This window comes from Cannabis sativa, chromosome 3 (assembly GCF_029168945.1).
Source record: "Cannabis sativa cultivar Pink pepper isolate KNU-18-1 chromosome 3, ASM2916894v1, whole genome shotgun sequence".
NCBI lineage: Eukaryota > Viridiplantae > Streptophyta > Magnoliopsida > Rosales > Cannabaceae > Cannabis > Cannabis sativa.
Window position 1 is genome coordinate 19,517,773 of NC_083603.1, and position 72,089 is coordinate 19,589,861.

The following is a 72,089-nucleotide window of genomic DNA, read 5'->3' on the forward strand; positions in this document are numbered from 1 at the left end:
ACTACACCAAATCAGATTTCTAGACTTGCATTTGTGCTAAAAAGTCTGCTGATGAGATGGTGATTACTCTGGGGGTGGAGTAGTGATTTTGGAGAAGTGTAAAAACCTATCTGAAGTCTCTAATTCTACCAGAGAGAGACTGAATGTTAAAGTTGCAGGAAAGGTAGTTATTCAGTCTAAGGAAAGTTCTATACAATTTTGGCATTGTTCCAACATTTATTAACTACTAGTGTTACTTCCTGATTAACGCAAAAGTAGTTGCCAAAAAGTAAAGAATCCAGTATCCTAAGAGAGTGAACATATAGAGAGGAATTTCACAATGTCTAGGATTTTGTGATTAAGGAAATGTAATGGTGGAGGAAAGGTTGTGTTGAATACAACCTGTCAGATCCTATTAAGGAGAGTATACTACATACTACAGTTGATTTGCATATCAAGGTTTTGAGATTATTTGAAATGCATTTTTTGTTTTATATTAGTGCAAGTGGGAGTTTGTTGGGTTTGTGCCCTAAATAAAACCCATTTCAATATAATCAGATTTACTAATTAATAAAGATCATAAATAACATTTTATGATGAATGGTTCACACAATTTATTTCATGATTATAAATTCTATTAAGTCTGCCACATTCTTGAAGTATTGATGCAAAGGCATCAATGCCCCTTGTTGGGCATAGGCACCCGACCAAGCGCACATCCCCCTTTTAGGGTTTGTGGCTCGATTATTGTGGGCGGGAATGTAGCAGTCCAATTCGCCCAGTTATCTACCCTGGTCGAGAGTCCGCAGGCACGCCTCAGTAACCCTGGACGGAGGGCTTACCCACCTAGCGCCCAACGCACCTTGCCTTCTGTGAGGAACCGCAGCAGTAAGCTCCTCACCGACTTAGTCCACGCCCTCAACCAGGACGTCTCCGTCAGCATCAACTGGCTCCCCAGCCTCATTGTACTCCCCATAGTTTGGGGGTTCAACCTCTGCCTCTTCCTGCGCCTCGGAAGAACTGCTAGGACATACATTGTCCTACTCCTCAATCTCCTGGACCTCAGCGTCCCCTTCATGATCCCCCTCCTGCTGGACGGCTGGATCCTGTTCGGCACTGGGAAAAGTGGCGTGCCGAGCCCCTTGAGGATCAGATGGTTCAGCCAAATGCGTTGTTTTCTTGGTACGAGCCATCATTCTACGGTTGGGTACAAGATTTGGGGGAGAATGTCCTTCACTAGAAGAAGGTGGGCTAGAACAAAGACGAGGATGGTCCTCGTGCAAAAGTTGAAGCAGGTCTTGGTCTATTCGATGTCCGCTTTCACAAAACTCACCTGGGTTCATCTACAAAAGACAACACACAAGATGAGTGTTTGGTCGGAATATCTAACAAAAAACAAGCAAATATGCTGACCAGGAGTACTCAACAGATTAAAGAACAAGAATGTTCAAAGAAAAGTCAAAACTCAAGAAGTTCAAAATTTTCTCGAGTTAAGGCAAAAATTTCATGAAGCTTAGAATAAGCAAGATGAAAGACAAGCATAATGCAGTTCAGAAAGCAAGCATTATGGATTCTAAAATCGCATGAAACCATGACAAAGAAGAATCGCAGGGTTTATGAACCTAGGGTTTCCTATGAATGTTCTACAGCAAAGTTGAAGGTGGATTCAAAAACTAAACATGCAAAAATAAGCATAAAGGAAATCGAGAACTTACTTAAGAGTTAGATATCTGGGTTCAAGCAACGTCAATCCAACGAGCAGTTTCGATGAAGGCACTTCAGAAAACTTGAGACCAGAAAAAACCTCTCTTTTCACTCTGAGCTCACTTAGCAAAGAAGAATGGTGAAAATGAGTTTATGCGCCAATGCTCTTTGGTATTTATAGGCAAGTCACGAAAAAGAGGTAATCATTTCAAAGAAACCTCAGACGCCTCAGTTCCCTTAAATGCGAATATGGGAAATAAAAAATAATCAAGTGCAGCCGTCAACCGTGGTGAGAGAAAATTGGATTTCGAAATATTAATTGTTAGAGCATTAATTAGCCGAAAACTGAAGGGATGCCTAGTCAGCCTCACATCGAGTCTCGAAAAGACGTGCCCAACACGTGTCCCCATCCAAAGGCTGAAGCAGCTCGGATGAAGTCTACACGGAACTTCAGAAGTCCCGTACAGACTTGGGGGCAAATGTTGTCCCAATTTTTGCACTTTGACGTGGCATCACATAATGGTGACACATGGAATCAACTTGGAGTATCAGCTCGGAGGGTACAGTCTGAACAGGATGCTTCGCTGGCATGCCCAGAGCAAAGCAATCAACAATCCGCGTAGAGCAACCAACACTTAGCAAATTCAGCTTTCGCATTATGAGTCATCAACGAAATCCCTATTACTTGGGGATCAGATTACAGTGATATGGCATACCCACGATCCCACGATCAGTGTATTCTGCATTTATCCCACGATCTTTGTATTCCGCATTTATCCCACGATTTTTTCTGTTTATACCCATGGGAACAAGAAGGGAAACACTTCCTCTCCAAGTTCACAACCCTATAAATAGTGATGCATGTTCACTGGGCAAAAGGTTGCAAACAGTTTAGTCGAGACTTTACCCTGAAGATATTATCTAAGAATTCATATTCAGAGATACTGTTGTAAGAGCTATAAGAAAAGGAATCTTTCTCCTTGTTCTTAAGTCAATACAAATAACGAGGATTACGCTATTACCGAACTGCTCGGGGCTGAACCTCTATAAAATTTTTGTGCCTTTATATTTGCTTTACTATATATCGATTGCGATAAATCACTTATCACTTACTAAACAAGACTCATTGTCGTTGGCTAAAAGCGAGGTCAACAATACTGTTGTCAACACAGTGGAATATAATCATGATTATATGTTCAAAAGTTTAATTCCTTAATTTGTCAGTTCACTGGATTTAGACTGGCATGATAATCAGCAATAGGCATACTTACACCTTGGATAAGTGTTATGTCCTTTCCAGGGCATTGGCAAAGTTTACCAGTATCGGATGTACGGAGTATACATTGGAAGGGACCGATATTGAACTTGGATTAGATATGATAAATTTACCGTAATATCTATTCAATTCAATATCACCTAGTTGATCCTAGATCAAATGATATTAATCTTGACATGATTAGGTTCGATCTCAAGAGTGTTATTCGTGTTCTTTGATTTGTTAGTTAAACCTACTTTTTGGTCAGGGTGATACGTACATTTTCGGAGCATGATAGTACAATTGAGTGGGAGCGCTAAACATAGATATGGAATCTATAGCTTCTATAGGTATTTAGAAGTGAGACGATGATTTCCTTCGAGCTTGGCTGAATAGAGATAATTGATTGAGATCTCATTTTAGTGATTATATTAGTTCACTAAAATATCATTTATAGGTGGCCAAGTGTTTTAAGGATAAAATACATTGATAGGGTGCAACGGTAATTTTATCCCTATGCAATGTAGATCATCTATAGAGGATCATTGATTATTGGGATTATAACAATGGATAATAATAGCGTATCTATATCGTGGAACATATAAAGCGTTCTACGTAACTGAGAGTGCAATTCCAATTGCTATGGTGGATGCAATGAGGAATTAATTAGTTAGTGAATTTACTTGGTGAATTCTAGATTTTCTTATTGGAAGCTCGGTTATATAGGCTCATGGTCCCCATACTAGTTGAGAAAAACTACTTGTAAGACTCAGTTAATTGATTTTAATTAATCAATTATAATTCTAAAATTAGACTATGTCTAGTTTATGAATTTTTCACTAAGACATGGCTTGATAGTGAAGAAATAGTGTTTTGGGGTTTATTTGTTAATTAAGAGACTTTATGGAGTCTAAGTAATAAATATTATATATGACAATTTTATTTGATAATTATTTAATTATTAAATAAATAGTTTTGGCATTTATAGGGTTGAAAGTGCAAAAAGTGGTATTTATGAAAAATAGGTAAAATAGTTTGGAAAAATGACAAAACACAAACTTGAGTGGGGCTCATTAAGTGGACGGCCATCAAGTGATTTTTTACCCTATTTTTATCATTTTTTATTCCTAATAACTCAACCCTAACCCTAACAGAAGTAGTATATAAGGATAGGTAAGGTCTCTTCATCCAAGTAATGCCTCAAAAGCTAAAACCCTAGCTTTCTGATGAGAGCTCTTCCTTCTTCTTCTTCCTCTTGAATTTTCGAAACACTAAGCCTCTCTTCAAAAATATTATTCAGCCATTAGTGATTGAGTAAGTGCCCACACGCATCAAGTTGGTCCTCAATCATAGTATGTAAGACTATGAAGAATCCAAACACAAGAAGGAGAATCGGGCTCAGATCTTGGTGATACTCTGCTACATAAAGGATACAAGGGTTAGAGATCTGAGCGGAAGGAGTCATTTAATTCTGTTGCACCCACTGTAAGGTTTCTCATAACTTTATATGTGTTTATTTACATTGTTTTAGACATTCATATTTAGGATGTTAAACAACATACATGGTAGTAAATCTAGATCCTGGTAAAATATATTCCAACAGGTCCTCCACCTAAATTACTCTCAGATGTAGATCAAGCTTCAAATACTCTGAATCTTCACTATAAGAAAAGGGACCTTTTATCCCACTTTTTTAGTTAACAAAAATAAAGAATGGGATAAAAGATATATTGAGACTTTTTATCCCACTTTTAGATTTGGCACCTCAAATATGTAGCAAAATTTTTTTTAGACAAGGGCTCTGTTTGGTAGAACGTTAAAAAAAAATATCAAAGGTAAAAAAAAAAAGTTAAAGATTCGATTTTTAAGGGTTAGCCAAACAAATATTAATGTTTTAGTGGAATACTTTTTACCCCGGTTCTAAGTTAAAAACCGGGATAAAAGGGTTTAGTATGAAACCCTTTTATCCAGATTTTAACTTAAGAAAGTGTCCCCTTTAAAATAGCTCATGAACCCATACCTGCTATAGCTAACCTCGACGATAAAGACCTCCAACCCAGAAACGCTCGCCCAAAATACCTAGAAACCTCGCCCAAACCCCCATTGTGAGACTCGATCCCCCAAAATACCCAAACGATAGACAAGGTTGCTATTAAACAATTAAATGTATGATTTTTTCTTATTATTTTCTCCTATTTTGGAATTTTTTCCATCATTTTTTTTCTGGATATAAGAAAAACAAAATTTGAGGGTTTTTTTTTTTTAATAATGTCTTTTAGTTTAGGGATTATACATTATGTATTATTTTTTACCTTTCTAGTTCTTAAAGGTTTGATTTTTATAATATTTGAGTGTGTTATTGATAGAATTTTTTATGAAATTGTAGAAATTTTTGCTATGACAAAAAAAAAACATTTATGTATATATACTTAGTTTGGAACTTTTGAGTTATAGTAATTTTAATAGTCTTGACAATAGAATGGTAATTGAAATAGCTAGTAACATAATGTAATGTAATGAGTTATAGAGTTTTAGTTAGAAATTTTTAATACTTAGTAAGAAACATTCATGAACTAAAATTATTAATTAGGTGTTTGGTAGTTCATTGTAGTGTAATAGAAATGGTAATAGGAATAGTAATGTTATGTAATATGAATATATAGTAAGAATAAATCAATTGTAGTGCTAAATAATTTGTAATTATATAAGTATGTAGTCACTAGCTAGTTATATATTTATTATTGGTTACTTGTTACTATTCTCACTTAATTTTAATTTGAACTTTTTTTGAATTGCATTGTAGGTTGTTGGTTGTTATTAGAAAATGAATCAAAATATCGGTGATCATTGATTGCTAGCTAAAAGTACATTATTGACCAATAAATTTTTACTAATTATAAAGCTATTAGAGGAGTTTGAATATGTTAGATATTCATCCGTAGTGAAGTAGATTCTGCGATATAAATGTACTGCGGTCGGATGGGTGGAAATTATTATATTGTTAAATGCTATTTTGATTATTTTTTTCTTGTTATCTGATTTACTTGTGTGTATTGTTAGATAGTTATTAAATTGGGAAATATTGTAGAAATAGGGGAAACACTGGCCAATTTTTGTTAGGATTCTTAAATGAACATGTTTTTTAATATTTAATTATTAAGCGTGCTTAGGATTTTTCTAGCAAGTTTTCAGTTTTTTATTTCAATCTTGTTTGTTAGGAATTTGATTTTTATTTTTAAAATAAATAAGTCATGGATGGAAGAGAAGAGAGAAACCCCACAATTCGTAGAAGGATTGAATAACTTTTTAGATTTTTCCCTAAACAATTGTAGCGATCTTGAAAAAATTCGGTGCTTGTATCGATTGTGGTAATATATCAAAAGGAAATATTACCATGTTAAAGAATCATGTATTTTGTCGTGGAATCGATAAAAGTTATACTAAATGGTATTGGCATGGTGAATCGATGAAGGGTGACCCATATCCGTTAGGTAGGCGAGGGGTCGATGATCATTTTGAAAGTAATGATTGTGATGATCTTCCTACAGAATTGCTTGATGATGCTCAAGAAGAGTTTATTCATGATCCTGAAAAATTTGATAGCATGGTTAGAGATGCAGATAAGTCGTTATTTAGTGGCTGTGAAAAACGCCAACTATCAACTATGGTGAAATTTTATGACATAAAGGCGGAGAATGGAGTAAGCGATAAGTGTTTTAGTCAATTTCTATATGCTATTAAAGAGATCCTGCCGATGGAAAAATGCTTTCCGGAGTCGACGTATGAGGTGAAGAAAACTTTAAGTTCGATAGGGTTGAAGTATGAGAAGAATCATGCATGTCCAAATGATTGCATTTTGTATCGTAAAGAGTATGCCCACATGGACACTTTTTCGGAATGTGGTTTACCACGGTACAAGCCGAACAAGAGCAAGGAGATCTGAAAACTTATTCCAGAGAAAGTCTTGTGGTACTTGCCTTTGATTCCGCGACTCAAGCGGTTCTATCGAAGTGTAGAAACTTCTGAAAACTTATTATGGCCCGAGAAAAGGCGAGTGAAAGACGGTAAACTCTGGCATCCTGCTGATTCACAGGCTTGGAAAAAAGTAAATTATTTGAATCCAGACTTCGCAGCTGAACCAAGACATCTACGACTTGGTCTATCAGCTGATGGAGTAAATCCACATAGATCTCTTAGCAGCCGACATAGTTCATGGCCTATGTTCCTTGTTATGTACAACCTTCCTCCTTGGTTGGTGATGAAAAGGAAATTTACGATGCTATCGCTAATGATTTCAGGGCCTAAACAGTCGGGACACGATATCGATGTTAATTTGGCACCGTTAGTTGATGACTTGAAAGAGTTGAACGAAGATGGTGTTGATGCATACGATGGTTTTAAGAAAGAATTTTTTAAGTTGAAGGTTGTGCTGTTGTGGACTGTTAGTGATTTCCCTGCGTATAGTAATCTATCAGGGTTGAGCACAAAAGGCTATGAAGGTTGTCCTATTTGTTGTACCAATACACGAGCTCGTCGGTTGTCAAATGGATGAAAAATGTGTTACATGGGCCATAGACTATATTTGCCCCTAAGTCACCCTGACAGAAATAAAAAACAAGCATTTGACGGTATTGTAGAACGAGAAGTTGCACCTTTGCCACTTTCAGGGCGAAAAATTCTTGAAGAAGTTGAGAAAATAGATTTCAAGTATGGAAAGGGCAAGAAAAAGAAAAACCCCAATGGATGTTTCAAAGAAAATCAATTTTCTTCGGTCTTCCATGCTGGAAAGATTTACTTGTTAGACATTATTTGGATGTCATGCACATAGAAAAGAATGTGTGTGAAAGCATTGTCAGTACGTTACTTGACATCCCTGGTAAAAGTAAAGATGGTTTGTCTAGTCGTTTAGACCTTGTTGAGTTGGGTATAAGACACAATTTAGCACCTGTGGATAAAGGCAAACGTACATATTTACCTCCTGCAGCTTTCACATTGTCTAAAGAAGAGAAACAAGCCGTGTGCAACTCATTTGCAAAGATGAAAGTGCCTGATGGGTATTCATCTAACGTTCGAAACTTAGTGTGTATGGAAGAATTAAAGTTAATGGGTATGAAGTTGCATGATTGTCGAATATTAATGCAACAATTACTTCCAATTTCCATTCGATCAGTCCTACCTAAAAAAGTTCGAGAAACTTTGACAAAGGTTTGCATATTCTTTAATCAATTGCGTGGGAAAGAATTAGAAATGAAGAAATTGGATTCATTGCATGATGACATAGTTCAAACTCTATGCAATCTTGAAAAATATTTCCCTCCATCATTCTTTGACATCATGATACATTTGATGGTCCATCTAGTAAGAGAAGCAAAGTTGTGTGGGCTAGTTTGGGCGAGATGGATGTATCCATTTGAAATAAATATGAAGGTATTGAAAGGTAACGTGCGTAATCACAATCGGCCTAAAGCTTGTATGGTTGAGTGTTATATATCAGAAGAGGCAGTGGAATTTCGCACGGAGTACATAGCAGGAGTTGATGCAATCAGACTTAGCAAGCCACGAAATCATTTAAATGGGGTTGATAGAGGATTACGAGGGAAAGGATCAATGGTGACTGTATCTAGATTGGAATTGGATCAAGCTCATTTGCCTGTGCTTGAGAATAATCCTGAAGTCCAACCATATATAACGTAAGTCATATATTTTTTATTCAACATTATACTTTATATTCTTCTTCTTCAAATGAAATTTGATATAACTTATACTATATCATTTCAGTGATCACTTATAATTATTACAATCAATGATTCCAACTAAGGTCAAGAATAAACAGAGATGGGTACTAGAGGAGCATCGTAAAACATTTATTGGATGGTTAAAGAATACCATTCTAGCTATTGATCATGGTGTGTCGAAAGAGTTAGAATACATATCGTTTGGACCAGATACTCAAGTAATAAAGCATCATGCTTACATTGTGGGGGGGAAAAGATTTCATACAAAGGAAAGAGATGATGCTCGAATGGTTCAAAATAGTGGAGTAAGCATTGTTGCAGAAGCAATGCATTTTGCATTAGCAAAGGATAGAAACTTGGTGCAATCCACTATGACAGAAACTTGATTATGGATTGCTACGAATTCCACTTATTAAATGCTCTTGGGTGGAGAATAAAGGGGGAGTTAGAACAGACGAACATGGTTTCACTTTGGTTGATTTAAGCAAAAGAGGTAGCAAGAACGATCCTTTTATCATGGCTACCCAAGCGAAACAAGTATTTTACATAACTGATCCCATTGATTCTAAATGGTCAGTTGTTTTACGCACACTAGAGCAACAATATTTAGATAACGAAAATGAAGAAGAAAATGATGATGTATGTCATTATAGTTTTGTTGATCAGCAACGGATAGACGAACAAGTCGATGAACTCAATGATACATATGAAGAAGATGATGATGATGTTGGAAATTATTTTACCACGATCTTAGATCTACTCACAAGTATGTTGATTAACACCCTAAATATGAACTTTCTAAAATGATGAAATAAACACATATAAAGTTTAGGAAAACTTACATTGGGTGCAGCGGAATAATATGACTCATTCCGTTCAGATATGTATCCCTTGATTCCTTTCTGTAGCAGAGCATTATCAATATCTGAACCTGGATCTCTTTCTCTGATTCTTTAGTGCTGAAACTCCTTCTTGCTGAAAGTCTTTCTTCACGATCTTCCTCACTATGGTTGAGGTATCACTTGCTGTGTGCGGGCACTACTCTAACACTAAGTAATTTTCGAAATTGAAGAGGAAGAAGAAAGCGAAAGGGTCGGCCAAAGATATGGAGAGAGAAAGTGATAAAGGCTCAAATTGGTACATTATAAGCCTTTATTTATGCATATATAATTAATATAAATTAAATATTTCTTTGTTTAATTGGTAAATTTATTTTAATTGGAAATATTTAATTTACTTTAATTTTTATGTTACTTTTCAGATTTGGAGCAAAAATTAAATGATGTAAATGAAAGAATGGATTAAAGAATGTGAAGCCCAAAGATGAAAAGAAAACCCAATTATACTTTACATTCAAATAATATAATTATGCATGTGTGTAGCACTACACGTATCATGTTTTGGGTTTCAATTTAAGGCCCATTATACTATTCTACAAGCCATAAACAATTAAAGGACTAAAAATGATTCAGTTGAGAGATCAGATTCAGAAGGCCACGCTCATATCCATGCAATCTCCACTACTCTCCAAGGTTAAGCAACACATAATCCCACGTCTTAAACTTGTCCCCCCGCCATTTGCTGCTCCACTCTTGTCCAACGAAAAATGACACACTTATGGCCCCACTATCTAACATTTGTTCAGCTTTTTAAGCTACTATTCCATTATCCTATGCACGAAAATACCAAGCTTTTGGAGTCAATTGGGCCTATAAATACAACCTTTTGGCATTGTAAAAGGCATCAGATTTTTAGAGTGAAAAATACAATTTGTCATTTTGTTACTTTTCTTTTATTATTTTAGTTTTTATGTGACAAAAATGAGTGAACTAGAGTAGTAATATTGGTGAGGTTAGAGTGTAGCTATTGTACCTTTTATTCTTAATATTGATATTGACTCTTTTGTGCTTCATCTCCATATCTCATTTATTTAATTGTTCTTCATCTTCTAATTTTTCTTCCAAATTTAATAGTATCTTTTATATAAGTTCAGTCATGCTTTTCTTATGTAAGTTAGGCTATTAATTATTTTGGTATATTTATTATATTGTATGTCGTTTACTGCATTCTGCCAACAATGGTATTTTGTCGATTTATGATATATAATATGATATGTTGTTAAGTTAGAGGTGAGATTCAATTTATTTAAGATTATTTAATTTGTGCTCATAATATATATATATCTTCCAGTTGTAATTAATGGTGTAGAATTGCAACTGTGTTTTGAATTAATATCGGTATTAGAATAAGATTTGCATAACTACATTTCTACCTTACCAAACTCTTTATCTGATCAACTTTCTCACCTCATCATTTCATTATTTTTAATTCATTCAAATTTCTATCTTTTTCTATTTATACTAATTTTTAGTAGTAATTTGCCTCCCTATGGATACGACATAGCCCGTTTACTACCGCGACCGCAGTGTAACTAATTGGGCGACATCAATTTTTGGCGCCGTTGCCGGGGAGGTTTCTGCGCTACAAAGGGTTAGTAAAATAGTTTATATTTTTTTTTAGTTAATTTGTTTCTTTGTTTATTGAATTATTTTTTTTAAAAAAAAATATATTGAAAAAAAATCAATTTTTATTTCATTTTAATATACTAGTTTAATTATTTATTTTATTTATATTACATTCTTTAAAAAAAAGAAAAATAAAACTGTAATATTGTTGTTGTTAATGGTAGAAGAAGCATATATATGTACGTATACATTGATTTTTATTTTGTTAAGTTCCTTAAAAATATACCTATATTCGTTAATTTTTTTTTATTTTTCAAAAAAAAAAAAAAAACCTGTAACATTATTAGTCTTTTTTTTCTTTTATTTTATTGTATCATATTTTTATTTATCTATTGGAGTAGGTTGTTAGTTGTTCTTTTATTTATTTATTTATTTATTTATTGATTTATTTTATTTTCCTTATTATTTTTAGTACTTTCCTCCTAGGATTAGACTTTCATTTCATAAGCTAGTTAAGGCTTTTGTACTCAAAAAAAAAAAAGAAAAAAAAAGAAAAATAGTGTCAAGAATAATTGTGTAATAATGAAAGTGGTAAAAATTGAGATTATTCTGTCTAAGAAAAATTGGCTTTAAAAGTTTGTGGTAGAGTACCCTCTACACTTTCTAGCAACCTCGGGGAGTTCTAGTAAAGTGTGGGACGAAGCGGTACCTTGGCAACCTTCCCGATTGGCCTGGGAATATCTCATGTATATACCCTTAAATTATTACATAGTTGAACTTTATACTAATTAAAAAAAAATATATGAATGAAGAAGATCATCGCCGATTTGAATATTTGTATCCATTATATCTTGCTTCATTAAATGAAAATTCTAGTGCTACTGAAGGTACTAGTAATTTTATCGAACCAGAATTTAGTGACGGGGAGGAAGCTTTCCAATACTATTCTTTTTATAAGAGTGATAGTTCCAAAAAGTGGAAGGCTTCGTACGAGTCTCATCGACCACGTCCTTGTGAACATACGCCATCTTTTGCACATCTTTATGATGACATGGAAGAACAATCTTACAACTCTTCCTATCAGAATAGTCTTGATGATTATAGTTGGAAGCCTGAGTACAGCTATAATCCCTTATATGAGTGGAGTTGTGAAGAGGAAGATGCTTGGTTTAATCACAAAAGTTCTGATGATTATAGTTGGAAGCCTGAGTACGACTATAATCCATTATATGAGTGGAATTGTGAAGAGGAAGATGCTTGGTTTTCCCATAACTCTCAACATCTATACAATCGTTCCCTAAATGACACTATTGTTGAGTTACAAGCATCTATGGTGATAAATTGCGAGATGATGAAATACTTACTTGCTGAGCTGAAACAAATTAAGGAGGAATTGAGCAAGTTATCTGGTCACCTGGTAAGTTCGCATGCTGAAAGTTTTCCTCTACAACAGGTGAATGAAGCACTAATCTCCAATACTACCTTTCACAATTTTGACGAGGTAAGTGTCACCTCTACAACTAGTGGTGAAAATTTTGAAGAATCCACTCTATCAAGTACATTATTCATAGAGGAGGATGATACCACCACTATTCAGAATGAAACTCTTTCTCATTCTACCATTCTTCCCCTACTTCTGGATGAAACGAAATGCTATCATACTGATGTGATAGACAAAGTCGTTGAGGAAATTAGGAAATTATTTTTACCTAGTCATTTACACTATTTCCTCTATGACTTAGACAATGACCATTTTCTTTTTCCTGAAAATGTAACTAATGCTTCTATTTTTGAGACACAGGATAAAAGAAAATTCATTTTTGATACTGGATAGTCAAGAATATTGAGTTGGTAAGCCCACCTGAGGAGACTTGTCTCTGGTTTGCTAAGACTAATCAGGTTCTATCTTTCCTTGCTTTCTTTTATTTTCGGTATGTTTTAACTTTTATTTGTTTATTTCTTCCTTCAGTTTTATTTTTCTAAGAATCAATATCATGTCATTTTGCATTGGCTCACTCTCTAAGTGTTCTCATTTCATGCATTTCATGTATATATATTTTTAAACAATGAGGACATTGTCTAATTTTAGTTGGGGGTGGTGAGCATATTCAAGCATTTTTCTTAATTTTTTGTCATATTAATATTTTCGTGGTCAATTTTTTAAAAAATTATTCATTTATTCTTGTAAAATATTATTTTCAAGCCAATTTTTACTATCTTTATTGCTTAGAATTTTTCTAGAGTTATACAAAGCACATGCCAAACTTTGTGGTAAGATGGTTGTTAGCACATATTTGCATAGAAATTTTGCCAAGTTTAAGTGTTTATATTTTTGTGAGTGGCGAGATTTAAGAAAATAACTTTTGAATTTTCATTGATTCTTAGAAATGATTATAATTATTTTGGACATGGTACTATGGATTGATTGGATGTTACTTTAAGGGATGAGTTTTCTATAGACAAATCTTATAAGGGAGCCTTTTTGTAATTATTTTCTTGTTGAAAGAAAAAAAAAAAAGGAAAAAAAAAAAGATACAAGAGCAACATTTCCATCATTATATCCAACATGTTGCCTCTTGTTCAAAAACAAAAAAAAAAGAAAAAGAAAAGAAAAGAAAAAAAAAAGAAAGTTTGTTGTATTTTATTTGTTTTGGCTCCTAGAATAAATGTAAATGATTCTCTATTTTCGTTCAAAAATCCCGAAAAGCTGGTTTGTGGTACTTTATGATGATTTGTCCAAATTATTTTATAACTTATCTTTGTTTCAATGTTTATTCAAATGTTTGTCCTAAATTAATAAATCTATTCTGAGTGCTCACTTTTCAATTTATAACTCCATGAGTGAATACCTTAGCTATATATAAATATTTTCAATGACCTGTGAGGCTAATGGAGTTGAGACTTTCACTTGGTACATTTTTTGAAAGCATTTATGTGTTATGGTTTGCGGTAAGAAGGTTTAAGTTTGATGCACACACTCACAACTCTAGATTTATTTAAGGTAATTTTATATAGTTCTTATTGACTTGTTACTAATATTTTCTTGAATATTTGTGATATTTTTAAAATTTTGACCTAGACAATATAATGTTGATATTATTTTTGTTCGCTTGAATTGCTAGAGACTAGCAATAAGCTAGTTGGGGGTTGTGATAAAGGCTCAAATTAGTACATTATAAGCCTTTATTTATGCATATATAATTAATATAAATTAAATATTTCTTTGCTTAATTAGTAAATTTATTTTAATTGGAAATATTTAATTTACTTTAATTTTTATGTTACTTTTCAGATTTGGAGCAAAAATTAAATGATGTAAATGAAAGAATGGATTAAAGAATGTGAAGCCCAAAGATGAAAAGAAAACCCAATTATACTTTACATTCAAATAATATAATTATGCATGTGTGTAGCACTACACGTATCATGTTTTGGGTTTCAATTTAAGGCCCATTATACTATTCTACAAGCCATAAACAATTAAAGGACTAAAAATGATTCAGTTGAGAGATCAGATTCAGAAGGCCACGCTCATATCCATGCAATCTCCACTACTCTCTAAGGTTAAGCAACACATAATCCCACGTCTTAAACTTGTCCCCCCGCCATTTGCTGCTCCACTCTTGTCCAACGAAAAATGACACACTTATGGCCCCACTATCTAACATTTGTTCAGCTTTTTAAGCTACGATTCCATTATCCTATGCACGAAAATACCAAGCTTTTGGAGTCAATTGGGCCTATAAATACAACCTTTTGGCATTGTAAAAGGCATCAGATTTTTAGAGTGAAAAATACAATTTGTCATTTTGTTACTTTTCTTTTATTATTTTAGTTTTTATGTGACAAAAATGAGTGAACTAGAGTAGTAATATTGGTGAGGTTAGAGTGTAGCTATTGTACCTTTTATTCTTAATATTGATATTGATTCTTTTGTGCTTCATCTCCATATCTCATTTATTTAATTGTTCTTCATCTTCTAATTTTTCTTCCAAATTTAATAGTATCTTTTATATAAGTTCAGTCATGCTTTTCTTATGTAAGTTAGGCTATTAATTATTTTGGTATATTTATTATATTGTATGTCGTTTACTGCATTCTGCCAATAGTGGTATTTTGTTGATTTATGATATATAATATGATATGTTGTTAAGTTAGAGGTGAGATTCAATTTATTTAAGATTATTTAATTTGTGCTCATAATAGATATATATCTTCCAGTTGTAATTAATGGTGTAGAATTGCAACTGTGTTTTGAATTAATATCGGTATTAGAATAAGATTTGCATAACTACATTTCTACCTTACCAAACTCTTTATCTGATCAACTTTCTCACCTCATCATTTCATTATTTTTAATTCATTCCAATTTCTATCTTTTTCTATTTATACTAATTTTTAGTAGTAATTTGCCTCCCTGTGGATACGACATAGCCCGTTTACTACCGCGACCGCAGTGTAACTAATTGGGCGACATCAGAAAGGCTCAGTTTTTTCTGAATGAAAAGTCAGAAGAAAAAGTGTAAATTTCCTGAAGCCTTCACTGTCTATTTATAGCATTCCACTAAGGTTAGGTTTGAATTATTTGGCATTAAAATAATGAAAATATCAGCGAGAAAACCCTACAAAAGTGGCCGGCCATGCAATGTGGATTTGGGCCTCACTTTTTGCAATTTTGCAGTTTTATCTTTTCTGCATCTGATTTTCTCAAAAACGCCAATTTATAAATTCAACCATTTAAATGACAATTCTAACTATTTAATAATTATTAAATAATATTGTCATTTATCATATTTATTAATTGAACCATAAAAAGTATCATAATTAACAAATATGCCCCTAAAACTCTTTCTTTACAATTTCGCCCTTACTTAGTGAAAAATTCACAAATAGACATAGTCTAATTTGAGAATTATAATTGATTAATCAAAACCAATTATATGAGTCTTATAAGCAATATTATCTCAACTAGTGCGGGGACCATGGGTCTATATAACCGAGCTTCCAATAAGTAGATCAAGAATTTATTACTAAAATTCACTAACTTATTAATTCTTCGTTGAACCCACGCATAGAACTTAGAATTGCACTCTCAGTATATAGAATGCTCTATATGTTCCACCATAGAGACACAACATTAGTTATCCATTGTTATAATCTTAATTTGATCAATGATCCTCTATATGAATGATCTACACTGTAAATGGATTAGATTACTGTTACACCCTACAATGTATTTAATCCTTAAAACACTTAACCCCGTGCGATTCCGTCTTTCTGCAACTCCATTTTGCTGTGGAGTGCTAGGGGCGGTTAATTGGGATTCAATGCCTAGTTCGATCAAATGATCTTTGAACTGCATATCCATTTATTCTCCACCCCTATCAGTTCGCAAGATCTTTAACGTTCTACCCAATTGGTTTTGAGCCAATGCTTGAAATTCCTGAAACTTTTCAAATGTTTCAGATTTGTTATGCATAAGGTAAATATGTCCATATCTAGAGTAATCGTCAATGAAAGTGACAAAGTACTCATAACCACCTTGGGCTTTTACATTCAAAGGTCCGCAAACATCTGAATGCACTAACCCTAGGGGTTGTTTGGCACGCTCTCCCTTTGCAGAGAAAGAACGTTTGGTCATCTTTCCTTCTAGGCAAGACTCGCAAACAGGTAATTCACCTAAGACGACATTTTTCAATGGACCGTCTTTGGTTAGCCTATTTAGTCTGTCATAGCCTATGTGACCCAAACGTAAATGCCATAGATATCTTTCATTATCATCATCGATCTTTGGCTTTTTGTGGTTTCTAGGTTTACCTACTTTAAAAAGTTCGTTATGTAGGGAAAATGGTTCGTCTGGTCTAAGAATAGAAAGCCCATGTTCCATGGATGCAACACAAATGTGAATGTCATTTCGAGAAATGGTAGAACCAGTACTCGAAAAATCTAATTTGTATTGTTGCAATTGTAAGCATGAAACAGAAATCAAGTTTGTACTGAAATTTGGAATGTATAAGACATTGTCTAATTCCAAAATTCTATTTTGAAACTTGAGTTTGGCTTTGCCTCTAGCTCTAACCGAAACCATTTCGCCATTAACAACCTTAAGTTTCAACTCTCCGGATTTGAAATAATTCAATTTCTCAAGCAATTGCAATGAACAACTTACATGGTTTGTAAACCCAGAATCAAGAATCCAAATGGATTTATCATTTTCTAAAATACATGATTCGAAGACTAAAGCATCACTGCTTATTCGTTTGTGAATTGTTGTTCTTGCTGGTTCATTTTGTTGTGAAGTATAACTTGAGGAAGTGGAATCACTTTCTCTTATCTTCTCAACTAAGCTTGAAATAGTAGGATTTATGGAGTTATGACCTATTCGCTCTTCAGAGTGAACAATTCCCAGCTTACCTGCTTTCTGGAATTTGATGTTCATCATGAGCACATTTGAAGTATTACTCTGACCAGGAGTTTTATTCATATCTTCAAGTTCATTTGCTAAGATATTAACTAGGAGTGGATTGAGATCTGAACGGAAGGAGTCGTATTATTCCGCTGCACCCACTGTAAGGTTTTCTAACTTTATATGTGTTTATTTTCATTGTTTTAGAATTCATATTAGGTTGTTAATCCAACATACTTGTTAGTAAATCTAGATCCTGGTAAAATAATTTCCAACACTCTTTCCGCTTAGCACTACGGACCGCCTCATTATAATACTTGGCATTGAACAATTCCCAAAACTCTTCCCAGGTCATTGTAGTGATGTCTCGGGTGAGGGATACCAACTCCCACAACACTAGAGCGTCCTCCTGAAACTGAAATGTAGTGCATGTCACCCGATCATTTTCGACGACTCCCATGAAATTTAGAATTCTTTCTATTACAGTGAGCTACTGCTCGACCTTCATAACATTTGGGCCTCCCAGAACGACTGGAGGCACCTGCTTGCAAAAACCTCTCATATAGTGGCTCCATACGGTTGCCAGCAACAGGTTGTTCTACTGGCACTGCTGGAACCAAAACGACTGACGCTTGCTGCAGAGGCACTATAGGGGGACTCTGCTGTCTCAGCCTTTGAATTTCTTCGTCTTGCTAGAGGATTTGAGCTTTCATTTCCGCAACCCTTTGTTCCCAATCAGGATGAGCTTGGGTGGATTCTCATGTCTACCACCTTGAAATCTTCCACGGCCTCTACTGCGTCCATGGGGATTTGGGGGATTTTGACCTCCCTGATCGCCTTCGGTCCCAACCATGTTACCCTAACTCCTCGTATTTCGTTGGGTGTCCATTTAATAGGACTTAGCCTGCGAACCCATAAATCAAGTAGGTCAGACAACAATCACATATACTCTATGTAGCGTATTTTATGGATTTTAAGGAACTCTATTTAAATAAATAATTATAAACTATTATGCTTCCTAATCACAACAATTACTAAATAAGTAAAGAATGACTGAACTGTGATTCGAGCTTTTCTCTGACGATGATTGTACATGTCTGAACGATCTTCGCTAAACAAACTTGGCGGCTCTGATACCAAAATTGTGCACTACAGTGATTTTCTAATTATTGTGCCCACCTTTGCTATTCAAAGGGTTTTCTTGAAAATCGTGCTAAATTAAAATTTTAATTTAAACTTTTAAATTTTATAAACATATATATATTTACATAAAACTGGGATCTCGTGTTTAAACTTTACAATTGTATTCAAAATAAATTATTACAAATATGTCACACAACAGCTACAAAATACAGGCCAAGTCGTCCCGAGACTAAACTCTCTAGGTCGTACCGTCTCGACAGTACAATCATCTCCTGAGCTCAGAACTCACTGTTGTTCAGCCTTGGCCTTTCCTTTACCTACACACGAAAGTAATATTTATGAGTCAACAAAATCAATAAGAAAAACATAAAACATACAATATATTACCGACTTGTATCTAGGCGCCCATACACCTATCCACAAGGCTTATCAGATTTGTAAGAACATTCTTTACTAAGGTACGACCACTATACCACATGCACTACGTGCCACTACTATACGAGTATTGGTAGGGTTTATACCGTACCTCGAGTGCCACTAAGTGTTGTACCACATACACTACGTATTCAACTGTACTAGTGTTGGTAACACAATATTGTACTCATTGAACATCATACACTATACCAATGCACTCGGTACTGCTACCGTACTAGTGTTGGTAGAATACGAATCACAAACATCATGCATATATTACACATACACATATTCATATATAAATACGTTCTATGATAATCTTACCAGACCTTGTTTCCAAATTCAAGTGTGTTGGCCGACCTAAACGGAAAATCACGCGTTGGATGGATGCCCTATGTCACATTCACGTAAATGGATAAATAACTTACTAAAACCCAATCCGAGGATCGAAACCCACTACTAAAAGTTTTGCTATCGATAGACAATACCCTAATTATCAAGGAAACACCAAAACTAAGGCTTTAAAAATAGTCCAAATTGATAAATAGGGTTTTCTGGGGTCCTACCTATGAAACGGTTAACCGGTTCTAAGAATTCTTAAAGCAGTTCGAAATTCAACCAATTCTGCCCCAAATTCTTTCAAACTTTCCAAAACACATGTACTAACATCCAATAACAGTTTCCAAGTAGTAAAAGCAAGAAAAACACACAAAAACTAAAAAGTGCCATTAATGAATCAAGTTTGAGTGCCATCCAATAATAGTTTTCAAACTCAAACTTGCTCATTCACCTCTCAAACCAACATAACCAGCAACAAGCAACCTAATTCTATTCAAAACAACCTCAGAAAATCACACTAGAAAAAAATTAAACCTAAACAGTCACTAATTCTCAAAAATTACATGGTAAAACCAAACTTAAAGCTTGAACAACTAAAAGACTAGAGTTCTAGGGTTTACCTTCGCTTGAATACACCTTGAATCCTTATTGAATTTCTAGAAAAATGGAGGCTAAGAGCTGGTTTAATCTAGTTTTTGTGGGAGTCGAGAGAGAGAGAGAGAGAGAGAGAGAGAGAGAGAGAGAGAGAGAGAGAGAGAGAGAGAGAGAGAGAGAGAGAGAGAGAGAGAGAGAGAGATAAACTTCTTTCTTAAATTTTGATTTTTCTTCGATTTTTTAATAATGGTGCTAAAGGATAATTAATCCAAAATTATTCTTATTTCTTCTAATGGCCATTTGCCAAACAAGGAAGAGCCACCTAATTCCCTAAAGCAAAATACCCAAAATATCTTTTTTCTTGTAACTTAAGCAATTAATAGGCCTAGGGGTAAAATGGTCCAATACCATAATCCCTCCTAACCCCAACATTTAATATATCTCTTATGTTTGTCCCGCTAAGAAATAGATTCTAAACTTATCTATGTAACTCTATTGGTCATCCATCGCATTTTCTATTGTCGCTGAGTAAAAAAATCATAAAAATTGCATAATTCATATTTAGCATAAATAATACTCTTAGAGTTTAATAAAATCTCCAAAATTGAGAAATTACAACTCTAATGCCCAATTCTAAAAAGGGCCCACAACAAATATAAAATCATATATATACTTATAAACTACCAATAATTAATGCTAATTGCTTTTACTAATCTATAATCTAACATGTAGTCATTACATAACTACACTGTCAATGATAAAAACTGAGATATGAATATGATTGATGATGGCTAGTAGATCAAATATAATAAAAATACAGATTTAAAAATAATAAACAACATAGATACAATGAAATTCCAATGAACCGTTGATAAATACATACTTTCTATTAACCGTTGATAAATTTACCTCAAAAAATTCCAATGAATGATATTATTCTCGAATTCTTTTATTTTATATTTTTTTTATCAAAGAAAAGAAAACTAGAAATATAGATGATGGCAAAATATATTTAATGGTTTTCCTCCCAATTCTCATAAACAATTTTAATTTTTAATTTTGATGAAAAATATAAATTGGATATTTATATATAGTCATATAGGTAAGTGAATATAAAAGGTTTGAAAAAAATAGTAAAATGACATAAATAAATATGGAAAGAATTGTACCGTTACTTCACTTCTAGCCTATAAATTAGGAAATTAGGTGGTATCATTACCAACGGCAAGTTGATTTAAAAAATGATTGAAATGGTATTTAAAAAAAAAAAAACCAAAAAGCATTAAAGAAAATTTAGACCCTTTCATATTGGGTCCTGTGCAATGGAACTACCTGGACACAAATAAGGCGGTTGTGTTGAGAGGGCTTGTGGAAAGCATCCCTTTGTAAAAGACCCTTTTACCACCTTATCACCCCTATGTCTCTCTTCTCCCACTAAAACTACACACATATATGCTTATAGTTTAGACTCAAATGTTAGTGGTGGTAGACTATAATTTAATGAGCTAATTTATAGTTATTAGAGTGCTACCATGTGTCTCAAATGTAATTAATAAAACAGCCAATTATCTCATTATAATCCTAATTACATACATAATATCATACATACATATGTTAATATTAACACTGTGTGGTAACATTATGTTAATTTACATAAAATATTTTAACGAAAAAAAAAGCATTAAGCTGTATCAAGAGATGTTGGTGGCATGATGTAATTTTTGAAACAGATTGCTTTGTTGTTGTGTAAGACATTTGTAGTAGTGCATCACTGAACTTCTATTTTGGTCGTGTGATTTGATGATTGTCATTTTTTGTTTTTTTAAATGTTCTGCTAATAAGATGAGTCATTTCTTGGTGAAGGCCTCTTATTTTAATGTGAGTAGAAGACTTTGTTATTAAATCATTTTTTTTAATAGTCTTCTCTTACATTCAAATTAATAATAAAAAAAAAACAAATCTAGTCTTCTCTTACGAACCTATTATTCACATTAAAAAGTCATACATATATATTAAAGAACAAATAGATCTCATAAATAAATAAATCATCCGATTTGGTCACGATCTCATATCATCCACAGCCCGAAATGCCGTAGAATAAAATGTCTCCAATAGAAAAAAGCCACGTGGACAAATATGTTCAAAATTAAAGTTGATAGTAAATTCCATACAAAAAAATAATCCAGAGAAGCAAACAAAAATTAAAAAAAAAAAAAAAAACTTGAAAAGTAATTAGCCATGGCGAAGTGTTTCAATGCCGAAACCCAAATCTACTCATCGCATAGACCTGCCGTTGACTTTCCCACTGATCCCAACCTCTCGTTGACCTCCTTCCTCTTCCGATCCACCGCCTCTTACCCAAACAGAACCGCTCTCATCGACGCCGATTCCGGCCAAACCCTAACCTTTCTCCAACTCAAGACCCTAGTCTCCAACCTCGCCCACTCCTTGATCAAGCTCAACATCAAGAAAAACGACGTCGTTCTAATCTTCGCCCCCAATTCAATTCATTTCCCGGTGTGTTTCTTCTCCGTCGCCTCTCTCGGCGCCATAACCACCACCTGCAACCCTTCCTACACTTGGACAGAGCTCTCCAACCAAGCCAAGGACTGCAATCCAACTCTCGTCATAACCGTCCCGGAATTATGGGAAAAGGCGAGAAACCTCAATCTGCCTGCGATAATTCTACCTTCTCAGTCGAATTTGAACTTACATTGCTTCAACGCCGAAATCTGGTTCTACTCCGATTTGATCAGAAAATCGAACCGATTCTCAGAACTCCCGATCAGTGACGTCAGACAATCCGACGTGGCGGGGCTTCTTTACTCGTCGGGGACGACGGGGAAGAGCAAAGGGGTGGTTCTGAGCCATAAGAACTTCATAAGGACGTCGTTAATGGTGACTTCAGATCAGGATCGGTACGGAGAGGGACAAAACATGTGCTTGTGTTTCTTGCCGATGTTTCATATATTTGGGCTTTCGGTGATCGTTTACGCACAGCTGAGACGAGGGAACGGAGTGGTTTCGATGGGGAAGTTTGAGTTAGAGAGTTGTTTGAGGGGTGTGGAGATGTACAGAGTGAGTCATTTCTTTGTGGTTCCGCCAGTGATGATTGCTTTGGCCAAAGAGAGTGTTGTGGTTGGGAGATACGACTTGTCGTCTGTGAAGGAAATTCTCTGTGGGGCAGCTCCCTTGGGCAAAAATGTCATGGAACAGTGCGCTCGGAATTTTCCTGCTGCTGCTGTTATTCAGGTTCTTTTTATTTTGATAATTAAAGATTTGATTACATGATTTGTTAAAATTGTATTCCAAATATATATAAAGTACGTCGAAGCACTCGCATTAGATCTTTATTCCGAAAAGCACTAGAGATTATTTCACAAATACACAAAAATAATTAAAAAAATTATAAAAATACCGTTTTACAAAATGTCAAATATTTTTATGATTTTTTAATTTTATTTAAAGAAAATACGATTTTTTTATGTTGTATTTTTGTTAATCTATCATTGATTTTTTATTATATGTATGTTATTTTTTGTTGTTGTTTTCATGTTATTTAAATATTAATTTTATGTTATTTTTATGTAATATTCTTATTATTTTCGTGTTGTTTTTATGAAAAATTATAAAAATATAAAAAAAAAATTCTTAAAATGTAAAAATATAATTGTTTTATAAAAAATAGTGTCTTATGTAATTATTCCAATAATATACAGGTGTGTATAAGGGTTATAAATTTATGGGAGAAAAGCCAATAAACACTACCTCGTGTTACAAATATTTAAAAGAAAATCTTTATTTTAAAACATATTTTGTCAGTTTTGATTCTCTAGTTCTATCATAAATAAACTTTTCCTAATATAGATCTATCACTTTTATTTCTGTATTTTTTTTTATAATATCGTACATTATATGTAGTTATTTTGTCTATTATTCAAAAAAAAAAAACAGTTATAATTAACATAATACATAATATCATATAAACACAATTAGCACTTAAAATCTCTACCTATGTCAAAAATAAAAAGAACACATTTATTAAGGTTGTGTTTGGTAATATTTTTTAGTTAGTTTTTGTTTTTTAAATTAAAAAAGTAAAAATATTTTTTAAAATAATATTTAATAAAATTCTTTTCACTTTTTTTATTGTTCATTTAAAAATTAAAATTTTAAAAATTTAAAAATAAAAAAATCACTTTTAAAAATTTTTTAAACAATTTTTTTTCTTAATAAATATTTTAGATTCCGACCTCCTCTTAGACTTTAGAACCGGACCTCGACCCCGACCCAGACCCAAACTAAGACCCTGAACTTGACCCAAATCTCTACTCGGATCATAGACTCGAATCCCAAACCCACACCCCGATCCCAGATCCAAACCTAGACCCGAACTCTAGACCTGACCCCTATCCCGACCCCAGACTAAGATCTAGACCCTAACCTTGACCTCAACCTGGACTTCCTCCCTAACTCGGACTCAGACCCAGATCCTAGACTTCGACCCCGACTTCGACCCTTGATCTGACCTCAAACCCCAACCCTAGACCCGACATAAATAAAATCAACAATGAAAATAAAAAAGAATTTTATAGAAAATATTTTTTTATTTTTAAAATTAAAAAATAAAAAATAGTTATAAGATATATTTTTATTTTTTAAAAAATCAAAATTTTACTTTTATTGTTGTGATTAAAAAATTTAAAATAAAAATGTTATTAAATATTACCATAAAACAAAAATGGTGCTGTTACCTAAAATATTCCCTGCAGAAACCGTATATTATTAAATTTAGATACCATAAATCCAACCGAAAGTTATATAATATGTCTGATAAGACAAATTGTGTATTTAAAATCTTAACTCTTTTAATTTTGAAAAACAACAAAAAACATTAAATCAAACAAATCATGGTAGACTAACACTTTGTATTATATATGATATTCCAAATGTGAATTAATATATAGAATAGTCCATATGAGATTGCATTGGTGGGAATTTGCAGGGTTATGGAATGACAGAAACTTGTGGAATCATTTCCATTGAGGACAGTAAGGAAGGGTGTCGATTTTCTGGTTCAACTGGCATGCTTGTACCTGGAATTGAATCCAAAATTATGAATACTCAAACATGGAAGCCCCTTCCCCCAAATCAAGAGGGAGAGATTTGGCTTCGAGGACCTAATATGATGCAAGGTTATTTTCTTTCTTTTTTTTACCCCTTTAGTTTTATCTTTTAAGTCATTTCTAAATACTGTCTTGTTTTGCAAAATAGAAATTTAATGTTATTTTTGTAAAGGAGATTCTTTAAAATGGTATTCGTAACACTGTAAAATAATTTGTATAAAAGAAACCATTAATTTATCAAAATTATATATTTTATGGGTTTTTATAAAATTTATAAGAAATATGATATTTTCTTAAATAAATATTTTTTAAGAAAAAATTAAAAAAATAGTATAAGGTAACTGATTTGTTACCCGTTACCCTTTAATTACCTATTGGTAACTGTTACCCTAAGCTTTCCCATTGTTCTTTTTTCTTTTTGTTTTTTTAATTTTCCCGTAAAATATTTTTTCCAAAAAAAGCCTTATTTATTTTTGTAAATTTTGCCAAAAAAAATCACGTAATAATATTTTAAAAGATCTATTCTCTCACAATATTTATTCTCTTCTTTCTTTCTTATAATATAATAATCAGTGATCAAAATGATGTAATAATAGTAAAATGGATATGACTTGTTTCAGGCTACCTAAACAATCTAGAGGCAACAAAATCAACCATAGATGAACAAGGTTGGGTGAAAACGGGAGATATTGGATACTTTGATGAAGAAGGGCAACTATTTGTTGTGGATAGACTTAAAGAGCTCATCAAATGTTATAGTTTCCAGGTATTATTATTATTATTATTATTATTATTATTATTTAATTAATGAATTATTTCCTGTTAAATTACCATTATCAATAATAATAAATATAATTAAATGCTTAAAATTGTATACACTACACAAACTACTCACACTGCACTACACTGCATTAAAAAATATGGTTTGAAATCCTTTGCGGTGCGGTTGCGGTTTTATTTTTCCAAACCGCGTGGTGCGGTTAGGTTTATGATTTTAAATTTAATAATTGCGATTCAAACCACATCGCACGATATATTACATAGTTACTAAATTTTATAATATGATTTTTATTCTGTTTTCATATAAGAACAAATATAAGTAATGTATGTATTTATTATATTTTTTTTAAGACAATTTAATATAATAACTTAATGATTAATATATATATATATATATATATGTTATGATGTCAAAACTTTAATATGATTTTTTTTTTAAAAAAAAAAAAAACTTCATAGATTGATTTTTTAAATTTTTATTATAATGTTCGATAATGATGATAGTGTAAACCGTTCAAACTACACCGCATTTTTGCAGTGTAGTCTTTGCAGTTTTATGATCTCGGGGTGCGGTTGCGGCTTGAGAAATTACAAAAACTGTTTATGCGATTTGATTTGAAAAAAAGATCATCACCCGCACTGCGAATACCACTACTCAATATTGAGCATTTCCTATTTGTGAGTCTCCTTGATTCACCATAACATTTTCTAAGCATTGAGAGAGCTTACGAAATGCATCCATTAGTAAAAAAAACTTTTACCATCTTATCACCCATATATATCTCATATTCCATTGAAATCACATATATGTATATATATATAATATATGTATATATATATATATATATATATGCTAATTTATTCTAAAGGTAAAGTGGACATAATTTAGGCTCAAATGCTTGTAGTGGTGGACTATAACTTAATAGGCCAATTTATAGTCATTAGGGTATTACCATGTGCTTCAAATACAATTAATAAAACTAACCCTCTCATGATGGTTCTAATTGCATAATCAACATCATACCATGCATATAGTTATCTATGTATGTTAATATTGACACTTGTGAGTAATACTTAATTATGTAAGTCCATATAAAATATTATAACATTCTCTTACTTAGACTATATAATTACACTAATATGTGCTCACTAAAAAATAGTGTCAATACACAGAAATCCCAAAAAATATTAATGTCTATAAAACTAATTATACATCATATTATATTGACACGTTACAAATATAATACATAATAAGACATTTGAGATTTATATAACACAACGATAACTATTGATCTAGATCCACTCGATCATAGCATCGAGACTAAGCCACTAGCTCGCATCAATAAATGTGCACACGCAACATCAAAGAGTTGTCCAAAATATGCATGTATTCAACAATCAATAGCAATTCTTAACATGTCTATCATACATGAAAACAATAACTCTCACCGACCAAATACATCTTTGGCTCCTAACAATCCAATCAAGAAAAGTCTTTTTAGTACACACATTCAGGTTAGTTGTATCAATGTATTCGTTGGCATGTTATTTGTAAGGGCATGTTATGATACTAATGGAGGACCCCACGACTTTCCCACTACATATAGAACGTCATCACCATTAATAGAGCAATAATACTCAAGTTTCAAGATATGATTGCGATATTTATCACATAAGTTCACTAAATTCACAATAGAGCCAACTACTCTTAACACTAAAATGAAATATCAAAATTGTAATGTACAATCAATGTCCTCGTAACGTGCCACACACTCTACCTTTACAAATGAGAATGCTATAAATATCCATACAACACCTAATCACATATAACTCCCCATACTATTATACTCACTTTGTATGAGAGATGAAGTTGTAGGTGTTCATATGACACATAATTACAAAATAGCTCGTCCTAGAATCATGAATGCTCATAAGTAGATTTTATCATCCATGTAGCATGTCCAATCGATATCAATAAAACCAACGGTTATATGTCACACGATATTGGTTTTTTGATTGCTAACACATCCTTGAGTCCATAAGGGTGATAACTCAAGTACCAACACATCATGTCTGTTATGGATATTATGATAGAAATTTGCGTATATTTAAGTAAACTCTAGGCTGCTTTTAATAAGCATATATGTGGGACAATCTCAAACTTGATCTCTCGTCGTTACTAATATACATGAACTTTAGGTTGTTCATAATATATTTAAACTAATTAAAGATTCTGAATGAATTCAAAACATTAATAATAACAACAAATAGTCAATGGAAACTATGAGACAATTCAATCTATTGTTATCTCATTACAAAGAATTTAAATATTTAGACCATATAAGATTTATTAAGAGTTTTTCATCTTACAGAGATTCCCAAATAACAGTTTAATCCTCTCTAGAATAGACCAGGATCATAAACTATGCGCAATGTACTATATCAAGTAATAGTATAAACATATCATTACTCCCATTCTTCTCTCACGTTATATTGACTAACGATAACGTTTTGAATTGACCATTTTTAATAATTACAGTAGTCACTATCTTGATGCCTTGCCTCAAAATGGATTTAATCCATTGAACTCGAGTGTCCATGTCAGTTACCTTCTCAAGGTTTAATCAAGCAATTCAACAAGACTAGATCTTTAAATCACATCCTTATATATTGATTTTCAAATAGTCACCGCTTTTTATTCAATAATAATGCAAAACAAACAAATCTATTGTTAGAATGGGGACTAGCTAAAGGCTTTAATTTATCTAACCTTGACCATCAAACAACCTATTCTTAAAATTAACTACTGTTAAGAAAAAATCACTAAATTATCATGTGATTTGCGTAAACTTTCATGCTTCATGATCATATCTTGAAAATCGTGATATAATTATATCATCTGTTCAATAAAAATTAAGAACTGTTAATTGCTCTTGATTGATAACTTAGAAATATATGCCATTAAACTTATATCCTGAATAAAATTACAAGTTCTTATCGATATATATATATATCTTTGTTCACATATAGAGTTTCTTATCAAATTATGGCCAATTATAGGGTCGTCAATAATCACAGCCAAAGCAAAACAAGCAATAATTCTAATTATTCCCTAAATAATCTTTTGACCCTTGACTAATGTCAACTTAAAACTCCAACATATATAACTTTATATACTTATCAACAATAATAATTAGAACAGACAAACATATTAAACTTGATCTTCTCAATAAAACATTTGAGATGTTCATAATATTTTATATGATTAAAGTCTAAGATAGTTAAATGCAATGTCCTATATTATCTCATAATATTAGAACTCTTAAAATAGCCTTAGATGTAAATCCTTATTCAATCACAACATTCATGAGCTATTCAAAATAAGACGATATAATCCATTGAATCTCATTATCTTGAGAGTTGCTGCAATAGACTTCTTATATTGTTTCTTCAGAAAACACCTAACACAGTTGTGAATGTATAATTATGTTTGTGATTATATTGCTACATACAAGATTTTAATATCTCTCCCACTTGGACCAATATAATCAACAAACACTATATTAATCTCCATTATCCAATAGGCAGCCAAATAAATCATGCATAATATCACATCGATAGGATACACATATTACACATAAATTGGCCTGAAAGACATTCAAATTTAATAACAACCATTAAACCAAATGCATGTAACACAACTATTAATGCTATATATTAGTCTTGTTTTGTATTTGTCACTTTGAGAAATAATGCACACAAGAAGTGACGACATATCATTATGCATGTTTATATCAATCATTTTAGGTATTCTCCACTTTGAAACTTTCTAAAATATAAAGATGTTGGAACTTCTTATGAAATTATGTAAAAATAAAAAAGTGAAGTGTGTGAATAGGAGTCCCACATGGGATAGAAATACTTAATTTGAAGTGTATAACTAGTGCAAGTTTGAGATATGGGTTTGGGCCCCAAGGGGTACCCAGTTTTGTGCGCATGGGTGAGGATTCACACACTGGACCACCACACGCGTGCATCGCCGCCGCCGTCCGACCGGTCCGGCCGGGTTGGCGGGTGGGTGAGGTGTCACTTAATTTTTTAAAGAGAAATTATTTAACTAAATAAAGATTTATTTTTTATTAATTAATTAATTAATTAATTTTAACACGTGATCAGAAGAAGATCCGCTTTTTACTCCCACGAACGACGAACGATAACATTACCGTTTTCTTACCGTTTATTCTTGAATCGACTTTTATATAAGTCGTATCAGAACAACGTAAGAACATATCTTTTCCAACATTAAAAATTCTTTTCTTTCTTCCTTACAATTTTTCTCAAAGCAAATTTTAGGGTGTTATAGAGCGATACAGTTCGGTGCAAAACGTATCGTACGTATACAAAGGTTGTTTTATCATGGGGACGTCGTGGTTGCTAGACTGTCGTGCACACTTCGGCAGAGCTGCGAAACGTCTTAAAGAGAGTGACATTGTCCGCGACTCAGCCAAATTATTCTATCGGTAATTCGTTCCAGTTTCATTATTTTTAATTTCGGTACAACAATTTTAAGACGTTCAGTTGGCTGCTACCGATGAATTTTCTGGTTCTGCTTCTAACGATATTAACAAGCCTTTCCGTTTTGAGGGATTACATTTTAAGCGATGAAAACAAAAGATGTTGTTCTACCTAACGATGAAGAAAGTTGCTTTCGTTCTCACTGCTATGAAGCCGGTCGTCTCTGAAGGTTCTACCGCCAAGGAGAAAGATGCTGAACGCGAGAAGCAACAAAAGGATTTGGACTCCTAGATCGAAAACGACTTTCTCTATAAGAATTTTATTCTTAACGGTTTATCTGACGATCTGTATGACTGTTATAATTCAGATAAATCGGCAAACGAAATATGGGATGCTCTGCAAAAGAAATACGATACTGAAGAAGCTGGAACTAAAAAGTATGTTGTCAATCGCTAACTCAAGTATCAAATGCTGGACGACAAACCTGTGGAAGCCCAATCTCACGAGCTTCAGAAAATTTCACATGAGATCATCTCAGAAGGTATGACTTTAGATGAACAGTTTCAAGTTGTTGTATTTATTGATAAGTTACCCCCTTCCTGGAAGAATTTCAAAAGTACTCTCAGGCATAAGACTAGGGAATTTTCCTTAGAAAGTTTGATCACCCGCCTTCGTATAGAGGAGGAAGCAAGAAAACAAGACCAAAAAGATGAAGTGCTTGTTGTTTCAAACAACCGCACAAGAAGTCCATACCAGCAATTCTGAAGCCGAATGGCAAAAATTTCAAGAATCAGAACCGCAACTCGAATTCCAATTCTAACTGCAACAACCCTTCTCGTAACAATAATCAGAGTTGGAACCATAATAGGAACCAACAAGGAAGGCAGCCACCTCCACATAAACAGAATGACCCCACACAATTTTTGTGTTACAACTGTAACAAGCCAGGTCATATGGCACGAAAGTGTCGGAACAAGCCTAGCACTGAGTCTGCAGGCTAATTTGATTAAAGAAGCTTTTACAGCTATGGTCTCTGAGATCAACATGATTGGTGGATCAGAAGGGTGGTGGGTAGACACTGGCGCCTCTCGCCATGTCTGCTATGATCGTGCTATGTTTAAGACATACACTGTTGCTGATGACAAGAAAGTGTTGTTGGGAGATTCCCACACCACTATTATTGCTGGAGCTGGAAACGTGGAGCTAAAGTTTACCTTGGGAAGGACCTTATTGCTGAAAGATGTAATGCACATTCCCGAGATGAGAAAGAATCTTGTTTCTGGTTTTCTATAAGGCTGGGTTTACTCAAACAATTGGGGTTGATTTGTACACCATCACTAAGAATGGTACTTTTGTGGGGAAGGGTTATGCTACTTTTGAAAAATGTATTTTTTGTAGTCAAGCAAAAATAACTAAGACACCACATAAATTAGTTACTAAAGAAACTAAACCTTTAGATTTGATACATTTTGATATATGTGAACTTGATGGAACGCTAACCAAAAATGGTAAACGTTATTTTATTACTTTCATGGATGATTGTTCTGACTTTACTTATGTGTACTTGATGAAAAATAAAAATGATGCACTTGACATGTTCAAATTATTCGTAGCTGAAATTGAGAATCAATTTAATAAGAAAATGAAAATGCTTCGTAGTGATAGAGGAATTGAATATGAATCAAATTCGTTTATTGAATTTTATAATTCACATGGTATGATACACGAAAGGACTGCACCATATTCACCTGAAATGAACGGTAAAGCTGAAAGAAAAAATAGAACATTTACCGAATTAGTTGTGGCTATTTTGTTGAATTCTAATGCTGCATCTCACTGGTGGGGTGAAATTTTATTAACTGTTTGTTATGTTCTGAATAGAGTTCCTAAATCTAAGAGTAAAATTTCACCTTATGAGATCTTGAAAAATAGGCAACCAAATGTGTCTTATTTTAGAACCTGAGGATGTTTAGCTTATGTTAGGATTCTTGATCCTAAGAGAATAAAACTAGCTAGTAGAGCCTATCAATGTGTATTTATTGGATATGCGGTGAATAGCAAAGCATATAGATTCTATGATCTTAATGCACATGTTATAGTGGAATCTAATGACGCTAATTTTTATGAACATAGATTTCTCTTTAAATTAAGAAATAGTGGGGGTACATCTACTAGCAATGTTCCTACCATTAGGAATAATGAGCACACCGAGAGTAGTGAAATAGAACCTAGAAGAAGCAAGAGAGCTAGAGTAGAAAAAACCTTTGGTTCAGATTTTTGTACTTACACCTTAGAGGAGGATCCCGCCAACCTCCAAGAAGCCTTGTCTTTCCATAGATGCTGACTTGTGGCAAGATACCGTTGATGATGAAATGGACTCACTTATTAAGAACAAAACCTGAAATTATACAAACTTACCACTTAGGTGCAAAACTATAGGTTGTAAGTGAATTTTGAAAAAGAAATTAAAACCTAATGGAACTGTTGACAAATACAAAGCTTGTTTAGTAGCAAAGGGTTTTAGACAAAGAGAGAATGTAGATATCTTTGACACTTTTTCACCTGTCACTAGAATAACATCCATTAGAGTTTTAATTTCACTAGCTGCTATACACAATTTAGTTGTGCACCAAATGGATGTTAGGACAGTGTTCCTTAATGGTGAATTAGAAGAAGAAATATACATGGATCAACTTGAAGGGTTTGTGATCCCAGGCCAGGAACATAAGGTTTGTAAGTTAGATAAATCTTTGTATGGTCTTAAGCAGGCACTTAAGCAATGGCGTGAGAAATTTGACAATTTAGTTATCTCAGATGGCTTTAAAGTGAATGAAAGTGACAAATGCATTTACTATAAATCTGATAATGACATCTGCACTATTATACGCCTATATGTGGATGATCTGCTTATATTTGGTTCAAATATCCATGATGTGAATGTTGTGAAATCACTATTATGTGCTAACTTTGATATGAAGGACCTCAGAGAAGCTGATGTAATCCTTGGTATTAAGATTACTAGGTGTGAAAAGAGAATTTCTTTGGATCAATCTCATTACATTGAGAAGATTCTCAAGAAATATAATTACTTTGACTGTAAACCTGCTTGCATACCATATGATCCAAGTGTAAAGCTATTTAATAACATTGGTGACGGTGTGAGACAATCTGACTATGCGAGCATCATTGGCAGTCTTCGATATGCCACTGATTGTACGAGACCCGACATTGCCTATGTCGAGGGATTATTGTGTCGGTTTACCAGTAGGCCTAGTATAGAGCATTGGCATGCTATTGAGAGGGTAATGAGATACCTTAAGAGAACCATGAACCTTAGATTACACTATCAAAGGTTTCCAGCTGTCCTTGAAGGATAAAGTCATGCAGACTGGAACACTTTGTCAGATGACTCCAAAGCTACAAGTGGCTATATTTTTAGCATAGTTGGTGGTGCTGTTTCTTGGAAGTCAAAGAAACGGATTATTTTAGCACAGTCCACCTTGGAGTCTGAAATGATAGAACTAGCCTCTACTAGTGAAGAAGCAGGTTGGCTTAGAAGTCTGCTAGCTGAGATCCCTTTATGGGAAAAAATCGATACCAGCTGTGTTGATCCATTGCGATAGTACCGCGGCTATTGCAAAAGTCCAGAACCGTTATTACAACGGTAAGAAATGACAAATCCGTCGTAAGCACAACTGTTAGAGAGTTCCTCTCAATAAGAGTTGTTAGAGTGGATCATGTACGCACTGATGACAATTTAGCAGATCCTTTGACGAAAGGACTAGCTAGAGAGAAAGTCTATAAAACTTTGAAAGGAATGGGACTATTGCCCTTAGAAAGATGAGTCACTCATAATGGTAACCCAACCTAATGACTAGAGATCCCAAGAATTAGGTTCAACGGGTAATAACAAGTTATGATGTGATATGTGTTGAATATGCTATTGTTATATGAGAAGCATGAAGTCCTGAAGCGATAAGAGGATGAGTTAATAGAAAATCTTAATGTGATCTATACTCTATGTGGAGTGGAGTACCGAGCTACAGGAGTACTCTTGATAGACTCACCTATGTGAATGTGGGAGATGTGCCGCTTCCTATGGAATTTGGGGCAAAATTTCTAGAGCGTTCACTAGACTGAGATAGACGTGCATGACCATTAACGCAAGGGCTTATTTGAATACACCCTTGAAAGATTGGTGCGTGGTACGACGTTGGAGATAGAGTTCAAGACTTCAAGTCACTCTAGTAAAATCTAAATCGTATTCACTACGCAAGATTCAAATCGAAAGATATCTTTGCTGAAACACTATCTTATAGTTGTTTGACGTTGAAAATATTTTTAAAAAATTTCAAGTGGGGGATTGTTGGAACTTTTTATGAAATTATGAAAAATAGAAAAGTGAAGTGTGTGAGTAGGAGTCCCACATGGGATAGAAACACTTCATTTGAAGTGTATAACTAGTGCAAGTTTGAGATATGGGTTTGGGTCCCAAGGGGTACCCAGTTTTGTGTGCATGGGTAAGGACTCACACACTGGACCACCACACACGCGCGCACGCCACCGCCATCGTCCGACCGATCCGAGCCGGGTCGGGTCGGGTTGGCGGGCGGGTGAGACTCTTCCACAAACGATAACATTACCGTTTTCTTACCGTTTATTCTTGGATCGACTTCTATATAAGTCGTATCAGAACAACGTAAGAACATATCTTTTCCAACATTAAAAATTCTTTTCTTTCTTCCTTACGATTTTTCTCAGAGCAAATTTTAGGGTGTTATAGAGCGATACAGTTCGGTGTAGAACGTATCGTACGTATACAGAGGATATTTTATCCTGGGGACGCCGTCGTTACTAGACTGTCGTGCACCCTTCGGGCGGAGCCGCAAAACGTCTTAAAGAGAGCGACATTGTCCGCGACTCAGGCAGATTATTCTATCGGTAATTCGTCCCAACCATTAAACCATTAAACTAAATTTAGTAACAACCATTAAACCAAATGCATGTAACACAACAATTAAGGCTATATATCAATCTTGTTTTGTATTTTTCATTTCAAGAAATAATGCACACAAGAAGTGACGACATATCATTATGCATGTTTATATCAATCATTTTAGGTATTCTCCACTTTGAAACTTTCTAAAATATAAAGACTTTTATACTTTGATGAGTCAAAATTTTTATAGTAAGGTGTATACTCTTACTATAAGACTGTTTGTATACAATAAAACTTTATACATATTATAATAATATTTAATAATATATTTATTTAAAAAAAATTAAAATGTTATTGATAATTAAAAATTTTATTTATTTTTTAATTTTAGTTATAATTATTTTTTAAAAAAAATTAATTTAAATTATTTTTATATATGTATTTATTTTCAAGAAATAATTTTACATACAAATTTTGTTATCAATTTTTTTATGTTAATAGTTAACTATAATGAAATTGATTACTAATTACTTTCGCCATTAATTTGTTTACATACATAGTTCTACCATAATTATTCTTTTAAATTAATTTGTTTTAATATTTTTATAAAATTATGTATTAATATTTTGATTTGAAATATTTTATTATTTTTTTTATCAAGAAAGATAATTTTTATTATTCAAACCGAGTCAATTACATCCACAAAAGAATTTTCTTTCAAAAGAGAATTTAATCTGTGCTAGATAACTTCTTTTCTTGTACAAGATTAAGTCTACTCTATTTTATTCTACTATTTATACAACTCGGTTTTATATTTTTTTTTTTTTTCATTTATATAAAAATTTTAATTTACTCAAATACTATAAATTGCACCTGCTAATACATTCTTTTGAACATAATATATTATTTATGACACATTAATATTTTTTTAAAATTTCAAAATTATATATGTATTTTTTTAAAATATATTTTTTATAATGATAGAGAAAATACATTATTTTAATGTGAAAATACAAAATAAAATAAATTCTAGCTAATATTTTTATAAAGTTGATAAAAATTTTCGTATGCATATATTCTAATCCTTAATTAATTTAGTAGGGAAAATAGCATTGTATGGCATAATATTTGGGAAGAAAAAAAAAAAGCAAATACAAAGCCAAGAACAAACAAAAATGTTTGTACAATATGCAATACAAACAAAGGCAGAAAAATCAGCCACAAAATTTTCAATCGACACGTGCCGAGTCCTCAGCCATTTGCCAGCAGCACCGCTCCCACCAGCTGCAAATATGAAAAATCTACTAAATATGTCTTAACAAAAATTATCTATACTTACATTTCTTTAACTTCTAATTGGCTCAATTTCTTTCCCTATGCGGAAAAAATAAGGAGCCCCGCAATAAATTTATCCTTTATATATATATATATATATATATGTTAATTTACCTTAAGGGCTAAAGTGGACATAGTTTGGGTTCAAATACTAGTGGTAGTAGATTATAATTTAATGGGCAATTTATAGTTATTAGGGTACTACCATGTACCTCAAATATAGTTCATAAAACTGACAATCGTAATATGTTCCAGGGCCGGCCCTGAGGGTAGGCGGGCTAGGCGTGCGTCTCGGGCCCCCGAATGCTAAGGGCTCCAAAATTGTGAAAAAAAAAATATTAATATATAGATAAAGTGTTAAATAAGAAAAAAAAAATATAACAAAAATTGTTTGGTGTGGTGGTAAAATGTCTTACTTTAAAATAAGAGGTCATGGGATTAATTCTCAATCTCTACTTTTTAATTTTTTTAAAAAATATTTAATGTGTAGTTATGAGGGATTGAACCTTTGACCTCTTAAGAGTTTTTAAAAAAGCTACCATCACACTGAGCACTAGAACTATCATTTTTATAATAGTTAAAATATATATAGGGCCCCAAAATTTAATTTCGCCTCAGGCCCTATATACGTTAGGATCGGCCTTGATATGTTCTTAATTGCATAATTGATATTATACCATACATATAGTTATCTACATATTCTAATATGGATACTGTGTAAGCAACGCTTAATTAGGTAAGTCCATATAAAATATTCTAACAATACATACTTTTAAGGTTAATTAAGATTTTTACTCCTAAACTTTAACATGTACCAAATTATGTCCCTCAACTTTTTTGGCCGTTAAATTTTCCCTAAACTATTGAGATGGTTAGATTTAAGGATTTTTGTTTAATTTCATTACATTTTACTATTTCAGTGATTGTTTATGTACTAAACCATGCTCCCCAGACTTTAATATCTACCAAATCATGCCTCTCAAACTTTGACATATACTAAATGATGTCCCCTTAACTTTCATCCATGTTAGACTTTTTTATTAAAATTTGGCAAAAATCTTGAAATCCAACAATTTTAATAGTTCATGGAGCATTTTTAACGACCTTAAAAGTTCAGGAGACATGATTTGGTACCTGTCAAAATTCGGGGATAATAATCCTAATTAGCCTACTTTTAAATTAGTGTTTGAACATTTCTAATTCTTTTCGTAGGTGGCTCCGGCTGAGCTTGAAGCTTTGTTACTTTCTCACTCTGAAATATTAGATGCTGTGGTGATTCCGTAAGTTAAATATGAAGAAAAAACTACAGTTTTATTTCAATTCTATCAAAACAACAATATATTACCTCTCACTTATAATAATTCTAAGTACTGAAAAAATTCCACTGTCAGATTCCCTGATGAGAAAGCTGGTGAGGTCCCAATTGCATATGTTGTTCGCTCACCCAATTCTTCTCTATCGGAAGAAGATGTTCAAAGATTTATTGAGAAACAGGTAGATAATATAAATACATATACCATAGAATATTAAAGTTAACGTTTATTTTTTTTTACTTGCATAGAATGATAAATATTTTTGTTATGTGTCACAAAGAATATTTTTGCTACCATACCATAACAATTAACTTATTATGTTAATTTTTCATCTGTAATATTTTTTTTTCTTTGAAAAAAAAAATAAAGAAGGGGTTCGATTTAGGTCATTCAGATTGAAAATAAATAAATGAAAAAGGTTAAAAAATTAATCAAATAATCTTATTGTGTAGCCAAAAATAAAGTCTATGTTAAAAAGAAATATTTTTTGTTTGCTTACAGGTTGCACCATACAAAAAATTGAGGAGAGTAACATTTGTAAGCAGTGTACCCAAGTCACCTGCAGGAAAGATTTTGAGGAGAGAGCTCATTCAGAATGTCCGATCCAAATTATGAAACTTGGGCCATTTCATTGGGCCTATGATTCCGTTGAAACATGGGCCATAATCACCACCCTTTAAGAGCTCATTACTTTACTCCAAATGGAGCATCTTTTGACATTTATCAAAACAAAAATTAAGAATTTTCATTTTTATTGTTTTTTTTCGCAGTTTACAAAAATATGGTTTATTTTCCAAAAAAAATTATTTTGTGGGAAAACTAAAAAAAAAAGGGTTTAAAATAACAGTTTAGGTAACGGGGTAATCATTTACCTTATACTATTTTTCTTCCCAATAAATAATTTTTTTTGAGAAAAAAAGCCTTATTTTTGTACACATTGTATAAAAACTCATAAAATGTGTAATTTTCATAAAATTAAATTAATAAAATAAAACCAAATAAGAACTATGAAGTACTATCGTGCTATGTTGTTAATTGAGAACAATATTTTTTATATATATATAAAATCATTGAATGGTGTGGACTTTATGATCATATAATGTTTGATAAATGTTTCTTTTTAGGTTGATTATTTAGGTAATTGAGATGACATCAAAAACATGAAAATTGTCATAATTATGTGGAAGAAAGAAAGCAAACGAGTAGAGGAAGAAGCGGAAAGAAACATATGCATTTGCATGGATGTGAATGTGAATGTGTCGTTTTGTTAAGTATTAGTGAGTAGTGAGTGTTGTAAGCACATGAACAAAAACCAAAAACATTGTGGATTATATGGTCTGACATACAATAATTAAGAACAATAATGGATACTCTCATTATCAACCCACCTCTCTTCTCTACTCTATTATTAATATTATTAAGTAATATTATTAAGGGTGTTCATCCGATCAAATTCGTACTTTTTTAGTCAAACAATATTCAATCCGCACTAAGTACGGATTTCATATTTTGGATCCAATTTGATCCGCATAAGAGTTTAAATCCAATCCAATCCAATCCGCAATAGTGCAGATTGGATCGATTATTTTAGATCGGTTATTTTTTTAATAATAAATTATTTAATATTCATAAAAAAAAAATAAAAAAAGACTATTGTTTCTTAATCTCCAATAATAATCTATTTCCATCTCTATTTATATACAAATTAAATCAATATACATATATATATATATCAATATATATATACTTATCTTTAGATTTACACTAAAATATATATGTATCTATTACTAAAATAAATAAGCTAGTATATATATATATATTTAAACTTTATGTGTATGTGTCTATGTGAAAAAGATTTATTTTTCTTGTGTTTTTTATTACAAAATAAATAAAATGTACCAACTTAATATATTACTAAAATAGATTAAGAAATTAGAAGTTTGTGTCTTTTTTTAATTAATATATATTATATATTATAATTTTTTAAAAATATATTTAATTAAGTGTGGATTGGATTGGATCGGTTACTTTTTGAGGTTAAACAACATCCAATCCGCACAAGTGCGGATTTTAGATTTTTCAATCCAATCCAATCCGCACAAGTGGGGATATCCGCATTTTGCGGATTGGATTGGATTGGATCGTGCGGATTGGATTGGATTGGATACTTTGTGAACACCCCTATCTACTATACTACACCTACACGGATGGATTGGTGTCACTTTTTTAAAATTCATAATAATATTTTATACCATTTTGTAAAATATATGGTCATTTTTGTTATTTACCAAAATAAAAAGTCCATTAAATAATTTTTGCAAAACACTAATTCCAAGATGTTAATTAACATTTTCTTTGTTGAAACAGAATTTCTTATTTTCCACAAATCCAATTTACGCACACTCATTTGAGCATTGCCATTGAACATTAGTAGTAATTAGTACTTTCCACAGGTGGCGTCCTATGATTAATTAGCGATATTGTCTAAAATTATTTTACAATACTTAATTGCACCCATAACAGTAGGATAAATTGCGGCATAAATATTTAATGTTTTAAATTTATATACTTAAATACCTAATGTTTATTTTTAGAGACAAAACTACCTAATGTTACAATTCTCTTACACCGTTACTACTATTTTCGTTAATTTATAAATGTAGACACGCGGAGGGTTCAGATGCATTACATTTATTTTTATTTTATTTTAAAACTTAATATTCTTAATATCAGAAACTAAATGCTACTTGTTCCAAAAAAAAATTAGTTCTCATAACAATTTTCACATGATATTGGCACTTCAATTCGATAATCATGTTCCATATACTGCACTGGTTCACTAAGCTGTGGTAATTTAGTATTGCATCTCTCTCTGTTTTTTTTTTAAACAAGTAGTATTAAGTTTTTGATATTAACAATACTAAATTTTAAAATAAAATAAATAAATTTAATGCATTTGAGCCCTCCACGTGTTTATATTTATGATAAGTTAACGGAAGTGGTAGTAATGGTGTAAGAGAATTGTAACATTATGTATTTTGCCTTGAAAAAAAAAATATTAAATATTTAAGTGTATAAAATCTGAAACATTAATTATTTAAACCACAATTTACCCATAACAGTATAACACTAAAAGGGTGCTAGATACTTGTGGTGTCTTTTAACAGTTGTCCACTTGTTTATGTATATATACTTACAACGTACTTATTTACAATTTAAAGAACTAATTTTTGAAGTTTTCTTTGATAATTTTTAGGCTCATAATTGCTTTTAGTTTTAGTATACTTCTATTTTTCATTTGTTTTTATTCAACTATTAAAAAAATCAAACATATTGGTGAAAACTTTCATTATTCATCTGTCAATCAGCTATGCTTGAGTCTATTATGTGTGATGAGTTGTTAAATGTACCTTAAGAGGTACCTTGGCTAAGTATCTCAAGGATAGAACCAAGTGCAACCAAAGAATTAAGAAACATGGGGAGGAGCTTCTCTATCGCCAAGAGAGTCCTTGAGTGGAAAGTTTTCTATATATACAACCAGTTCAATGAAGGGGGAACAAAAGTGCATCATTTTATAGAGGAGAATTTTAGGACTTTGATTGTAGAATTTGCATCACTCAATTTGACTAATATGCCAATTGGCAACTTGTAGTCCTGGCAAAATGAGTCAATTCCTGGAAGTCAAATGAGGGTTATTCACCTTACCAATGTGAGGGGTTAGGGGGTGGGAGTCCCTTCATTGAACTGGTTGAATGACGTGCAAGTAATAAGCCTTGCATGTTGTGTCTATTCACTAGGACAGTAGGACTTAAAGCCAATCCTTTCACCATTGTAAGAGTTGATCAGTTGAGGTTTAATATTTTAAGGTCATTGCCTAGAAGTGGTAGGTTGGGCTGGGCTAGCATGCCTCACTTTAAACTCCACTGTTACTCTTTGGGAAATAATCCCCCGTAAGCACATAGATCCCGTTTGAGTAAACTTTTTTTATGTTGTTTTTGAAAAATTTACATAGTATACTAACTTTTGTCATTTTTTTATAAAAATAACTTTTTTACTGTGTTTTTGTTTTTTATAAAAGTTAACCTAAATTCCAATATTTTTATAAATTTCCCTTGTTTTTAGCTTTTAGAATTGAAAGCATATTTGAGAGTTTGTGTAAGAAAAAAGCATGGTCACTCAATTTTTTTATTTTATTTTTTGTGAAGCTATAAGTATAAGCAAAAATTATGGGAAATTTTATTTGCACCACTAAAATTTTTAAACACACTCTATTTTTATAATTTTTATTTTATATAAAATTTATATCTTTAATTGTACTAAGTTTTTTTTAATTTTTTTCTTCCAATTCATATTTTTAAAAAATATACCTACCAAATAAAAATAAATTATATTTTAAATATTATGACAAAAAAATTAAAATAAAAAATTATATGAATTTTTTTAAAAAAATAAATAAAAATACATATACATGAGTTAGAAAAAATTATGAAAATGAACTCAAAATAAGTATTAAAATTAACATAAAATAATTTGAAAAAAAAATTAAAAATATATGAAGAATAATTTTTAAAAATTATTTAAGTTTATATTTTTTTAATAATAGGGTGTATTTATCCTTCTATGGGGTATAAATAAAACTCCCCAGAATTATTTCAAGGGGATCCATATATATTATAAAGTAGAAATGAAGGTAAAGAAAATGAATATAATAAAATTAAATTTCATAACAACTTTTTTAGAAAAATAAAGAAATAAAAACTCTGGCATGCTCTTGTAACCATGAGTCCATCAAGAGAATAGGTTTCAATTCTTTTAGATTTGGGTTTTGAGGCCATGGACTCTCAAACTAAGTCCAATTCATTATCGAATTAGGGTTAGTCCAAAGTTTTTTCGTACCACCATCTTATCAATAAATCAAACGCAAAGTGAAACATCAATATTTGAAACTAATTTTTTGTGCCAAAACAAAACCACTCAAATCAATATTATCCAGCAAGGGCCACAGTAGTTCAATAATTGTGATGACTTGAATTTCTACTACTTAGTAAATTAGTAGCTGATTTTAATAACCAAATCCAAGACCCTTTTGAAATTTTGTAACAAGCAAGGGTTAGGTACATCATATTTGATTGATTCCTAACACTAGAGATGGGGTCCAAGAGTTACAAATATTACAAAACAATTAAATTAGAAAACCTTGTGGACAATTTCCCTTCACTTCTTGAGATTTTGACATAAGATGCTAGAAAGTTTCAATAATTTAGTAGGCACATGCAATTTTTCCTTCTTGTTCAATGATCCCTTTGAAAACATTGTCTACCTCATCAACCTAATCTATTATGCTTTTCAACCCTTGGCCCCTCAATTGCTAAATGACTTGGTAACTAACTACTTTTTCATTTTATTTTTTTGTGGGTTCCATTTTTTTGAGTTTTGACTTATTTGGCTAGGACTCATATAGTGATATAAACATGGACATGCTAATTTATGTTTAGATTCATTCACTTGAGATTTATTTATTTATTTTTGCTTCCCTTAAATCTTATTGTTTTGTTTATTGGAAACCCATTTGACTTGTGAACTATACTAACAAAAGTAGTCTTTTCCTCTCATTTAAATCTTCTTCGATTGAAGTGAATAGTGAAAAGCAAGACTAAAATTCATTTCACGTCCATTTCATTAGGTATAACTTGGAATATAACTTCAAAATCAAGTCACTTAATGGCATTGGTTTTTTCATATATCAATTTGCAGAAAGAAAAAAAAAAGAAAAGAAATGAATTCTCTCATTATACAATATCACTTCACGTATGGTTAGATATACTACATCACAAAGATTTATTTAAGATTTACTATCACTAAGTTCTGTGCAGTTCATATTAAATCTTAAATAAATCTTACCTCTTCCAACATTTTTTCTTATAGTAGATGATATTAACAAATACATATATTTGTTAAAAAAAAATTTATATTCTTTCTTAACTTGTATCTTATGTAAAATTATAGTCGTAAAAAAATAAAATCAAAATACTTGAATTTTTTTTTTAAAAAAAAGAATAAATTGTATTACAAAATAAACTCTATTTTTATAGATTAATAATAGAGACACACTTAAATTTAAATTACACATTATCCAGGCATAATGGCATATAATTTATACTAGGTGATTGTTACGTGTCAAGCCACGTAGTGTTAATTTTATTTAATATTTTAGTTTTTTATTTGAATTAATAATTAAAATAGTATAATTATTTGAACGATTTGTTTTATAAAAATAAAATATGTGTCAGTATATTTAGTAAGTAAAACATAGTTGTGTTAGAATAATGTATGTTATTAATAGTAAAATGTACATTAATCTTCTAATTAAAAAAAGTTCTATTATCTCATTTCATATCTAATTATAGCTACACAACTATATATTTATAGACTTTCATATTCTTTGCAAATTACTAATAAGCACCAATAATATTTTCATATTCTAATATTTTTCAACCTTCTCCTCTTGGTGGTAAAATTAAAAATAAAACTAAAAATAAGCACAAACATATAAGGTAAATACTAATTACAGCCCATTTCATCTTCTTTTTATTTTTTTAAGCCCAAGCCTAAAAACCTCTAAGCCAACACAATCAATCTTCTTTTTTAAAAAATAAATAAAAAAAATATTAATATTCTCCCAAGATAGGTTTGTTAGAGAGATATGTGGCTAAGATGATTTTTTTAATTTAAAAAGAGATTATTAATATTTAAAAGATTGTTTAATTTTTTGGTTTAATTATTGGGTTTATTTGTTAACGGGAGATCAAACCTAATCGTTAAATTTAACAGAATATTCTTTTATTTTTAAGTATATTCTGTTAAACCAAGAAATACCGTTAGATAGACACTTTTAATATATAAAGATATAAAAAGTGTCAATTTAATTGATTATTAATTTTATAATTTTTTTTTACACTTTTTTAACTTTAAAGAATTTTATATATATTACTCTTTTTTTTTAGTGTAAGGAAGTTATTGTTGCTCAAAGAAATAGTGCAAGTCTTATCACCAATCTTGTAACGCCCGTATTTAAATAATTCTAAACTCAAAAGATAACTTTAATATATTATAACTTTATAGTTATATGGGTTGGGATCCCGAGTTTCAAAACATAGTTTAAAACTATATTTGTATTTTACAAAACTACGTTGAGATTTTTCTTTTATATATATATATATGTAAACATGTACAGGCAACTCAAAATGCATCTTAAAATATTTGAAAGATCGGAACCCTCCAGGTTGCACTGCCGCGATATGTACAATCACTGCCGAGCTCTATTTCACTGTTCCTCCAGCTTCGCTTTGCCTTTACCTACACAAGGTAGCAAACTGATGAGTCAACAGACTCAGTAAGATAAGCAAGACATATATATAAGTAATACGATGCCGACTTTGTGCTTAAGCCGCCCTGAGCTCAATAATTGAGCTCACCAAATGGATAAGAACGTTCTTAAGGGAAGTACGACCACTGTACCAAATGCACTAAAGTACCAACCCTGTACTCATGTTGGTAGAGCCATAACTGTACTCCCGGGAATTTCTAAGTGCTGTACCACATGCACGACGTACCCCCTGGTACTCGTGTTGGTAACACCGTAACCACCCTGATATACAACACTATACTGACACCCTTTAAATAACATACATATTAGTGCTAGTAGTGCAAACATTCTAAACAAGAATATATTCATATATACATTCTTATACTATCTTACCTCGTTCCGTGCTCAAGTGTGCCGGTCAGCTTGAATGGAAACGCAGCTCGACGCTTTACAGGGCCCTAGACCATAACTTTCAAAGTTTAATGAGAGACACGCTAAAACTCATATCGGGGATTTAAAATTAAAACTAAGGATAACCCTATCGATAAATAGGATACTCGAACCCTAAACAACAAAAAAATAGGGAAAACTAGGGTTCGGAAAAAAGTCCCAACCGGCAGACCGGTTCCCAACCGGAATCCCGGTTCCCAATTGGAACCTCGGTTCCTGGGTACCAACCATTCGACCGATCTAACGGTCCCTTAGAACCGGTTGACCGGTTCTGTGCTGGGAACCCTAAAACCCTAAAAGTATAACAAACAACTTAAACCAAGAAATCACCATTAGAGCTCCATCTTAAGCTCTTGAATTTCAATTAACTCAAATAGCACAACAACCCTCTAATTAAGCTCAAAACAGTAAAGATAATCATAAATGAACTTCAGAAAATGATCCCAATCTGAACACACACACACACCGCCCCTAATTTGAACCTAAATCACTCAAAACACAACCTAAACTTGAGTAAAACTTAAATAGAATTGCTAAAGAGATATACCTTGCTTTAGAGTACCTTAAACCTACTAGAATCCAGAGATTTCAGCAAAGAAAACACCACCTTCCTTGTTGGGTTGATGGTTCGAAAGAAAGAGAATGAGAGAAATGGAGAGTTGTATGACTTCTAGGTTAAGCTGTTGGAATTTATTTTACCAGGATCTTAGATCTACTCAGAAGTATCTTGTTTAACACCCTAAATATGAACTTTCTAAAACGATGAATAAACACATATAAAGTTAAGAAAACCATACATTGATGAAGCGGAATTAATGTCTCCTTCCACTCAGATCTCTAACCCTTGTATCCTTTCTATCGCAGAGTATTATCAAGATCTGAGCCCGAATGTCCTTCTCTTTGTGTGTGATCCTTCACAGTCTCCCAATCTATGATTGAGTTACCACTTGCTGTGTGTGGGCACTTACTCTATCACTAAGGTTCGAAATTTATGAAGAGGAAAAGAGAGAGAATGATTTCGGCCAAAGAAGAGAAAGGGAAGGCTCAATTTTTCTGAAGAGAAAATTTTCTGACAGAAAAGCTTATGAAAACTTACGTAAACTTATGATTTGACTGAGCCATCACTTTCTATTTATAGGCAACTACTAGGTTTAGGTTAGGAATTATTTGGCATTAAAATAGTGAAAATATCAATTTGAAAAACCACTTAAAGTGGCCGGCCATGGTGTGTGTAATGGGTCCCACTTGGTTTTGCAGTTTTCACAAATTTTATTTCTATTTTCTCAAAAACGCTAATTTTCTAATTCTAACCATTTAAATGCCAAAACTAATTATTTAATAACTAAAACAGATTATTAAATAATATTGTCATTTAATTTAATTATTAATTAGACATATAAAGTCTATTAATAAATAAATAAACCTAGAATCTCTTTTCTTTACAATTTCGCCCTGCTTAGTGAAAATTCACAAATTAGACATAGTCTAACTTTAGAATTATAATTGATTAATCACGAATCATTTATTGAGTCTTACAAGCAGTATGTTCTCAACTAGAATGGGGACCATGGATCTATATGCTGAGCTTCCAATAAGTGAACCGAATTTACTAAGTAAATTCATACTTATTAATTCTTCGTTGAATCCACTCTTAGAACTTAGAATTGCACTCTCAGACTTATATAGAGCATATTATATATTCCACGATATAGATATGCTATCTCATTTAACCATTGTTATAATCTTATTGTGATCAAAGATCCTCTATATAGATGATTTACATCGAGATGGGATAATTTTACCGTTCTCACATTTCAATGTATTTTGCCCCTTAAAACACTTAGCTACCTGTAAATGATGTTTAGTGATCTAAGAATTAGTCACTTAAACAAGAGCTCATCCATTTACATCTATTTGCTAAGCTCGAAGGGAATCATCACTTGACTTCTATACACCAGTAGAAGCTATAGATTCCATATTTATGTTCAACACTCCCACTCAATTATACTATCATGTTCCCAAAATATACGTATCACCCTGACCCAAAAGTAGGCTTAACTAATAAATCAAAGAACATGAATAGCACTCCTGAGTTGAGCCTAAGCATATCAGGATTTAGATTCTTTTAATCTTAAGATCAACTACTGATATTGACTTGGAAAGATATAACGGTAAGTTTATAATATCTTAACTAAGTTGCAATATCAGTCCAGTCCAATGTATACTCCATACATTCGAAACTAGTATACTTTACTAATGTCCTGGAAAGAACATAACACTTACTCCAAGTGTAAGTACACATCATCACTAATTATCACATTAGTGTAAATTCAAAACACTGATGAAACAGGGACTTAGTCTTTTGATTCATATGATCACAATCACATTCCACTGTGTTGACGATACTGTAATTGTGAATAAACATATGATCTAGATTTAACTGATTTTGTGTGTAAATGTAATAAACATATTAAACCATTAGCATGTAAAATTCATGCAAACATAAATCACTTCAAATTTCTTATATTGATAACTAATCAGATTGTAAAGAGTTTTATTTAGGGCATAAAACCCAACATAAGCTTCTATTAAACCCTTTCTCTTATATACCATTAATATAATATTAATTCAAATAAAGTAAGGCAGCCACTCACTTCACTACAAGCCAAAAGAAGGGTCTCAAGGGGAAAAGACCTATTTACCCCTCTAACTAATTAAAATAGCTATAAACTCCCAAGGGCAAATTGGTCATTACTAAACCCGAAAATTCAACACCCAATAAAAACACCCCGATAAAACAACATATTCCAAAACATATGAAATGTGACTCTCTAAAGGCCCAACGTCGCTTTCCACAGCTTCTGAACACAAACACAAAAATTGAGATATTTCCGTAAATAGCATAATAAACATATATGAACTTAAATATATTTCCACAATATGCATTTTTATAAATAATAATAAAATCTCATGCATAAACCCTAATTATTTAACAATCCAAGGTATTAATCACAAGCGGTCTTTACTATTAACCCCCCGTTAAAAGGATTTCGTCCCCGAAATCTAACCTGAACAACTCTAGATGCTGAGTCCTCATATCAGACTCTAATTCCCAAGTGGCTTCCTCCACTTTGCTATTCCTCCAGAGTACCTTAACCAATGCTATGGTTTTACTTCGAAGAACCTTTTCTTTTCTATCCAAAATTTGCATAGGTCGTTCGTCATAAGACAGGTCTGGTTACAATTCCAATGCTTCATAACTTAGGACATGCATTGGATCAGACACGTACTTTCTCATCATGGAAACATGGAATACATTGTGCACAGCTAACAATGATGGAGGTAAGGCTAACCGGTAAGCCACCTGTCCAACCTTTTCAAGTATTTCAAAAGGTCCTATGAATCTAGGACTTAGCTTGCCTTTCTTCTCAAAGCGCCTGATCCCTTTCATTGGCGACACACGCAGAAAGACATGATCTCCCGGCTGAAATGTAATATCCCGGCGCTTGGGATCTGCATAGCTCTTTTTCCTACTCTGGGAAGCAAGCATTCGAGTTTTAATCTTGTCTATTGCTTCACTTGTCTTCTGGACCAACTCAGGGCCCAAGTATTTTCGTTCCCTTGTTTCATCCCAATGGATTGGGGATCGACACTTTCTACCATAGAGTAGCTCATAAGGAGCCATTCCTAATGTACTTTGATAACTATTATTGTAGGAGAACTCAATCAAAGGTAAATATTTGCTCCATGACCCTCCAAAATCCATGACACAAGCCCGCAACAAGTCTTCAAGTATCTGAATCGTTCGCTCAGATTGCCCATCTGTTTGAGGATGAAAGGCCGTGCTGAATTTTAGACTAGTTCCCATGGCCTTCTGCAAACTCACCCAGAACTTTGAGGTAAATTTAGGGTCTCTATCTGAAACGATAGACTTCGGTACCCCATGAAGACGAACAATCTCTTTCACATACAAGTCAGCATACTGATCCACTGTATAGGTTACCTTAACGGGCAAGAAATGTGCTGACTTTGTAAAGTGATGAACCACGACCCAAACTGAGTTGTACATTCCTGTGGTTCTGGGCAAAACGACGACAAAATCCATCGCAATGTCTTCCCACTTCCATTCTGGAAGTGTTAGTGGCTGAAGTAATCCTGCAGGTCGCTGATGTTCTGCTTTAATTTGTTGACAAGTTAAGCACTTAGTGACGTATTCCACCGCATCCCTCTTCATCCCATACCACCAAAAGTATGGCTTTAAATCTTGATACATCTTAGTAGTTCCTGGATGCAATGAGTAAGGGGTAGTATGAGCTTCATCCAAAATTTCTCTCTTAAACTCGGTGTTATTAGGGACACACACTCGTGCTTTAAACAATAACATTCCACTGTCAGAGGTTGAAAAGTCCTTAGCTTTGCCTGCTAAGACATCTTCTCGAATCTTAACCAGTTCAGGATCTTCTAATTGAGCCGCTTTGATTCTTTCCAACAAGTCTGACTGAAGTGTTAGATTATACAATTTCCCAGTCACCAACTCAATGTTTGCTCTAGACATCTCTGAGGCTAACTGAGGAGAAATCATGATCATATTGAATATCTGATCAGGTCCTTTTCGACTTAAGGCATCTGCCACAACATTTGCCTTTCCAGGATGATACAGGATTTCACAGTCATAGTCCTTCACTAACTCTAACCATCTCCGTTGTCTCATATTCAAATCCTTCTGAGTGAAAAAGTACTTGAGACTCTTGTGGTCAGTATAGATCTCACACCTTTCACCATATAAGTAGTGTCACCAAATTTTCAGGGCAAACACCACTGCTGCAAGTTCCAAGTCGTGAGTTGGGTAACGCTGCTCATAATCTTTCAATTGTCGAGAAGCGTAAGCTATGACTTTATCTGCTTGCATTAACACACAGCCCAAACCCTGCCTTGATGCATCGCAATACACTATAAACTTCTCTTGATCAGATGGTAAAGCTAAAACAGGAGCTGTAATCAGTCGTTGCTTTAGCTCTTGAAAACTTTTCTCACACTTATCTGACCATATGAACCGTTGGTTTTTCCTAGTTAACTCGGATAACGGCATTGCAATCTTGGAAAAACCTTCCACAAAACGCCGATAATAACCCGCTAAACCGAGAAAACTTCAAACTTCAGTGACTATTTTTGGTCTAGGCCAGTTCTTCACTACTTCAACCTTCCCTGGGTCTACCATAATCCCGTCTTTTCCAACAATATGCCCCAGGAAGGATACTTGCGACAGCCAAAACTCACACTTTTTGAACTTTGCATAGAGTTTATGATCTCTAAGTCGTTGTAGAACCATACGAAGATACTGTTCGTGTTCTACTTCTGACCGAGAGTACACAAGAATATCATCGATAAATACAATTACAAAATTATCAAGAAAATCCTTGAATACCCTGTTCATGAGATCCATAAAGGCTGTCGGAGCATTCATTAACCCGAATGACATAACCAAGAACTCGTAATGACCATACCTGGTTTGGAAGGCTGTCTTCGGAATATCCTCTTCTCGAATTCTTAGTTTATGATATCCAGACCTCAAGTCAATCTTAGAGAATAATGTCTTGCCCTGAAGTTGATCAAACAAATCGTCAATTCTAGGCAAAGGATATTTATTTTTAATAGTTAACTTATTCAGCTCCCGATAATCGATACACATCCGAAGAGTCCCATCCTTCTTCTTTACAAACAGAACCGGAGCTCCCCAAGGTGACACACTAGGCCGTGTGAACCCTAGATCCAACATCCCTTGGAGTTGCATCTTCAATTCTTTTATTTCAGCAGGTGCCATTCGATAGGGTGCTTTTGAAACAGGTTCTACTCCAGGAATTAAATCAATGATAAAATCTATCTCCCGCTGAGGTGGTAACCCAGGTAATTCCTCTGGAAACACGTCCAGAAATTCCTTAACCACCTTAACCTCCTCAGGTCCAGACAACACAGGTTTACTAGAATCACCTGCAACCGCCAGGAACCCTACACATCCACTGCGTAACAAATCCCTAGCTTTCAACGCTGAAATCCTTGGTATACGAGAACCTTGAATCGAACCAACAAAGACAAATGGTTCCTCATTCTCCGGCTGAAAAATTACCATTTTCCGTTTACAATCAATACCAGCAGAGTATTTAGACAAAAAGTCCATTCCGAGTATAATATCAAACTCGGCCAAAGCTAACTCCACAAGATCAACACTTCATTCTCTGTCTTCAATTCTAATTAACACTGACCTAACCCACTTTCTTGATATAATTAATTCCCCATTAGGCAACAGGGTTCCAAATCCCGTCTCAAAAACATCATTCGGTCTATCAAGTTGATTAAGAACTCTCGATGACACATAAGATCGAGTAGCACCCGAATCAAACAAAACAGTAAAAACAAAACCGTTGATAAGAAGCTGACCTGTAACCACTGAAGGACTGGCGGCAGCATCAACCTGGGTAATGGCAAATACACGAGTAGGTGCAGGTTTGGCTTCAGGCTTTGGTTCCTCCTTCTTCAATTGGGGACATTCTTTCTTGAGGTGCCCCACTGATCCACACTGAAAATAAGCTCTTCGGTTGCAAGTCCTGGGATGATGTTTCTTACAGCGCGGGCACTCAGGATAGGAGTAAGTCTGACGTCCCCCTCTATTCTGGTTTCCTCAAAACCTTTTACCTTGCCCTGAACTTCCCGAAGATGGAAAAGTTCTTTTCTTTTGCTCAAAAGTGGAATCACCACTCTCTTTTCCAGGGCCAGAAATAGGGAGAGTAGTGGTCCCACCGACACTAGGAGTCTCTCAGGTTTCTTGCAAGAACTTGACCGCTCCTTCAGCTCGAAGAGATTTATCAACCATTTCGGCATAGGTTGTAGTGTCATAAGTAGTGATAACCAAATCATGCTTAATCTTGGCATTCAACCCTGCCAAGTACTTGTCCTTTTTACTGAAATCAGTTGGTACAATCCCATGGGCCAATTTAGCCAAGCGATCAAACTTGGTTGTATGTTCAGTCACTGACATATTCTCACCTTGTACCAATTCCACAAATTCCTTCCGCTTTGTACTACGGACCGCCTCATTGTAATGTTTAGCATTAAACAAATCCCAGAATTCCTTCCAAGTCATTCTGGCAACATCCTTGGTGAGGGATACCATCTCCCACCACACCAGGGCATCCTCTTGGAATTGAAATGTGGCGCATGCCACTCTGTCATTTCCGACCACTCCCATAAAATTCAAAATTCTTTCAATAACAGTCAGCCACTGCTCAGCCTTAAGAACATCCGGGCCTCCCAGAAACACTGGAAGTGCTTGCTTCCCGAATCTTTCATATAAAGGCTCCATACGGTTACCAACAACGTGTTGCTCAGCTGACACCGCAGGGGCTGCAGGAACCGCATCAGGCAGTTGCGAGAGAAGCTCAACAGGGGCATCCCGCTGCCTAAGTCTTTGAATCTCCTCTTCTTGTTGCTCAATTCTCGCTTTCATCTCAGCAAACCTTTGCTCCCAGTCAACCAGAGCCTGAGGTGGGTTCTCCTGGCCACCTTTCGGCGCACGACTGCAGCCTCTACTGCGTCCACGGGGGTTTTGGGGATTTCTACCACCCCGACCACCTCCGGTCTCAACCATTTCACCCTACCTTCTGGCGTTTCGCTGGGCGTCCATTATTAGGACTTAGCCTGCGAACCCACAAGGCACGTAGGTCAGACAGTGGTCAAAATATTTTCCAAGACTGCATTTCGGGTTTAAAACATCCATTTAATCATATATGCAACATATCTTAAAACAGTTTGCAGTAACAAAGTAAAGCTTACGGAACCGTGAGTTGAGCTCGACGCTGGCCTTGATTGCACATATCTTGACGGTCTTCAGTGGACAACCTGGTGGCTCTGATACCAAACTGTAACGCCCGTATTTAAATAATTCTAAACTCAAAAGATAACTTTAATATATTATAACTTTATAGTTATATGGGTCGGGATCCCGAGTTTCAAAACATAGTTTATAACTATATTTGTATTTTACAAAACTACGTTGCGATTTTTTTTATATATAAAAATGTACAGGCAACTCAAAATGCATCTTAAAATATTTGAAAGATCGGAACCCTCCAAGTTGCACTGCCGCGATATGTACAATCACTGCCGAGCTCTATTTCACTGTTCCTCCAGCTTCGCTTTGCCTTTACCTACACAAGGTAGCAAACTGATGAGTCAACAGACTCAGTAAGATAAGCAAGACATATATATAAGTAATACGATGCCGACTTTGTGCTTAAGCCGCCCTGAGCTCAATAATTGAGCTCACCAAATGGATAAGAACGTTCTTAAGGGAAGTACGACCACTGTACCAAATGCACTAAAGTACCAATCCTGTACTCATGTTGGTAGAGCCATAAGTATACTCTCGGGAATTTCTAAGTGTTGTACCACATGCACGACGTACCCCCTGGTACTCGTGTTGGTAACACCGTAACCACCCTGATATACAACACTATACTAACGCAGCTCGACGCTTTACAGGGCCCTAGACCATAACGTTCAAAGTTTAATGAGAGACACGTTAAAACCCATAGCGAGGATTTAAAATTAAAACTAAGGATAACCCTATCGATAAATAGGATACTCGAACCCTAAACAACACAAAAACAGGAAAAATTAGAGTTCGGGAAAAAGTCCCAACCGGCAGACCGGTTCCCAACCGGAACCCTAGTTCCTGGGTACCAATCGGTCGACCTGTTCTTATGGTCCCCCAGAACCGGTCGACCGGTTCTGTGCTGGGAACCCTAAAATCGATCCCCTTAACTCAATTCAATGCCAAACTTTCCAAAACTTTTCAGGATACCTATTCGTGTCCCAACAAACTCATTCAAGCATCAAAAGTATAACAAACAACTTAAACCAAGAAATCACCATTAGAGCTCCATCTTGAGCTCTTGAATAACAATTAACTCAAATAGCACAACAACTCTCTAATTAAGCTCAAAACAGTAAAGATAATCATAAATTAACTTCAAAAAATGACCCCAAACTGAACACACACACAGCCCCTAATTTGAACCTAAATCACTCAAAACACAACCTAAACTTGAGTAAAACTTAAATAGAATTGCTAAAGAGATATACCTTGCTTTGGAGTACTTTAAACCTACTAGAACTCAGAGACTTCAGCAAGAGAACACCACCTTCCTTGCTGGGTTGATGGTTCGAAAGAAAGGGAAAGAGAGAGATGGAGAATTGTGTGACTTCTATGCTAAGCTTCAATTAAACCCTTTCTCTCAAAATACCACTAATACAATATTAATTCAAATAAAATAAGGCAGCCACTCATTTCACTATAAGCCAAAATAAGGGTCTTAAGGGGAAAAGACCTAATTACCCCTCTAACTAATTAAACTAGCTACCAACTCCTAAGGGCAAATTGGTCATTACTAAACCCGAAAATTCAACACCCAATAAAAACACCCCGATAAAACAACATACACCAAAATATATGAAATGTGACTCTCTAAAGGCCCCACGTCGCTTTCCACAGCTTCCGAACACAAACACAGAAATTGAGATATTTATATACAATAGCATAATAAACATATATGAACTTAATTATATTTCAACAATATGCATTTTTATAAATAATAATAAAATCTCATGCATACACCCTAATTATTTAACAATCCAAGGTATTAATCACAAGCGGTCTTTACAAATCTAATAGGTATCTTCAAGAAGCCGAAGCGCCTTCTTAGCCAAATCGTAAGCTGCACTATAGATTTGGCTAATCTTGATATTTAGGCAGTGTAAGAAAAGTGTCCTCAACTATGAAATAAGATCACAAAAAATACTACAACACTCATTAGTGTTGTTCAAATCATCAATTATTGCCTTCCAGTCTGTGTCTATAAAGTGAATGGGGTAGTCTTCATGGAGAAACCAATTTAGGGAGATGATGAGAGTTTTGAGTTCTTGGATGTGAGGTTCCTTGATTCTGAAATAAGGGATGGCAAGGGCAGCAGTTGTTTCTCCATTATTGTTACGAAGAACCCTAGTAAAGCCTGACTTGTTTGAGTGGGTATCAATGGTTGCATCAGTGGATAGTTTGGCGAGACCCGGTGTAACACCGTACTAGTATAGGTGCGCTATCGTGATTTTTAACTTAACTGTGTAGCTCGTTGCTAATCAATAAGTTTATTGAAAATCATGAATAATTAAAACTTTATTTAACTAATTATAAATACCAAAATAATATACTTGTATTAACCGGGATCCTGTTTTACAAATATTTACAAACGTTTCATAGTGCAAGTTAAAAAAGTTTGTCGCCTAGCGATTATATAAAATAAGCCCTGCTATCCCAAAGATCATACGCTCCAGGCCTAACTGCCCCGACATGTACAATCTTCATCTACTCGCTCTCACGACTGCTCAATGCTAGTCTTTCCCTTACCTACACATGCAAACAATATATGTGAGTCGACAGACTCAGTAAGAAAAGCATAAATAATAACATAGCAATAACCTGGATTGTAATCAGGTGCCCATACACCCAACCATAACCCTATCCCCGTGTCCAACACGGTGTTGAGTTAAGAACGATCGTATGTCAGTACTACTGACCATAATATCAGCCTATACTCGGTACGCTAGTCGTACTTTAGTCGTACCGATGTGATACTGTCAAGTAGTACAGTACTATCGACAATAATATCAGCCTATACTTGGTACGCTAGTCGACTCTAGTCGTACCGATGTGATATTGTCGAATAGTACTTAAGCCAACATACATTTATCGATATCCAATATAATACTAAACATACTGATATCGCTATTATAATGTAATTTAACAGGCTTAAGTAACATGCACGCTAAATATGTAAATACATATGCATATCATTATACTAATCTTACCTCGTTTTCGAATTCAGGTGTGCCGGCCAACCTGAGTGGAACAACTGCTAGACGAATTACAGGCCCCAAAATCACATTATTCGTAAAATTGGTGAGTGACATGCTAAATCACTTTTTGGGGACCTAAACTTGAAACTAAAAGTTTCCCTATCGATGAATAGCAGGACAATAACCTAAAAATCACAAAAACGGGAAAAACTAGGCTTCCCAAAATGCCCCAACCGGAAGACCAATTTCCCAATCGAAATTTCGGTTCTATAGGGTCTCCTAGGGACCAACCGGTCGACCGGTTCAGTGCAGGAAAACTTCAAAATTTCACTACACCCTCAATTCAATCCCAAACCTTACCAAACCTTCTAGTGTTGGAATTATTTTACCAGGATCTAGATTTACTACCATGTATGTTTCATTAACATCCTAATATGAATTTCTAAAACAATGTAAATAAACACATATAAAGTTTAAGAAACCTTACATTGATTGCAGCGGAATATAATGACTCCTTCCGTTCAGATCTCTAGCCCTTGATTCCTTTCTGTAGCAAAGCATTATCAAGATCTGAACCTGGATCTCTTTCTCTCCTTCTTGTTGATTGGATTCTTCACACTCTTACATACTATGATTGAGGACCAACTTGATGTGTGTGGGCACTTACTCAATCACTAATGGCTGAATAATATTTGTGAAGAGAGGCTATAGGTTTCGAATTGAAGAGAAAGAAGAAAAAAGAGGTCTCATCTAGGTTTTAGCTTTGGAGGCATTAGTTTGGATGAAGAGACCTTAGCTATCCTTTTATACTATCTTCAATAGGGTTAGAGTTGAATTATATGGATTAAAAAAGAATAAAATATTGGGCAAAAATAACTTGTTGGTCGTACACTTCAAAGGGCCAATCTCTAGTTACAATTTTACCACTTATTTCAACCACTTATTCTTCTTTTCAATAATACTATATTTTCCAATTCAAACCTATAAATGCCAAAACTATTTATTTAAAATTAAAATAACTATCAAATAAATTTATCATTTAAAATATTTATTAATTAGACTCCATAAAGTCTCTTAATTAACAAATAAACCCTAAACACCATCTTCCGTCAACAGTCAATACTAGCTGAGTACTTGGATAAGAAATCCATTCCAAGTATAATATAGAAATTCACTAAATCCATTTCTATTAAGTCAGCACTCAACTCCCTACCCTCAATTCTGATCGGCTTGGACCTAATCCACCTTTTGGAGATGACTAATTCTCTGCCAGGCAGTAGGGTTCCAAATCCTTTATCATAACTATCATGCGGTCTATCCAATTCGCTAAAAATTTTGGCTGCCACATAAGAGTAAGTGGCCCCAGAGTCAAACAATACAGAGAAGTAAGAGTTGTTGACCGAGAGCTGACCTGTAACAACTGAGGGGCTGGCTTCTGCATGTTCCTGAGTTAAAGCAAACACCCTTACTGGAGCGGGTTTTGTAACAGTCTTCTGTTCTTCTTTCTTAGGCTGTGGGCAGTCTCTTTTGTAATGTCCTGACAACCCGCACTGAAAATATCCTTGCCCTCTACACTCACCCAGATGATGCTTTTTACAACTGGAACACTCCGAGTAAGTGTATCGAGTTTCAGAACCACTCTGACGGTTGCCTCGACCCTGGTTCCTACGAAACTTCTTATTCTGACCTGAGCCACCGGGTGCAGTTGGTGGCTTTCATTTCTGATCAGTGGTTGAGCCACTACCACCCCTACCATAACCAGAGGTAGGAGGAGTAGGGGACCCACCAACAACCTGAGTCCCTCGAGACTTGAGTGCACTCCACTGTGCCCTCAGCTCGCAGTGCCTTCCCCACCATGTCAGCAAAGGTGGTGTTGTCGTCAATAGTAATCATAAGATCATGTCTTATCTTTAGATTTAATCCATCAAGGTACTTTTCTTTCTTACTAAAATCGATTGGTGCAATTCCCCAGGCCAACCTAGGATTAGACAGTGAATATATTGGAAATGGTTCTCTACCTTCCTACTTAACATGAAATCTTTGTACTGAATGTTCTATCATAATAAAAGCTTCAGATTTTTTCAAAAAAAAAATGTCTTGTGTAGCATAGTGACCTCCGAAATTTGAGTTTTGGTGAACAAAACATCAAATTCAAGATATTTTTCAATTGTAGTACATATTTTTCAATGAAATCTTTACAAGAATTCAATCAAAGTCAACAATATCTCATTCACATCAAGTGGACATCTCATTTGGTGACCAATTCAATATGAGAATCCAAAACTAACATAACAACTCTCATTTTAGAGACACAATAGGAATATGAGATCTAATTGACCTATTCATTTCCATATAACAAGGACAATCTTTTTTACACTAATTGATAACATAAGCTAAATTTGGTTCTCCTTATAATGTTATTTACTATTTCTTAAGATCATATACACTCTAAGCTATAGGTACATTTGTACAGACAAGAAGATGGCTTTCCTATTAAGACATCACAGTTCAAAGATATGTCTCCCATAAGATATGTGATGCTTGTCTCTCTGGCATCATCAAACATCATTTTCCCAATTACAGCTTTTGTTCCACTAATACATTCTTTTTTTCTTTCTTTCTTTCTTTTATAACTTCTAAATATATGATCTGTGTTTTTCACCATATTATTGTTCCTGTGTCTCATTCACATGTAGACCATATTAAAAAGGCCCACCTCTTATAATTAGGTTCTTGAAAATCTAATACACAATGGATTGGTTCCTCTCAAATGTAATGCAAGAAGGGATCTTTCTTAGTCTACTTCTATAGTTTTGCCAAAAACCCACTTGCCTTTTTTTTTTTTTTTTCAATTTCGAACCACACAATTGGCCCATTTAAATAGAAATTTAGTTTTACTTAAAAAGAAGTATCAGAATTCTATCTGGAAAAGTCAAGACTTTGCTTGTAAAATTTATGTTTGTGCTCAATACTCTCATAATTGTGCTTAAAACTACACCAAAAGATGTTTTTTTTTTCTTTTCTTATTTTTGAACAAGCACCAAAATAAAAATGTCTTCTCTACATGTAAAGTTGTAAACCATATTTAAAGCTCTTCTAACTAGAATATTGAAAATCTAATTGACATTGGATTGGTTTCTCTCAATTTTAATGCTAGAGAGGACCTATCTTAGTCTTCTTCTGAATTTTTGCCAAAGACCCATTTAGCCCTTTTTTTTCCCTTTACACTCGACCAAATTGAATATAGAAAAAATTGACCATGACTCATTTTTAGTTTTACAGTTTTACTTCAAAAGAAATATGGGAAATTCTATCTTAAAAATAAATAAATAAATATAGCTTTGCTTGTAAATAATGCTTGTGCTCAACACTCTCATAAATATGTGCTTTAAAACCACACCAAAAGATTCCTTGTCTACAAGGGGAGCAGAGGGCATGTTTTTGTTCTTCTAGTGATGCCCAACTTAGCAGCCTTGGCTAAGCTTGGCCCACTCCAAAAAACAAAAGAAGGTCCCTCTCATGGCCGTACAATCAATATTGGGTTGCGTGTGATGCTTTGACAAAAAGCAAAAGTGCCCATGATTCATAAAATAAAAAACTTAAGGAAAAAAAAACATCAAAGCAAATGTTTTAATAAATAAAAACCCAAAAGAGAGAAGCAAAATAATAATGATAGTAAAGGAAAGGAAGGGGAGAAACAAAAAATAATTGAGGAAAAAAGAGTGAAAGGGACAAAAAGGGTGTGGGAGTGGGACCAAAGCATGGAGTATCGGAAGAAAGAAAATATATGTGTTTGTGTATATATATAAATGTGGATACACATTCATATGATCATAAAGCATTTACACATGGAAGCCAAACCAAACCCCACTATAGGGCAAATGATTTCTCATCATCAAAATACAACACCCCTCACCCCTGTTTTTGTCATATGCCCACTAAAGGTCAACTTTCATCAGATACCATAATACTTACCTATTCATTTCATATATACCTCTACACTACTTTTATTAATTATTAAATAAAATTACTCTTTTTTGGGCTAGTCCAAGACATAATATCCCAACAATATCCATAGTTCAAGCCATTTATATAAGATATATCCATATTTTTATTATTTCTACTTTTATGAGATAATTAGAGCTTGAGTGTTCCAAAATCTGTAGGTAAGTCTTAAGGTATGAATACATCACCTATATCATCACATAAATATAAGCTAATTTATAGATATAGAGATATATCTCTTTCGTGACAATTTTTTTGGAACAATGAAACATGACAATATACTGAATTTGTTTATTTATCAATTGGATATTCTACTGAGATAGCAAACCAATCATTTTTCTCATTGCTTGAATATGAAGAAGATTGATTTTGGTTTGAACAGCTCAAAAGAATACACTTTTTTTTTTCTCTTTATTTCATTCTATATAGAATTATTTTATATATACATATCACGATTAGGCAGTAGTAGAAGTACAAGGACAGGTTTGCATACATGTACTTTAATCCAAGTGTCCAAAATATATACACTTCCAAATCTAATTATTAATATTAGAATTTCTTTTCTTCCTTAATTCCATTATAATAAGGACTTTGCATTCTTAAATTTGGTTAAGAGATTCTTTAACCATGTGGGGTTAGAAATTTTTAATAATGGAGGAAGATACTAAGTTCTTTAGAAAAATATACATTTAAAAGGTTATACATAAAATAAATATTTTTTTATCATTATTCTAATTAAGCTTCGTTTAAGGGTAGGTTTGCTACCGTTAAGGATACCTGTTTTAGCAAAAAGAGAAGGTTTTTCTTTGATAATTTCCAGTCAGATTCCCACTCCACTAATTGAGAAATTTTATTAATATACATATATATGTATATAATACTTAAGAATAATATCCACTTTAAATCAAAAGCCTAACTTGGAGGAGAGTGGGAAATTTCCACAAATATATTTGAACTTAAAAAAATGTACACCAATTTTGTTGTATTATTAGTCATTTTGGACTATTGCTGCCACTGTTGCCAACCAGTTAGATTATGTATATAAGCAAGAAAGAAAAAGGGTTCATAAATTGAAAATAATCAAATGCAAAATGCAAATGCTGACAAATTAAATGGAAATGAGTTGGTAATAATGTGGATCCTTTGTCATATATATAAAATGTATGTATTGATATATATTTTTACACTTTATGCATTATTAGATTAGATAGGTGGGCTGTTGAAGATGGAAATTTTATTTCTTAATAAGATTTTTAGGATCTTATTTCTTTTTTAATGTACTATTTTCATGTACTTTCTATGTGAGTATGGTGGGTCTTCCTTAAGGCAATTAGGCATGGGTTGCAGCCTGGATTATTATTTTTCATTTTAAAGAATTTCAATTAATATTGTTTGTTTCACTTTCATTAAACCTTCAAAGAAAATTCTTAATGAAAAAAAGTATAGGGGGATAGAGAGAGAGAGATCTATAAACATGTGTACATGATAAAGATACTTAACCCTTTAAATGTGAATTATGGTTCTTTCTTTTAATGAAAAAGAAAATGTGCATTATGATTATTAGGATATTAATTTTTAGTAGGTTAAGTTTTTTTCTTTGCCAAAAATGCCATTTCATTGATTTTTACCCAAATGTGGATTTATTTATATTTCTTTATCTAGAGAAGCAAATAAAAGTTATTGATTTAAGGTTAATTAGAATTTTTGTTTTTAATATGTACCAAATCATCTTCAAAATATTTTAAGTTATTAAAAATTATTCCCGAATTATTGAGATTGTTAGATTCAAGAATTTTCAACAAATTTTGTTCAATTTTACTAACACAATGATTATCTATTTATTAAATTGTACCCCTCGAACTTTAATATCTATCAAAGTCTCTTAAACTATAACATGTACCAAATTGTGCTCATTGAACTTTCATCCACCTCAAGTTTTTGTTAGTAAAATTGTTTTAAATTCAATAATATTAATAATTCAGAAAAAAAAAAAAAAAATTTAACGATCCTGAAAAGTTCAAAAAATATAATTTAGTACAAGTTAAAATTCAAAAAATAAAAATCCTAAATAACTTTATTTAAAGTTTGATAAGAAAATTTCGTTTTCCAACCAAATTTAAAATATATATTTATATAGAAAGTTTGATAGATATATGCACAAATATATAATTATATTAACAATCTATGTAACTGAGATTAAATAATATAAAAAAATATGATAGTGGGACAAGTAGGTAGCATCAAGAAGATGCATATTTAGTGCTGATGGCATTTGACAACCACCTAAATGTATTTTATTAGTTATGTTTCTTCATAACCAATGGCAACCCAAAAGTTGTATTGTATTCAATAAGGCATTAATTTACTTCCCTTTTTGGGGTCTAAAAAAAGAGGTAAAGTTTCATGGACACACATCATTTGAGGTATCAAAACTAATTCCACAAGTTTTATCCTACAATTTTTTCATATTTATATAGATAAAGAAACTGACCCTTTGTTCTCCCTAAGAAAAACTTTCAAGAGCAAATTGAGAAACAGAATTGGTAGAAAGAAATTTTGATCTTGTTCCATTTCCTTTTTTAACTTTTCAAAGTTAAATTTTCTATGCAAAATCCAAGCTATGTTCTAAAAGTACTACTTTGAAAAGGGCTTCATGTACAATTTTAACCCCCACAAAATAATGATAATAATAATAAATAAATAAAAATCTTTCTCTACCTTTTATTTTTGGTGGGGGTTTAAGAATGCTTAAGGACTCAGGTAATAATTCTACAAGTGACATATAAAAGTGGTTCCATTTTCTATCTCACAATTTTTATTTTTCATTCTTTTAACTTTATTCTTTCTTCTCAAACAGCTGTGTTAGATGCCTTCCTAGTCTTATTGGCTGTCATTATTCCATAATATATTTTGCTACAAATCCATATCTGATTGATAAGATTTTCCACTTACTTCATTTCATAATTTTGTAGCTTATTGTTGTTTTTATACAAGGAAAAAAAAGGTTAAGATTGAATGATTAGAAAGCCAAAAGTTGCCTCTATTTAAAAACAGGAAAATGTGTTGAATAAGTTACCAATAGTAATAAAATAAAGTTTAAGTCTTTATATAGCTAAGTTGGAAGTATATTGAATAACTCTAGCTCTAGCTAGTAGCTAATTATAGTAATAGTAAGAATTGTTAAAAACCTAAATATCCCTAAAACTGGTTTGTTTTGCGGGCACTAATCAATATATTTATTATATTATATAAGAAAATAGTAGCAGCAAACACAAGATTTATTGTATGTTTGGTTAGTGGTTGTTGGAATATGATAAACAATTAAATCTATTCATAGTTTATCTTTTTTCAACCAAGTAAAAGAGAACAGAAGTAAGCATAGAACTTTTAGTTTCAAATTCATGTTTTCACATTTGTGATACTACATATGAGAACTTTTTAAGCAACCTTTTTCCAACTAAAAATATGCAAACTAGTTCATATTGAGAAAAAAGTGTTATGAAATATTCTAATTGTTTTTAACTTCATAGTTGGCTCGGATCCCCTTTTGTCAAAGTTAGATACAATTTTTTTTAAAAAAAAAAAAAAAAAAAATTGGGTCAAATATACAGTTGATTAATCTTATAGTAAACTAAACATCTCTCAATTTCTCATTGCATAACATAAGGATTATGCCTCCCCTAGCTCATTGATAACCCACCTATATTTATGCAAGACTATAGTTTCTCTTATTCACAAGAAACCAAAGAAAGTTGTTAATGTAAGTCATACATACATATAAATATATATATATATATAAATATATTAGTAGAGGAGGGGGCCTTATGAGCCTTAAGGGTATGTGGACCCTATCTTAAATTTCAATCCAAAATAGCTTTTCATGATCTCCACACATTGATCTATATATTGTAGCTAGAGTGATGATAAATATAACTATTGTTCCCTATTTCAATCACATGTCCAACAAGTGCCCTACCATATCTCAAATCAAGTTTTCTTCAACACTTCTTTGCACTGCTCAAGAAATAAATAAATAAGAAAGCTTCACCAAAGTGATTGTGACTTTGAGGGTTATCCTTCATTTTTCAATTACAATTTAATAAACCACATATAACCAATTCTTTTATATAATAACCTACCCTAGAGAAAATGGTTACTACTGCTACTACTCAGCCTACATGTGGCCCAAAAACTTGACCAGGTCTAAATTGAGAAAAGAAAATAATACAAGAGCAAAAAGTCTAAGGTTTTTATTTAATTTTTTCATCAGTTTTGACTGAAAAATTAATGTCAAAGTGAAAATAATTGAGTCTGCACAGGAAATTTTCTCAACATGCAGTGTAGATAGTCTGAAATTTGACAGTATTTTCATCTATGAACCATACAATAATTAATCTCTGAACTTACTGAGCACAGAAATATGGTGTTGAAGATAATGTCAAGTATTTGTTTGTTGTTGTTATTAGAAATGTACAACTCTTGTACATTTGTTTGCTTTCCCTTTCTTTTCTCACTTTTTTTATTCTTCCTATTATATATTAGGAAAAAAAAAGGTCTTAATATGACAAAGAAATGGTTTAAAATCTTTGCTTCTATACAATGGTTAATGAGTCCTGCAGATTTTGAAGAAATATTAAATGGGTCCCTTAAATAATAATTGAGTGAAAAATTAATATGACACAGAAAGTCTTACACTTTTGACACTACTATACACTATACTATACTATACATACCATACCCTCTTTGGATGCCAAACAAGGCATCTTGATCGGGTTGCTGTTGTAATGTACAACCCACAATACCATCATTACTTGTAAATTAAGATCACATAATCTTGATGATTAAATAGTTATATATATAAATATATATATATATTTAATTAAAGCACACTTAACCACAAGAAAGACAATTGAATAGCATAATGAGTGCCACATGCTCCACTTTTGAGAGAAGTATTTGAGTGGTCACTTGAGTATTTGTTTTTAGATTTGAATTTTTTATCTCATTTCCTATTGGAACAAAAATAGGGGGAAAAAAAGAGAAAACTTCACCCTCCTTCCTTTGTATCAAGACTAAAAATAGTCCTTGTCAAAGGGATAGAGAGATGGGTTTGGGTGACCCTTTTTGACTTTTTCAAGGTCACTCCCTATTCCCAAGCTTAGAAGATTACTCACCAATAAATTAATAATAGGACATAATCTCATGTTGAATTGAATATTGTTATTTCATGGTAGTTTTGCTTTACACCTAATTTTTAACAACCTTATCATGACATGGTTATTTTTTTATTTTTTATTTTATTCGAATGACATAGTTGTTTACTATGGTTAAAAGCTTAATTGGATCGTATTGATCTATTCACTCTCCCTTTATGATGGCATGACACGTGGTTTGGTGTGGTGATGCCCTCTTACTCTCTTTGTCTTTATTTTTATACCTAAGTTTAATTTTTGGCTGTAATAATACTTAAGTTATAATTCTGAAATTTTTGTAGGTACTTAACTGTTAAGTGTTAAGTAAATTATCACGTGACCATTCTTGATTGGTCCAAGTCATTAAAGTTTTATTTTTTTAAAAAAAATTAATTTAAATATACCAATAAGAAAATGACACGTGGATAATGACTTAATATATAACGGTTAGGTACCTACAGAGTTCCAAAAATATAACTTAAGTATTATTACCGCTAAAAATTAAACTTAGATATTTATTTGTAACTGGGAGTTAAACTTAACTATTTATACCGCAAATTACTCTTATTTATATAAACTCTGCTAACAAGAACTTGACTATATTTAGTGTTTTTTGGTACGCCTTCGTGAATTGTATATATTAAAGAGTAATTTGCTGAATAATTTCTTTAAGTGGTCAGGTTTTTGTAACTAAACCTCAATTCTAAAATTTTGGTAGCAACACTCCTTAAACTTGTGTTCTGTTAGCCGTTTAACATTTCCATCCATTTTTAGTTGTTAATTGTCATGGTGGAATGTCTACGTAGACATAGTGTACACGTGACACAATTTTATTGGTTCACGTAAATAAATATTTAAAAAAATAAAAAATTAATTATTTTAAAAATAAAAAAAATCTTTAAAAATTAAAAAATAAAAATAAAAAAACCCTAAGTTATAGACATATTTTAATAGTACATCTAATATTAATAATTAAAAAATAATTTAAAATATATAAAAAATTTAAAAATCAGAAAAAATAATTTTTTTTGTTTTTTTTTTTTTTTTTTCCTTTTTTGTTTTTTTTTTCCTTTTTCTTCTTTCTTCTTTCTTTTTCGTTGTTCACTCAGCCTCAGACCAGATGGGTGTTTAGGGTGAGAACATCGTGGTTCAGGGATTTAAGAGCCCTCGAGACGAGCGATGGTCTCGGACTATGAGACGGCGAACAAAGATAGAAGTGTGAGAGAGAACGAAACGGATCAAGAGATCGGTTTAGAAGGAGAACCTCGAGCTAGAGGTTTTGGTATGCAGGGGAGCTCGGTCCATGGTCAGCCTCGTTCGTCAATGGCAAAAATAGCTCCACCGGAGCTAGCAGCGATCGCACGCGGGGATAGGGTCCAGGAAAATTGTAAAGTCTTTTTTTGGCAAGTTAGTTGACAAAATAATTTTTCCTTTTATGGTAAGATTCTTGTGCATTCATAACCGATTTCTTACCTTGTTTATTCGGTTTGTAGTTGCTATTTTCCTTGTTAGGAAAGTTGCACTTTTCCGCTGAACTTTTCTTTGTTTGGAAACTTCTTAAAAGAGAAGCAATTCTCTTTTGGAAAGTTGTCTTTTTTAGGGAAACTTTAATTATTGCCTTTTCCTTATTGATTTCGATTGTATCTTGATACAATCAGAATATCTGATCTATTTTTGGCAGGAATCAAGCATTGATAGAGGATCGGACCCGATTATAGCAAGTTTCCCGTTTCTAGTCTGATCTGCTTCGTCAGCATCCGAATCTGATGCTGCAGATCGTGTTTTCTTAGGAAAGTTTTTGTACAACTATAGATTCGATCTTGTGACTGTCTCTAAGGTTTCTATGTTCTATAAATAGAGCCTAGAGAGCAGTCATTCGAATCAACTCTTCCATTATTCATTTTTTGCATTTATCTTTTAGAGAGAAGAGTGTTTCTTTGTTTTGTGAGAGCCTAGTTGTTCATCTAGGTTCTAGTTGTCTATTTCTGTTCTTACTCTGTCCTAGAGGTTGTGAAGAACTACTTGACTGAACAAGAGATTGGTCTTCGGGAGAAAATTTGACAAAGCCTTACTTCGGGAGGAAGTAAGCACTTGGTCTTCGGGGGAAGACTTGTTGAAGCCTTACTTCGGGAGGAAGTAAGCACTCACACTTCAAAGACGAAGGGAGTTCGGGCTTGAAGGTATTTCAAGAAGTCAGATTCATAAAGTGGATTACAAAGGATTCCGGCAATACTTTAGAGGGAGTCTAAACTTGTTTAAGTCAATTGTCTTTGTAATTTTGATACTTTATTAATTGATTTTATTCTCTGGGCGTGGCCCCGTGGACTAGGAGTGTTCGGGAGAACACTGATACCACGTATAAATCTTTTGTGTCCAGTTATTTATTTTTCTGCAAATATTTTATATTCTGCCTGTTCTATTTTTTCATTGCAAAACGAGTTTCTGTAGTAGCAGAATTACTTTCTGCTTCTGCAGACGCATACAGTTTTATATTTTCTTATAAATAATTGATATTTGCAAAAACACGGTTTTTTAAAAATAAAAGAGAGAAGAAGAGGGGGCAAATGGGGAAGTAGGGCAATGAGAGAGAGAGAGAGAGAGAGAGAGAGAGAGAGAGAGAGAGAGAGAGAGAGAGAGAGAGAGAGAGAGAGAGAGAGAGAGAGAGAGAGAGAGAGAGAGAGAGAGAGAGAAAAGAAGAGAAAGAATTTGTTCGGGAATTAGAGTTTTTTTATTTTTTTCAAAATTGTTTTTTTAATTTTTAAAGAAATTTTATTTTCTATTTTTTATTTTTAAAATATTTATTTACGTGGACTAATAAAATTGTGCCACATGTACACTGTGTCCACGTAGATATTCTACCATGTTAGTTTACAGCTAAAAATAGATGAAAATGTTAAACTGCTAACAGAAAACGAGTTTAGGGGGTTTTACCACTAAAATTTTAGAATTGGGGGTTAGTTACAAAAACCTAGTCACTTAAGGAGATTATGGCGCAAATTACTCTATATTAAATTTTGTTTATACAATATTTATATATCAAAGGGTAATTTTTATTTATATACAAGTAAATGTATAATATTACAAAAAATGTACAAAAAAAAATATAATTACATAATTATATACAATTTTATGAATATTTACAAATAAACATATATGTTTACAATTTTAATTTATTGATTATTTTTCTAAAAAACGCACAAAGCTAAATATGTAAATATAAAAGTTAATATCTATATTTGATATATTACTAAAATAATATATTAACTAAAATTTAGTATAAAATTTTAAAAAAAAATTATACATAACACATTTATAAATTTTATTTACATTTTATAAAAAATGCATACATATTTGTTTATTAAACATTTCATTAGTATTATTAATATTTATAATGCTATTATTAATCTAGTATATTTATTATAATAATAAATATATTTTGTTTATTAAAATATCATGATAATTTTAAAAATAGAACACTTAAATTTATTTATTTATTTATTTGAATAAACACTTTAAATAACACTTATGTTTATTAGTTATTGAAAAATGTGTTTAAAAAAATAAACGAAATTGTAATTAAATGTGACCTTATATAAACACTAGGTTTATATTATTATTGATAATGTTTATTAATTATTAATCTAATATATTTGTTATGATAATGTTTGTGATGATATATTTTTTTTACCAAGTGTGTGATGATATGTTGATATAATGTGTTTATTAAAATTTAAATATAAATTTATAAATAAAACATGTATGTTCATTATTTATTTTTACCATATATAGTTTTGTAAGGGTCATTATTTTGACAGATTATATTAATAGTGAGTCCAGTCGTATCTGTAACGTCCCCGCTTCAAGCCTCTATTGGGCCCTTACACCCACGGACTAATGGCTCTTATACACGAGTACGCCACTCTGGCTGCTTCCTGGATTGATGACTGACCCTACAGACCAACACAAGTGTTTCCAGCGTGCTTTGTCCTCACTCACACGCATCCTGAGAAAACTTCCCAGGAGGTCACCCATCCTTGAAATTGCTCCAGGCCAAGCACGCTTAACTGTGGAGTTCTTTCGAGATGGGCTACCGAAAAACAAGATGCACCTTGTTGACATAGGTAGTACCAATCAATCCATGTAAGCCCTCTTCAACTGTATAGTCCCATACCTACACAGTCTCAGAATCATCCCACTTGACCTTCCCCAGGCGGTGTGGGATTGCACAGCTTACCCGGTATTTCCCCTTACGGATCACGGGACTACTGACTGTCACAATCACCCCCACTTACGGGGTCCGACGTCCTCGTCGACCACACTTCCGGCTGGGTCAAGGCTCTGATACCATTTGTAACGTCCCCGCTTCAAGCCTCTATTGGGCCCTTACACCCACGGACTAATGGCTCTTATACACGAGTACGCCACTCTGGCTGCTTCCTGGATTGATGACTGACCCTACAGACCAACACGAGTGTTTCCAGCGTGCTTTGTCCTCACTCACACGCATCCTGGGAAAACTTCCCAGGAGGTCACCCATCCTTGAAATTGCTCAAGGCCAAGCACGCTTAACAGTGGAGTTCTTTCGAGATGGGCTACCGAAAAATAAGATGCACCTTGTTGACATAGGTAGTACCAATCAATCCATTTAAGCCTTCTTCAACTGTATAGTCCCATACCTACACAGTCTCAGAATCATCCCACTTGACCTTCCCCAGGCGGTGTGGGATTGCACAGCTTACCGGGCATTTCCCCTTACGAATCACGGGACTACTGACTGTCACAGTATCTGTGGTTTTAATCTGTTATAACTGCATACCAGCTTTCTGTTAAAGTCCGTGTGGGTCTGTTATGTTTTAACTGTTGGTATTAATTGTTCTTAGGTCGGTTGAACTATTGTCTATAAATAGCTAGTTTCATTCTGTAAATGAGTCAGCTAGCTAATTGATATTTTTGGTTAGTTCTACTGTTATATCGTGTGAGGTTGTGTGGTATCCTGTATTGCTCGTTGTTGTCTTTCAGGTCTGATTGCATAGCTTAGAGATGGAGATCCATAGCAGAAAGATCAGAGCCTGGTGTTGCTGAGTTCAGACTGAAGGGAGTTTAGTGTCATCTTCGTCATCAGATCTGAAGGGATTTAAGATTGAAGAAAAGTGTAATGACCGCTCTAGTAATATGATTAGAAAAGGCAATTAGCACTAATTTTTATTATTTTATTATTATTTGTGAATTAAATTTTATTGTGGACCCCAATATTTAGAAATAAATATTAGAGTTATAATTTCTCAATTTTGGAGATTTTATTAAACTCTAGGGGTATTATTTAGCTTATATGTGAAATATGTTAATTTTGTAATTTTTGCTCGGCGACAACGGAAAATGCGATGGATGGCTAGATTGATCACATGGGTAAGTTTAGAACCCTATTTTATAGTGGGGAATATTTTAGAGAAAATAATTTTCGGGATTGAGCGGGGTTATGGGTTTTGACCATTTTACCCCTAGCTTAAGAAATACCCAAGCTTAAAGTTTAAGGGGCATTTTAGTCATTTACCCTTATGTTGCAAGGTGGCTGCTTAGGTAGATGACACTTGGCACTTAGCTCTTTAAGGGATTAATTAATGAAACTCTCTTTTCATTTGAAATAAAAAATTAAGGAAAATTGAAGAGAAAACCAACCTAGGTATCTTTCTCTCTTCCTCTCTTTCGGCTGAGGCAAATCAAGGGCAAGGGCAACCTTTTTCTTCCTAATTCTCTGTGATTGAGCTGGAAATTTAAGGAGAAGCAATCAAAGGTAACCTTAGAACATTGGTTTCATGTTTTTCTTTAAGTTTTACCTTAGTTTGAGCTTGTGGTTTGGTGTTTTAATGGCTGTTATGGTTTGGGTTGATTAGGAGGTGAATTCTAGGCTTAGTTTGAATTGATTAAAGGTTATAGCAGCTAGTTTGGTTGGTTGATTTAGGTTTTGTGTTAATTTGAGCATAAAACCTTTAACTTTGGTCTTTAATGGCAAGTGGAGTTTCTTTGGGTTACTCTGTGAAATTCTGGTTGGGAATAGTTGTTTATACATTGTACAGGTATACTGGAGAGTTTGGTAAAGTTTGGGATTGATTTGAATCAAAGGGAGAAATT

General features: G+C 33.2%; 2 protein-coding genes across 3 annotated transcripts; both read left to right on the top strand.

Moving 5' to 3' along the window:
• The first annotated feature begins 6,404 nt into the window (after positions 1-6,404).
• Positions 6,405-8,632, top strand: LOC133035962 (uncharacterized). The gene is made up of 4 exons (XM_061112417.1): positions 6,405-6,850; positions 6,989-7,437; positions 7,576-7,656; positions 7,767-8,632. The coding sequence occupies exons 1-4, from the start codon at positions 6,405-6,407 to the stop codon at positions 8,630-8,632; spliced, it is 1,842 nt and encodes a 613-aa protein (XP_060968400.1).
• Positions 8,633-22,003: 13,371 nt separating this feature from the next.
• On the top strand, positions 22,004-39,060 carry LOC115710272 (probable CoA ligase CCL10). Of its 2 annotated transcripts, XM_030638632.2 has the most exons (6): positions 22,004-23,286; positions 25,040-25,229; positions 25,781-25,926; positions 37,942-38,009; positions 38,121-38,223; positions 38,544-39,060. In XM_030638632.2, exons 1-6 carry the CDS (start codon positions 22,273-22,275, stop codon positions 38,655-38,657), a joined length of 1,635 nt encoding a protein of 544 aa, XP_030494492.2. In that variant the 5' UTR covers positions 22,004-22,272; the 3' UTR covers positions 38,658-39,060. The 2 variants fall into 2 exon arrangements, with proteins under 2 accessions (XP_030494492.2, XP_060967717.1); XM_061111734.1 differs by lacking the exons at positions 37,942-38,009; positions 38,121-38,223; positions 38,544-39,060 and adding an exon at positions 26,479-26,713.
• Positions 39,061-72,089: the final 33,029 nt, after the last annotated feature.

What these genes read in the sequence shown, in the direction of transcription:
- LOC133035962 (XM_061112417.1), top strand. Translation starts at nt 6,405, where the DNA reads ATGAAGGGTGACCCATATCCGTTAGGTAGGCGAGGGGTCGATGATCAT. An exon ending in TCGGAATGTGGTTTACCACG is followed by an intron (nt 6,851 to 6,988) that starts GTACAAGCCGAA and finishes GCCCGAGAAAAG; the next exon opens with GCGAGTGAAAGACGGTAAAC. An exon ending in AGATTTCAAGTATGGAAAGG is followed by an intron (nt 7,657 to 7,766) that starts GCAAGAAAAAGA and finishes TCATGCACATAG; the next exon opens with AAAAGAATGTGTGTGAAAGC.
- LOC115710272 (XM_030638632.2), top strand. Translation starts at nt 22,273, where the DNA reads ATGGCGAAGTGTTTCAATGCCGAAACCCAAATCTACTCATCGCATAGA. An exon ending in CTGCTGCTGCTGTTATTCAG is followed by an intron (nt 23,287 to 25,039) that starts GTTCTTTTTATT and finishes GGGAATTTGCAG; the next exon opens with GGTTATGGAATGACAGAAAC. An exon ending in AGGACCTAATATGATGCAAG is followed by an intron (nt 25,230 to 25,780) that starts GTTATTTTCTTT and finishes GACTTGTTTCAG; the next exon opens with GCTACCTAAACAATCTAGAG.